Raw genomic sequence first — 59,875 nt, 5'->3', positions numbered from 1 at the left:
TAATACTTACTATTTTAAGTTTCAGGGTCGTAAAGGAAGGGGTTATTACACTTCTAACTCTCTTCCAGCGAGTTCCACGCAAGTAAATTAGGAAGTCGTTAATAGGTTCTCCCGGTTTCCTTGGTGGATCTAATTCAAAAAGACTCTAAAAACCCAGTAATAAAACACGATGCAAAAGTAACACCTTGAAGAAAACGACAATTTTCAGTTATTTCACTACTGAATACACTGTTGGTTCTTTACATATAACCATATATAACCAGTATCACAAATACTGGAATATTTAAATCCAAGAGCTGTAACAAATAATATGTATGCAAACTGTTACTCAAATAAATTTCTTCATCAGTTCTTAATATAATTGTTCACAATTTGGTGAGCGATTTTACAGTAAAACACGATATAAATTAAATTTTGTAATAAATTTGTCGTTGTTTTAAACTTGGTTTGTCAAAACTTCTTATGTTATAGTAATATTTAATGAAACAAAGTCAGGTTTCGATTGAAACAGAAACGTTGTGTAAAGGATTTCAAACACGATATAACAATAATCAGATTTAGATTTTAATGAACATTTCACGAAAGGAACATGGGTAGAAACAATCCTTACTGGTCGATCTGCAAAATCCATGAAATCCTTAATCTGAATTTCTTTTAACAGGTCGAGATCCATCACCACTAAAACTGGTCTCATTCCAAAGAAGTAGCTGGAATACGGAAATCAACATGAAAACTGTAGCTTGTTCTTTATAAGATAACACCTTTGTTTCAGAGGTAGTTGCTTGAAGTAAAACTAGGGAAACTGTGTTGTCTTACACCGCATCCTATTCGCATATATCTATGTTAGAATTAAGACATGAAAGTTGATGAGAATATATCATTATTTCTTTTCCAAATAACTGTCCTGTATCAATTTGTTAATACCAGATATGTACAACTGTAATAAGCTTATCAGAAAGGAAAACAATATAACCGATAATTAGTTTACGTTTTCTTTTTACCAACAGATGAAACTAAAGTGTCATCTCTTTGAATTTCAATATTCAGTGTTAGCTGATTTGCTACTAAGTATTAAAGAATGACTTTAAGTATCATTATTGATACAAAATATAATTAAAGTCATATTTCAAGTTGAAATATTTTGATAGCAATGGCGTATAGTTGGATTATCTATAGTGTGGGACTATTTCTTACAATACTAGTTGGGTAAACTCAGGTAATCGTCGCAATTTTATATTCATAGATTCAGTTGTTTTACGAATCAATCAAATATCTGCTACTTTCCACTGGCTTCTAAGTAGCTAATTTCCAGATTGTAGTTTCTGTACCTAATAATGCTATGTTAACAAAGTGAAACGTTCCGCATATAATACGCTGCTTTTAAGTATTATTAAGAATCTTAACTAGTTTAACAAAAAATTTAATTAATTTATTCCAGTGTCAAACAACTGATTATTTAAAAAAAAAAAAAAAACAAAGTTAATGTGGTTAAATAGCGTTATATAAAAAACGTCACGACAGTTGCTAGGGTTAGTACAGAGATTCCCTAAACTTTGAATGACCAAAATTAGTAGCTGAATAGTTTATCTTGGTGCTTATTTAACAATAATTTATGTACTCATTATTTTGAATAAAACGGTTATTTAATGGCACCACTCTTATTGGTTTTTTTTTGTTCAAGGAATTTAACTCAAAGTTTTTCAAAGTATTCCTAAGATATCTCGTATATATTGAAAAACTTTGTTTTACTTCGAGGCTAGATGACGTAAACAAGTATATAAGATAGAAATACAAACTTATTTCGTATCAGTATATAATAATTATGTATCACTTACATAAAAACCTTTCCATGTTGATCTATCCAACTTTGAAGACAAGAAAGGGGTCCCTGTATTTATAGAGATAAAATATCAATGGTTACTTTTCATATTATTGCGGTTAATTTATTTTCAATTTACCTGATTTAGGCGTTTAAACCACACAAACACATAAGAAAACATTTATGTTACACTTGTTACTACAACAAATTATGCATTTTTTGCACAGAATCCTCTTGCATAGATTATTTCACTAAACATTTAAACAAAAATCATTAACACACATATCCAGAGACGAAGAGAACTACAAGACTGTAATATTTTCAAAGTGAAAGATAAAAATACCAGTGTAAACAACTGAATTACATTTTGAGTAAAGAATATAAAATCATACCTTCCAGTATAATTCCCACATGTTACCAAACAACAAATTAGGTTTTGGTCCTGGAATTCCTAGCTTGACAAAACTGTTGAAATGTTTTCTCCTTCTTCTAATGTTTAGAAAATAAAAAGTTAGAGTTAACAACATTCTTCAACCAAATTACACATCTAGAAGTAAACAGCATCCTTCAACCAAAGTATACATTCATAAGGTAACAACATACTTCAACCAAAGTATGCATTCATAAGTTAACAACATCCTTCAACCACTTTTTATGTTACTAAGAAAGTTTAAACTTTGAACCCTCATAATGACAGTTTGTTACGCCGATCTCTGAACTCCCTCTGGACCAGGGAAAACAGAATGATGGTTATCTTAATAACTAATAGTCAAAATTTATGGGGTGAAACATTTTTCTCAATAAGGTAACAAAACGTTAATATGATATGGAAACTTTCAAACATTTTTGTTTTCCGAAGGATATATATGTACGTCTGTTATAATAATATCTCGAGAGATGAATACCTTTATTAACTCAACAGTCTGGTAGTGAGAGACCATCGCTATATTATAGAATGTTTGTTTGTAAATAAAACCATCCTTATTTGATATTATAATCTGTATCTAGTCCTTTTAGTTCAGTTTGTATAGAGTGTGATAACGTATTCTTTTCCAAAAATAATTTAATTCAGTACATTGGTTTTGTAATATAAGTATGTCCTCAACCCAAATATTTATGTACAATAGTTCTGCACTCAGTACACGTGCAAGGGTGTGGAAATGACAATTTACACTGCTAATTTAGGGACGACTAGCGCAGATAGCCCTCTAGTGGCTTTGTGCGAAATTCAAAAACAAACAAACAAACAAAGAGAACATGATTCCAATAGGGAACGAAGGTTATAAAAACTACAGATGTGAAGCAACAGAACATGATTCCAATATGGAACGAAGGTTATAAAAACTAAAGATGTGAAGCAACAGAACACGATTCCAATAGGGAACGAAGGTTATAAAAACTACTGATGTGAAGCAACGGAACACGTTTCCAATAGGGAACGAAGGTTATAAAAATAGAGATTCAAAACTCTTTACCAACAAGAAAAATCTTATCAACCACCGTATAAGCACTAATGTTCAGCTTGTAATCACGATAATCCAGTCACAGTAAACTCACACTTCAACATGATATTGTTCATATGGAAACATGGTCTAATCTGAAGCATCTATATAGACATGCTGCCAAACTGTTAATTTATTCATCAGATTAAAGTGTGTTCTAAATGTAACTTGCAACAAAACTTAATGTTACTGAAAAGCTCAACAAAACTTTATGTTCAAGAAATGATTTAAACATTTGAAATGTTGCATTAAACTTATTGAAACAATAGGTGTATCAAGCTTTCATTAGGTGTGGGCTTCACATTCTTTAAAATACCTTACTTTTATGAGAACATTTCTTCTTAAGGGTTCCTTCATAATATTTAAGGTGACTAATATTTTCATGTAATGCAAAGTATACCATCTGACGAATATTATCTTTTATAAAACTAAAAATATTTTCTCAAGAACATTATTGGAAATATAACTAAATATTTCTTGATGTTGTAAAGGTTAATTACTTTAGGTTTATCTGACGTATCAAAGGACAATAATATCGTGTCCTCCAAATTTCTCTCTGACATACCACTGGTCAATCTTTCTGGCCTACGAACTTTTTCTATGATGTAGAAAAGTTAATTGCCAATGTTTCAGCTCAAATAACATAACATCTGGATTATAATATTTGTTTGCTAAGAGATGTAGTCTGTTGTATTTATATAAGAGTAACACATCACACGTAAAAATACACGTATAATCCCATACATAGCATTGCATTCAATTATTAGCACATGTGGTTATATATTTAATGAGCTATCTAAGAGCTTCTGCACGATAACAATGGAAACCTAAGTTACCATTTGCCTCGCTTGTATCTCGATAGTCAATCTTTCGGTTACCATATCAACGCATGCAAAGTGATAATTGTGATTCACTCTCTCCTTCGACATTATATAACATATAAGTGTATGCAAGATTCAGCCAACGTAATAATTATGATGTTATCTTTACACAATGAATTTTAATAAAGATTTATAATTGCATAATTCATATTATTTGTGGAAGAAAGGACAACAGTTCACTGTACATGGGAATGCCATGTAGGTGTAAATTATACTGAATATCCTTATTTTCATATAAACAAGTCATATCAGATGAAATTCTTACATAATTATCTCGTAAATTAAGAATCACAAAGTCCTTTCCGTATACAAGTATATTAGAAACCTCCGTAATAACTTACAGTTACAATAACCAAATCTAGGCATCACAACTTATACCATTAGAAATAACACTTTAACTTCGTGAGTGAAATAAACAGAGACAAATATAGTTTCTATTTTATTATCAGTATCCAGCTCGAATGGATTATCATGGTTGAAATAACACTTTAATTTAGTGATGTAAATCCATGATCACAATTTTCAGTTCATTTAAAATGTATTTCTTCTTTAGTCAGTGCCCAAAATGATCCAGAAATCTTTAATAAATTGGATGTTATCCTATAATTATAAAACCTAGGAGACTACAGATCTATCATTTATAAATCCTACCAACCTCTGACAGCTGTTTTGATGTTAGTAACTAACCATCTCTCAACGTGCTGTGGTTTGATTGCCCTAGTGAGTGAAATTCTATCAGTACTGGGACTTACTTGACCCACTTTTCTCTCAGCCGACATGCCTTATGTTAAACTGTCAAAAAAGAAGATATACAACATTTCACAGACCTTAAACATCTTAAATTTAAACAATAAATGACTTAACAACACATGGAAACTTATTTACCATCTCTCAACATGCTCTAATTTGTATGATTGGTGAATTTTGTTTGTTTGTTTGTTTGTTTTGAAATTTCGTGCAAAGCTACTCGATGGCTATCTGCGCTAGCCGTCTTTAATTTAGCAGTGTAAGACTAGTGGGAATGCAGCTAGTCATCACCACCCACCGCCAACTCTTGGACTGCTCTGTTACCAACGAATAGTGGGGTTGGCCGTCACATTATAACGTCCTTACGGCTCAAAAGGCGAGCATGTTTGGAGCGATCGGGATTCGAACCCGCGATCCTCGGATTACCAATCGAACGCTTTAATACAATTGGCCATGCCGGGCCATGATTGGTTAATTATTGACATCAGAAGTGTTAAATAGGTTTCTATTTGTTGTTAGTTCATTTATTGTTTAATTTTAAGAATGTTTATGGTCTGTGAATTAAGCACAAAGATATACAGTGGGCAATCTGAGCTCTTTCCTCACCACGGGTATCGAAACTCGGTTTCTAGCTGTATGAGTCCACAGACATACTGCTGTTCCACTAGGGGGCTTGAATGATTGGTCAGTAAAAATGAGTATATTGAAATAATATATTTTACTAGCTGATGCACTGTGATAGTTACCTGCCCCTAATATTTGAGAATATGTCTTGATGTTCTTGAACAGAACGGAAACCAAAGAAAAACGAATTAAGTATAAAATCTTGTAATTTTTAGTTTAATTGTCTGTTTAACACACATTGCTTTAAAATAATCAAAACAATAAATGTTATGGTAACAATAAAGCACTTTTTTTTTGACACATCAAATGTAAGTTAAATCACACCTTGTGTAGAAATATGTAAACCAAAAGAAAATAAATATTACAAATATATTTATTTACCAATCATATACCTATAAAACAAAATCCTGAGAGGCCTCACTTTAATAGCAAACAAATCACTGTAATAGAGGAAACATTCCACTTGTTGGTAACAGATAGGAGATTGGAAGTGTAGATCAGAGTGTCTAACAGATTTCACAAATGTTATAAAAATTACTTCTCCTGTCAATTTTTACATTTAAGACTATTCATAATGATCAAATGTCTGTTCGTCACAAAACCTAAACGTTCATGCATATTCATAATTAATAAATTCAGTGTTCATAATTCTGATATGTAACACATCCACCATCATCCTGATATCCTCCTGTAAAATCTGCTTAAATGTTAAAGATCAATCATCGTTTCCATTTTAACTATGAATTTTGGTGTTCATATTTATAAGAATGTGGTCACATAATTTTATCTGTTATTCAAACTCCACAATATACTAATGTAGGTATTTTTAGTGTTTAAACTGCACACAAAAGTACACCAGACAGATAAAGCAACAAATAATGTTATATATAATTCCCTTGTTCATCTCAAAATATCAACAAAAATATTCACAAGTTTCTTAGTCCACAGTCAGTATTACGTATCAAGACATAAATGTTTAAGTTTAATTTATATAAAAAATGATTTAGTTGTTTAGTATTTTGTATTATAGATTTGTCCAACAATAATGTTTTTCACCTTGTTTACTTTTTTGTAAAGCTTCTATAGTTCTCTTCCTTTTTTTCTTTCCCCTGATAAAATTCACTGTCACAGAGCATGCTGTCATCCAGTTATGGCTTAAACCTTGCTGTTTGGCTTTTAGTTAAAAAATCAAATTTCTTCTTTTATAATGGAGACTCCTTTTCATCAACATCCCATGAGCTTATTGCAGGTTACATACAAAGCCATAATAAAATCTGAGAACTATTGTTTAAACTCACTTAAACGTAATGGTTCCCCCATATCTGAAGGTAACCCAATCCAAAAACTATCCTTTAAAAACAAAACTGTCTTAGCTGAAGATTACTTCAGCTCTTCTGTGAGTTTATATTTGTATTCGTTAGTCTTATCACTACATCAACACTACCCATCTTCTTAACAATCTTGAGCAACTCAATCAAAGTGCCTTTAAACACAAACAGTTTCACGAATCGTATACTGTCATGGTAGGACAACTTTTCCATTTCAATTACGATTTCGTAAACTGTTTCCGAAAATTCAATGTTCTTCCTAAGATAACGAGTAAAAGATTGAACACAATGCTCCATATATGGCCAAACTAGTGGACCTATACAATGAAATTTTAACCTCTTTTGACATGTATTCAATATTTCTATAGATACAACCTAAAATCCTATTTGCACTACCATTAGAACTGCCTAATACTGTGTAAAATGATCTCATTCTGTTGTAATTTTAAAACAGCTGCAACATCTTTGGGTTTGTAAATTGTATGTGTTTCATATAAAATCTTTTATTTTCTGGAAGACCTTTTTGCTCATCTGTGTGTTAGCATCATCACTCAATTCAGCATGCACTCTCCATTGTGAGTTGACCACAAGTTCTAAATGGCTACCCGTAAGAGATATTTCTCTTGTGAAAGAAGTGACAATAACACAAAGAATATGACGAGCACAGTTAACTAGACTATTCAGAAAGGAATACATTGAATTTTGTCTTTGTCTCAAGACAAGTAATCCTGGTAAAAAACATATTGTCTGTAGTCTTGGCAAAAACCACGGTCTCTTTAGTCTCTGACAGTTGGAATAATGCTATTTGTGCCACTGACAAATTCCCTTTTCATAAGGACAACTGACCTGAAGATAAGTAAATGTTACGTAAAGGAAAATTTATGGGTAGGTAAGTCAGTAGCACTGGCAATAACATATTGTTTAGATGACTTGTAAGACCGACTGATCATATATATATATATTTATATCACGACATTGTTAAGGTTATTCCTGTCGATATTATGCTTATAAAATAACTTATATGATAAATTAACTTATCTGACACATGGGGATTCGATGTGGCTTTGCTATAAGAAAACACACATCTTCTCATTCATTTCGTAATTATTTTAAAGAGTTCCAAAATTTCTAGTGGCATCTCAGATACTGTAATGCCCTTGCAGTTGTTGTAAACTTTTGTTTGTTTTAGTAATTGTAGTACAATCTCTACAGATTGAAAGTCGAGGTCTCTAACCTTCTGGCCATATAAGCCAAACTAGTATTTTATAACATTATCACTGTAAATAACAACTTGTAACTGTAAAGTGATATTTTTTTTGAGACACTTAGAGAAAACAAGAACTCAGATTTCATAACTGTCTTCATTATTTGAGTGGTCTACAACAACTACGATATAATTGGAATGTGTATTGCGCTAATCTTGTGTATTAAAATTATGTTATGTTAATATGATGTTATTGTTGTAAAACCTATTATTTCATCTTCATTGTGCATCAATACCTGATGATAATGAAAGCGTGTCGAAACGTTGTACAATAGTTACTTATAATAAGTTTTCTTTTCTGATCCATATTCGAGCCGTCTGCTAATTTTAACTAGAAAACGTAATGACATAAATTCCATAATTCGTGGAAGACAAATAAAAGTTTTCTTTGCTATAAACTTTAAAGAATACGTAAGGGTCATTTTTGCTTTCAGTTGTTGTAAATCTACATTCACAGTTTGTACGTTTCCTTCGGTATATTTATATCATTTAGTTTTGATAATTAATTATTAATTTTCCAGTGTTTATGGTCTAAAATATGTTATTTGATCATAATGGTTTTCATGAAGGAATATGTCTGTAATAATAATTTGTTCACTTTCACTCTTCTGTAATTCAACATAAAATTACCTCAACAACATAGATACATTTTAAGTCTTTAAACTTATAGAATTACCTCTACAACACAGATACATTTTAAGTCCTTAAACTGATAGAATTACCTCAACAACATAGATACATCTTAAGTCCTTAAACTTATTGTTGACTGATCTATAATTTTCCTGAGACGAGAGAGGATTGTTGTTTATTATTAAGTAGAAAGCTACACAAATACTTGTCTGTGGTACATTGAAAACTAAATTTTTGAAACTATCTATCTCAAATTACAGTACTATGCAAAAGTGTTAGGACAGACAAGAGAATATTTTTCATTCTTTTCACTCCATGGGTGTAATGTCATTTGAGAAAATAAATTTTAATACTATGACAATGTATCACTGATCTCTGATGAGTGAACCAGAGTGAGAATACATACCGTTCTTTAGAACTCCAATATACGTGTACTAAGGATTCTGCTTCAATGAAGATAGTGATCAAATTTAGAATCTGATATAGCCGTCTTAACTATATAGAAAGAAGCTAGCAATGAGCTAGTATATTCTAGAATAAATCAATTTTAAACGCACTACAGATAAACTTTGATATAAACAGTTTTTAACAATATGCATATTAAGTTTTGTTGTTATTTTACAGCTCAAAATATATAAGATATTAATTTCTCTTTCAGGCACTTATAAGTAGACACTTTCCACAAATTAATTTTATACATAAGTAGACTATTTATCTATATTTTACGTACAATATAGAATTATTTCTAAGTATAGCAGAGAGTTCATATAAATGCTTTACGTGATACTAGTTTGACTCTCCAACAAACTACTGCAGAATTGAAATGCTTCCTTAACACTGTCAAGCACACTCTAGACTGTGAGACAGAAACAGGTAAATTTGACAATGAGATAGGAATAGGCAGAACATCTAAACTCAATGATACTGATGTTAAGTATCTTTATGCAGCCTTCAGGACAGAAGGAAGACTACCACTGATCTCAAGCATGAGATTTAGAGCCATGTACCAAATGACAAACAAGTGTCAAATTCTACAGCATCAGGAAGACTCAACAAGAATGGAATATACGATCATGTAGCAGATTAAACATTTACTTAAATCCATGAAAATTGTCAACAGACTAAAATTTGCTTAAAAGTATTAAAACTGGACTGTTGATGTTGTGAAAGGGAATTATGGATGAATGAATCCAAATTTGAAATATTCTGTTTAAATCCCAGTTTGCACCTCCTGTAGAAGAAAGGTGAAAGATACTTACCACAATACATAGAAGCTTGAAGGAGGTAGTATGGTGGTTTGGGACGGTTTTTCTCCTGAGGAGACAGGATATATTTACAAAACAGATAGAGTAATGGACCACGATAAATACCGTAAAATACTAGTACGTTATGGTACACCCTGTGGTTTGCGGTTTAATGATAAAGAATTCTTATACTTTTCCGTACTAGAATGTCAAACAGCTTAAAATTTGGTTAAGCTGTAAATTAAATTTAGAAGTTAAATAAATGTCGACATGTATTTACATTATGATACTTGCGAACAAGATTGATACACACAGTTTTCTTTCTTAACATTAATATATTTTAATATACAAACAATAATACAATTTACAATAACAGTTATTAGAAATAATGATCTACGTACAACCGTTTTGCAAACTTAATAACATTATCGAGCTTTATATCTGGTCTGAAGCTTCATTGATGTCTCACTGAGGATTCACGATGAGCGAGTTAATTTCGAGTCGACAGGGAGTTAACTAGCTCTACCTACTTCGCTAATCACACGTTTAATTTTTCACCGCTGAAATAATAATGTTCAATATGAATCTGCAGAAGTTAAACGGCTTGAAATGGTTGAAATCTATAAATGTTCCCTGTCAAATATCTGGAGTTCCTGATTAATAAGGGGTAACCACAATTATAGCTTCTAGAGTTTATAATATATCATCTGTAGCAAACTAACAACATATATGTCTCTTGGCACGTCGTGTAGATTACATTTATAGGCGTGAGGTGTGTTTCTCGAAATTGCGATTTACGCAGCAGTGTAAATAATACACCATTACTTACGTAAATAGATAAGATGTTGCTTTTTGCACTCGAGAATCTTCTACAACTTTAGTAAATGAAGAAGAATTTCACAACACAGGTTTAACAGTATATGTTATACACATTTCTCAATATGTGTATTATCTTTGAAAACATCGATATTGAAATAGATATATGAGAGTAAATCCGTCACACAACCCAAAACACTCATCCAAATTACTTAGCTAACAAAAAAAGCTACTACAGTCATTCAAACCCAATTTTAACCCAATTGTGCAGATCTGGGTTTTAATACATCAAAACTTAACAAATCAAAAGTTTCTTCCAATGATATTTTATCGGGGTGTATTAGAGACCTTTGTATTAAAATATACATTATTTAACAACTTTTCAGATCAGAGAAACCTACATTGTTTAACAACTTCTCGGATTAAAAGAATCTGTAAATTTATCATCTTTTCAGGTTAGAGTGTTTTACATTGTTTATCGTTTCTTTAGATTAGAGAAACCTACATTGAAGAAATATTACCGATGGATAACTGTTGTTGTCTTTTGAATTAAGCACAAAGCTACACAATGGGCTATCAGTGCTCTGCTTACCACGTGTATCGAAACCTGGTTATTAGCGTTGTAAGTCCGCAGACATACCGCTGAGCAAGTGGAGGGGGCCAGATAGATTCCATTATTATTCAGTAAAATCAAGCTTGAGATGTTATTTTTATCAGACATAATTTATCTAGCACGTAACGTAAAAGGTGTTGATGTCTCTTTCAAGCACTTATAAGCAGATATTTTAGGTTTCAGATAGTATGTAGGATCTGGAGTTGTTTATTCTTAAGACGACTCAAAAATGAATGTTCAGCAACTGTTTACAACTGGGATTTTCTCAAATTGCAACGGTGTGTTAGACGAGTCTTCATATTCAAAAAGTTGGTCATTAAGAAATGTGTCTTTGTTCCATTTTTCAGACCCCTAGCCACATAAAGAAAAACTGTATAAATGAAATTTTGACCTTTCTTGAGTGCTTCATGTGGAACCCTAGGGCACTTTTCCTGTAGCAACTACTCTAGTATCGAAGAAACTTAAGATCAAACGTCTATGTAATAATGTAGACTAGAGTATTTAAAACCCAAAACCAATGTAATATATGTTTTTTATGATATTTCTTACTGCCCGATACCACAGTGGATAATAATGTAAAGGAAACAAACCTTACGAGTAAAAAGTAAAATTAAGCAAAAGAAATTTTGAAATAATTTTATTAAAATGGACTTATTTGATCCAGTGAAGTGAAAATATGTGTATGGAAATAAGAAAGGAAAATGCTGTTTTAAGTTCAGAGTATCAAATTGAGTTACAATAAAGGAAGGCTTGCACCATATTATGATATTATGTAGACTAAGAGATTGGACTATGTGTAACCAGTGAAAACAGATGCATAGCAAAAATTAGAGTAAATATAGATTAGAAAGAAGATATAGTCAACAGAAAATATCAATTAAAAAGAAGGGAATTCGTCAACAGAAAATAGATACTAAAGATAAGTGGATTAGTGAATAGAAAATACGGATAAGTGAGAAGTGAGTCAGTTAACAGATAATTAGAGACATAGATTAGATAGAACGGATTTAGTCAACAGAAAATATAGATGAGAGGGGAAGTGAGTTACTCAATAGCAAATACAGATCAGAGGAGAAGATAGTTTTTCAACACAAAATATAAATTAAAGGGAAAGAAGTTAGTCAACAGAAAATGCATATCAAAGGGAAGGTAGTTATTAAATAGAAAATACAGGTTAGAGAGAAGGACGCAAGACAACACAAAATACAGATGAGAGTGGAGTTACTCAAAAGAAAATACAGATTAGAGAAAAGTGAGTTAGTCAATAGAAAGTATAGATTAAAGAGAAGGAATTTAGTCAACAGAATATATAGATTAGAGAGGAATGTATTAGCCAACAAAAAATATAGATCAGAGGGAAGACTGTTAGCCAAAAGAAAATATATATCAGACGTAAGTGAGTCAGTCAACAGGAAATGTACATTACAGGGAAGTGTTGTTGTTGTTTTGAATTAAGCACAACACTATACAATGGACTATCTGTGCTCTGCCCACCAAGGGTATCGAAACCCGGTTTATGGCGTTGTAAGTCCGCGAACATTCCGCTGAGCTACTGGGAGAGAAAGAGCCGTAGTTATTCAACAAAAACTACAGATTAAAGGAAAGTGACTTAGAAAATACAGATCAGAGACAAAGTGAGTTAGCCAAAGAAAATAATTTGAAATGCATGGTTATAAGTTACTAAAAAGGAACTGAGAAGTCGAGAGAGGGAAAATAGTGTCTCTATATGTAAAGTATGAGTTATATCCTGTTGAAGTTGAAAATATTATCACAAGTAATAGCAGAAAGACTGAAACCATTTGGGTATCTATAAGTGGATATTAAAGGCAAAATCTCTGAGCAGGAATTTGTTACAGATACCAGATGAACCTGATGGAACTATTGAGAAACTTTACAGTGAGATTTAGATTTCAGCTGTTAATGAAGACGTAATTATGGGTGATTTCAATTTCAAACATGTCCACTGGGAAATGCTAGAGTCAAACCACGAGGAAGAAAGTTTTCTACGAACTGTTCAAGGTGGATTTCTCCGTAAAATTGTTCAAAAGACGAACTAGGAGTAATCATATTTTAGATTTATTGGTAACTTTTAATACATGGTTCGAGAACGTAAAAATTGGGGTAACACCCAGGTACATTCCTGTATTGGATTTGCTGTTTCTCTGCATACGGAAATCAGGATTAAAGATATTTTGGTCCCAAATTTAAAAAAAATAAATAAATGTTGGAGTGATGCAACAAGAATTATCTGTTGTAATATGGTCAGCTGACTTAATTGAAGACAGCGAACAAATGTTAATTTTTTAAAGAAACATTTTTTTAATATTCAATAGAAATATATACCATACAAACACTTTTTAAATATTCAATAGAAATATATTCCATATAAACATTTTAATATTCGACAGTAATATATTCCATAAAAGCATTTTTTATATTCAACAAAAATTCATTCCATACAAACATTTTTTTAAAAAAATTCAACAGCGATATATTCCATACAAACATTTTTTAAATATTCAAGAGAAATATATTCCATACAAAAAAAATTTAATATTCAATTGAATTATATTTCATACAAACATTTTTTATTATTCAACAGATATATATTTCATACAAAAAATGGTAGCTGCAAATACAAAAACATACAAAACATAGAAATAAAAAAAATTACATATATAAGTAGTTTAAGGTAACTAACTGGTTGTTGTTGTTTTCAATTACGCACAAAGATACACAATTGGCTATCTGTGCTCTTCCTACAACTGGTATCGAAAACCGGTTTTTAGCCTTGTAAGTCCGCAGACATACTAATGAGCCTCTGGAGGAAAAGTTAATTTGTATTATAGAAGATTTCGAATAATAAAAGATCAAATAAATTGGCGAAACAGGAACTTACAACACCTAAAGTGATGTATGAAATTATTTGGCTAATAACATAAGATACAATATTAAGAATGTTTTTAAAAAAAGTGTATCAGGAATAAATACAGTGGATAGAACCTTTGAGGGGCGATAAAAGAGGCTTTTATCTGATGGCTATAAAATGGCTGGGTAATTTAATTCCAGCTTTTATTAATGAAGACTTAAGCAGTATTCCTCATATTGAAGAACTGATGAATGAAAACGAAGTTGAATAAGACAGTTGCATAAATTTTGAACTTTCTAGAAAAATATTTGAGAGTTTAAAGAATGTTTAGACTTCTCGTCGAGGTAATATTTCTCCGCGGGTTTGAAAGGAGATCAAGGATTATATATGTGAACCAGTTGCCAAAGTTTTCCTCAGTCCTTGAATACTGGACGTGTGCCAACTTATTGAAAATTAACTAATGCAGGTACTCTCTTCAAAAAGGTGTTCCATGAATTATAGGCTTATTAGTCTTCCGACAGTTTACAGTTTCATCAGACAGCCAAAATATTTTCAATAAGGAAAAATATTTCCTTACAAATCTCTGATATGTTTTCAAAATGTCACTGCATATGTAGACGAGAGTAAAGGTGTGGATTTGGTGCATCTGAATTTTCTTAAGCATTTGATAAAGTGTCACATAGAACTTATCTCTGTAAATGTGACGGATAAGTTAACTAATTGGATAAAAGAGTGGCTTAACTGAAGAAAGCAGAGGGTTGTTGTAAGTGGAGTTTAGTCAGACTAGATCAGTGTTGCAAGTGGTGTATCTCAGCGTTCAGTTTTCTAACCATTGTTCTTTTGATTTACAGTAATTACAAAGATGAGGGAACAATTAATAAATTATTTAAATGTGATGATGATATCAAGGTTTTACGTGTTGCTGGCTGTGAAGAGAATGTTGCTGTGTTAGAAAACAAGTTAGGTCATTTAATGAGTTCCACAAATAAATGGCGGATGGTTTTCATTATAATAAATGGAAGACCCTGTATGTGGGGTATCATGATTGAATAATTATATTTGTTGGAGAATAACCTCAACTGTATTATTAAAGAAAGGATTGTGGGGTAATGACTGTTATTTCTTGAAGCCATCCAAGAAGTGTGATTTTGCTGCTGGTAGGGCAAATAGGATTTTAAATTATATTTACAGAAATATTGAATACAAGTGTAAAAATGTGTATGATTTAGTTGTATAGGTCGTTGGTTAGATCATACATGAAGAATTGTGTTCAGTCCAGGGCTTCTTATTATATGAAAGACTCAGAATTATTGGAAAAAATTCAGAGAAAGGTAATTGAAATGGTACTTGGAGTGGAGTGGTTAACATAGGAAGAAAGATTAAGATACTTAAATTGTTTTCTTTTGGAAAAATAAAGATAAATAGGGCCTGATTGAAGTGTTAGATAGATTTAGACAAGGTATAGGTCGTCTTCAACTAAGACAACTTTATTTTCAAATATTGTTGTTTTGTCGTTTTGAATTAAGCACAAAGCTACTCAATGGGCTACCTGTGTCTTTTCACCACGGGTATCGAAACCCGGTTTTTAGCGATATAAGTCCGCAGACATACCGCTGAATCACTGGGGATGCCTATTTTTCAAATAGACTTGTTCGTCTATGTTTGACTTCACTGTATTTAAAATAACAATATTTATCATTCACTTGATGTATTTCTCAAAATAAAACTTTGAGATAAACCTCTGTCTGACGTCAAGACTGTTGCTTGTTAGGAAGTACAAAGGTCATTCATGTGGTCACTTATACAAACAGTGCAAGCACTGATGTTCAGACAGATGTCGTCATCATCTCTGGTGGCATTATTGTATGGCTCCACTTCGATGAACTATGGTGGCACGTATATCAACACTCTCTCTGTCTTCAATCTTTAATAGCAGAACGCGCTCTGACGATAGTTCCTGGAACTATGACGTCATTTTCATCTGATGGCTTCATTGTTTGTGGGGTCTATAATTCCATTTTCTCCACCTCTCTTCCCAACATCTAACCTGGACGTGCATGTAACACCCTCTGGCGCCGTGCCGAGAAATAAGTGCCATAACTACTTACACATTTTTATATGCAAAAACGGCTCGTTTGGGTTGAGAAAATATTTTACATAGAAGAGCGAACAACAAGGTCGAGACGTAAAATATTTTCTCAACCCAAACGAGCCGTTTTTGCATATAAATTTCTCAACAAGTGGGTTTCTCGACATCACTGATTACTCACACATTTCTTCCCAAACAGCTGACACCACAATGTGTTTAGTGTTTTAATAAAATATAACCCCAAAATGCATTTTCGCTTCACAACTGTTATTCTCTGAATTAGTGAAGTAATATAATAAAGCTATAATTGCTATAATTTTAAAGCTATAATTTTTCTAAGTCATTTAGTTTCATAAATATCAGTTTAGAGAACTTTTATTGATTAAGGTAAAACTTAATACATATCATTTCTTATTTCAATATTGAATATTGGAAGGTACGAAGTATTTCAAAGATATTAAAGAGATACGCACTTTGACAAAAATATACGTGAAAGTGTACAACAAACTCAATATTCAATCCTATTTAAAACATTTTTACACTGCTTATTGAACATCCAGTTGTGGACTAGCTTAAGAAAGGTTATGTTGGTGTTGTAATACATCATTTCGGAGAATTTCGTGGGACAAATTTTACAAAAACTCCATTTGCAGGATTCATAACAGTCACACCGAGTTTTCTGTCAGTTTCTGATAGAAAAAAACAACAACAAAAACATTAATATAAAAAATTGTAATTTAACTTTAAATCTGTTTCTCTCTGTACATTTTGTACGTGAATAGTTAAAAAACAAAAGATATTCTACGGCAGAATTCAGATAATTTGAAATCAAAGGTTTATAAGTGGATTATGCAAAATCAGTTGTAAATTATAAGAGGTTTAATGTAATGAAGTCAAAGTTAAGACATATTCATTTGGTTAAACGTTTATACTCGATGAATATCATCAAAAAAGTAATTATCTATGTCAAAATTCAAATAAAAACATTTTACTTTAAGACATGACCAGTTCTCAAATAAATATTATCCAAGAAGGTTATATCACCTTGACTTTTATCTCTATGGAGACGTTGCTTAAAATTAATTATCACTAAAGAGTATATTTACAAGTTTTAAAAGGAAACTTATATTTATTTGAACGTAAATTCCAATACGCTAAAAAACGAAGAATGTGTGTTCGTATTTCTGATAGGAAAGCCATAAAGGGCTATCTGCTCAGTTCACCAAGGGAAACCGAACCGCTGATTTTAGCGTTGTAAAACCGAAGACTGTACTAGCGGGGCAAAAAATACATAAACATCAAAGAGTAGAAAAATTTGACAAGCATGCTACATACATGTGAATGTTTGTTTTTTGAATTTCACACAAAGCTACTCGAGAGCTATTTATGCTCGCCGTCCCTAGTTTAGTAGTGTAAGACTAGAGGGAAAGTAGCTAGTCAAAACTACCCACCGACAGCTATTGGGCTACTCTTTTACCAACGAACAATAGGATTCACTGTAAATGTAACATTACATTATAACGCCCCCACGGCTGTAAGGGCGAACATGTTTAGTGTGACGGGGATTCGAACTCGCGACCCTCATTTTACGAGTCGAGTGCCTTAACCACCTGGCCATGCCGGGGCCCCATTATCTGAAAACATCATTATTATTGTCTCAGAAGTCTAAATTTAAAATGAAAGCTGAGTTATAATGTTACAATGCACAAAATGTAATAAGTTGTTTTTAATGCCTGCTTCTATAATTGACACTTGTTAAAACAGTCAATATAGCATAACAAGAAGAAAATGTAAATTACCCTCATAAAGTTTATGTAAAATTAAAAAAAAACATGCACTTTTTCAACAGTATCTTATTATATATACATATATATACGAAGGTGTGTGTTTGGTTGGACGTGATAAATATATATTCTGTTATTGTTACCTTTTCTGTTTTCTCACAAGGCATCAAATAGTACTTCTGAACTATTCTAGATATGGCCATCTTGGCTTCCAGCTGAGCGAATCTCATCCCAATGCAGTTTCTAGGTCCATGTCCAAATGGTTGCCAAGCAAGTGGATGGTGGTCGTGATTATCAACAGAAAACCTGAAATATATTTAAAGTTAAAATTTGGGGGTAAAGTGTTGGTAAAGTTGTTAAAACAATAACACTTTTGTCGTATAAAGAATATATATATATATAAAGTTACGTTCGTTCATTTTTAATTATTTTTCTTGTATTTTGAGCAAAATATTCGAAAGCTTACTGAATACTGAAATATTGTCTAACAGAAGTTTATAAGTTTCCTGTAATAATTTCGTAATTTCTGCACATTTTCAATTTTTTATAACTTGAAATAATAAATATCATAACTTTGCATATTAATAAGCAGGAATTTTAAGTAAAATATTTCTACTTACTAGAAAACCATTAGAACTGGGAACCAGCATTTCGCAATTATTTAAGTAGAGTTAGTTAGCCATTTTTTAAAACGATTTCAATATTTTAATTTTCCTTCGTATCGCTATAGATACAAGTTATGGAAGAATGAACGAAATGTTTGTCAGCTGCACAAACAAGTTTATGGCAGTTTCTCGACCTTTCTCCAGTTTACTGTTGTCATGGTTATATTTTCGGTCGAAAGACATATTTTAACCCTTTCGAACGAATGCTACTTATAGAACAAAACCAGACAACATTTAAAAATGAAAATATTAAATACTGAAGTGAAGAAAACTGATTCAATGGAATGTTTAGAACAGCAAATGCCTCCAAAAATAAAAACAACCTCAACCGTAAAATGGTCACGAAAAAGGACCTTCCGACCAAAAGGGTTTTTCTATAAATATAAGCACATAATCTTTCAGTTTAATAAATTAAAGTATAATTGTTATAAACAAATAAAAGAAGTCGATCGAAGGTCGCAAACTTAATATAAAACTAAAATATTGTTCATCACGCGAATATCGAAGAAACAAGAACAGTGGTAATTATCTTCGGTAATAAACTTGTCAAGTGCCCTCATGTAAATGATGAGGTTGAATAATTAGCACTTACTATTCAAGTAATTTTACCCTATTAACGAGTGTGCACGTGTGTGTTTTTTTTATAGCAAAGCCACATTGGGCCATCTGCTGAATCCATCGAACCCCCCGATTTTAGCGTAGTAAATCTGTAGACTTACTGTTCTACCAGTGGTGGACTCCTATTAACGAGATTTTCATAGTTATAATCTTACACACCTAAAAGTGTGATTGCATTCAACGCCATTTCTACACTCGAATTTTGAACCTTTCAATAAAAACGCCATTAGGCTGGCAATTAGATATCTCGCATTATTGGAATGTTATTTTGTCTTTATTTTGCACTATTATACTGCGTTACCTATAACTTCAAGAAAAGAATATAGTGCGTTAATAGCTGTAAGGTAAAAAAAACCCAAGCAAATACAATGTATAAATATATTGTATTTACCTTTCTGGATCAAACGTTTCATGGTGTGGTTATTGAGCTGGGTTGTGATGAAGGTGGTAAACAGGAACCTGTACAGTTGTTCCTTTCATAATTTGAATGGATCCATATGTTATATGTCTATGTGTCAAACGATTAACAAATTTATTAATATAAAATAAACGAATTATTATAGCACAACCGTAATTCACAGACAAAAAACCAAAATCCCACTGAGATTCTAGCATGGTAACAGATACATTATTTGTTGTTTTACGTTATTATTTGCTCTATAATTCAGTCAAATTGACCATATTTTGATGAAACATATTTAGAATATTATTCCTTATTCTCCTGCCAACAATAATTCAAGTCCGTTGATAACAAACGACGTACGGACACATTCTTATTTTTTGATAGCTGAATATGTTCAAATTGAGAAACTTGTATGAGTTCTACTGAGTGACCTTCTAGTTCTTTTTGTATTGGTATAAACCCTACATTTGACCACCTTTGACTTATAGTCACATTGTCTACATTTATGCCACTATTTATCAAAGACTATAAAATATTGATACATTTCACTACACAACTACTTGGTCAAACTAACGAAGTTTATGACCCTTTGTGAACTTCTAGGTGTTTACAGTTTGTTTTATATAATTTAATGTGTTATGTATAATTTTACAATTAATCCAATAAAGGAAAATGAAAGCAGAAAACACCATGGCCGTAAAATGCAAGCCCTAATCCACCTGGCCATGTCGGGCCGATTGGCTGACTCATTATCATTGCTCCATGATTCAGACGGGTATAAACGATGAGAAGATTCGAACTAGAGATTACGAGTCAATGTTTTAATCACTATATCTTAGCAGCGTAATAAATTCGTAAAAGGCTATATTAAACCTATTTCTAAAGTTTTGTTAATATAAGCGTTAATATAAGGGCTAGCTAGTTGATGTCAAAGTATATTTTAACACATGCCGCTGGATCAGCTGCTCTTGATTTCATAACTTGACGACAAACCTCCACAAGATCGAGAAATGGATTAGAACCTTTGTTCCAAAATTTAAACTGACGATATCTGAAATTTCTCGTGAACCAACCAAAAGCCGGAAACGATATTAAAACACAACAACAAAATTGTATTAAAGATACACGACAAAAACCACGTTGTTTGTGGTAAACTACGTAAAATAACATTTTATCTCATTAGTTTTATTTTTCAGATGCGTTTATAAAAATTAGATATAATTAGGACGTAAAATTGTATGATAATTATTAATGAACACTTGGAACGATAAATAGGTGGCATATTTTTCGCTTATTTCGATCTTTATAGGTCACAGTATCTGCTTTATTCATGTATAGTACTTTTTGTTGTGAATCAAAAGCAGCAGAAATAAAACCAGCAATTCAGACTGAATAAAAGATGGTGCTAGATGGGTGAAAAGGGAAGATGTCACTTTAGATGACGAAATCATATTTCCAAACGTTGTCATCTGTGTGCACGTCAATGGGAAGGTGAGACTCGGTCACCATTACAGGTGGTCATGCCGTCAAAAGTTTTAATTAGAACGCGTGTTGTTGGGGGCACTTTGATAGAACTACAAAACAGACAGCCATTAATCTTATAATATATGTTTCATCATGCCGATAATTAATTAATTAAATCGTCCTCAAAAGAATGCTTCAAAGTAATTCATTAAATCAATTATATTTTCTTGCTCCGTAAAAACACACTTAACTCTCATTCATTTATTATTAATTCAGAAGTCAATTTTAATTAATTTGTCGTAGAAAAAGGATTCTTAACTCTAATTCATCAGGTATTTAAATTCCATGTCCTATAAGAACAATAACTTGCTCAAGTGCTTAAAGATTTTCAGTGGTATTAGCATATGTCAATAGCAATATTTAATGTAACAATATCACAATTATCTGCATTTTACCACAAACCCTGAAAGATGCAATATCATGCAAAATTTAAAATTTAACTTTATTATACATTTTACATCGTCAAGGAAACGTTTATGCAATAACACTTTTATTGATTTACAACAAAGTATTTGTTTGTCCACAAACAAATGTCGTTTTTTAACCGCAAAGTTTAGAATTGTATAAACCACTGTTGTAAAACATGATTTAATCAAAGTAAGCACCATTTGCTTTAACACACTTTCGTCAATGTGTAACGATGCTGTTTATGCCCCTGCTGTATAAATCAGAGTTTCTATGGTCAATGAATTATCTGAAAGTTTCTACTAAAGCTGCCTTGTTTTGAAAGTGTTTATTGTTCTAAAAGTTGTCAAAGTGCTAGAAAATTACGTTATATTAAATAATATTTATTCTTTTAATTATCAATCAAATGTTTTGCGTAGGCATGATATAGACATCAAGCCAAACACATCATATATTACACAATGTAACAAATTTTTTATTTCTTATTGTTCCCGGACAGAAAGTTAAATATAATAAATGAATGACTTACTAATAACTACACCTACAATACCAGACGTTACATCATAAAACAGATAATATACAAATCTCTAGCTGTTGTTTTTGTTATAAGTTAGGTCTCTCATGGACAGTGGTAGGGACACTCGACTCGGATTCAAATCCCCATCACACCAAATATGCTCGTGCGTTCAGCAGGGGGGGTGTTACAATGTTACTGTCAATTCTACTATTCGGATGTGAAACGAAGTTTTTAAAGTTTTTGCTGACATGAATTATACAGTTCAGTGTTTATCATATGTGTATATATACACACAAAACATCTCTTACTATAAACACTATATAATATTAATAAGAATCTCTAAATAATATTTAGTTTTACAGATCATTAAATGTATTAAATCAGTCCATTAACAATTATCAATACACGATATATTTGGCAATGAGTTCTCCATATGTATACCACACTTTAATTGGTTCTATTAAAATTTAAGAGTCACCAAATATAGTTTTTGCGTAACATTTATATAATTATTTTATTATTTAGCATAGATCATGATATAATGTAGTTGAAAACTATCAGCATGTTTCATTCATAAATAATAAAACTAAACTTAAACGTATGAACTTTATAATATATTTATAAAAATGTTAAATAAAATAAAAGTTAATTATAGTACACTGTCGTTATTTGTGTACTTAACAATACATTTAAAATATATGATGCACTTTACAAAACTATAAATATGTAGGGATGCATTCAGTTCAGTACAATTTTTTGTAATTTGTTAAACTGTACGTTTGTCAAATTTGCTTATCAATGATGAAACATTTTTCCAATCTGCCTACAAACTTATACAAAACGCTAACTGTGTATTCTTAATACTTGTTAGTGTAAAATTATTGCAAACTATGCGCAATATACAACAAATTGTCAGACTGTAACAGTCGGCTTAGAACAAATTTTCTAAATGAAAGATCGATTCTGCTCAAATAAGTGAGATTTTATTATTATTTTTAATTGTATAATGTTTAGAAAAATTATTGCAACATAATATATAAAATTTATATCATTGACAAAAGCCAGTTTTGATCTACCAAACAGCATGGATAAGTTTATTTTATGACACTTTTTAAATCAAAAACAGGACAAAAGTTTTCTTTACGTAAGCACTTGTTACACTTGTAAGCACATGTTATAAGAATTACACACAGCGTTATTTGTTTCGTTGTTTATATTTAAACACAAAGCAAGAGAATGGGTATCTGTGCTCTGCTTACTACGAGTATTAAAACCTGTCTACAAATTTATTGTTGTGTACACAAAATATACTAATTACCTAAAATATCTCAGGGAACACCAGCCATTCTGTTAATTATACAAACACATACTCTTTCATGTTCATGTTATTTTCCTACTAATTCAGTTTTCCTACATTTAAAAATAATAACGGAATGACTTACTGGTAATTCATATATTTTCTAATAAAGTACCTGAAACACTAAAAATTAACTTACAAATGCGATTCGATCATGTGTTAAAAATGATCATATGGTCACTCATGTTATGAGCAAATGATAATGACATCAATCATTATCTAAATGACGTAATCAACGATTAGGAAGAATATACTGTCACAATATAGGAGAATCTCGAATATTATTCTTTCAACAATTAGTTCGCTAATACTCAAAATAGGAAAACTTACAATTTTTTATCGATTATTCATTTTAAATCATAACATATAAATAAATCACATAAAAATTTCAGCCATAATTCTATGTTATTGAAACCCATTAAATAAGAATAGAATGCTTGAAGAATAACATTTCAGTCACACTTTGACAGTTCTCTCTTCATCTGTGGTTGTCACGAGATCATTGACACAACAATTGAATGTAAGATTACCCCTTGTGTCTAATAACTGCTGTACATACTTGTTCTATCACATTATTAATCAATCAAAAAAATCTCCATAATACCAAAAACTTTAGTTGTAAATTACCATTGTGAAAAACTTTACTTGTCAATTACCATTGTAAAAATTTTTACTTGTCAATTAACATTGTGAAAAAACTTTAGTTGTCAATTACCATTGTAATTATTCTTCGACAATTTGAAAACAGTTTTATCTCGTAACATGGATTATCTTTCATTGACATCTTATCAAATGTATAAAAATCACCAAAGTTTTGTAATCTCCTTACTTGAAACAATTTTATCACATTGTAAAAAATGTGAAAATTATTTGTGAAAAGTTGGTAAAAGTGTTATTGTATAATAAACGTTTTAATGACGATGTACAATGTTGTATGAAGTAATTTTTTTAATATTCTATGATATTTTTACCTTTTTAGAGCGGTTCTAAATGAACAGACATCTATAGTGCATAGGGTAAAATATATATATTAACGACAATGTTGCACTGAATATAGTTTTGACTTCTTAGTATATCACTGAAAAATTTTAATCTGACTGAGAAAGATATAGTTCATTTAGGATATGAAAATTAATTAACTCATGAATTAGCTAAGCGTTCTTTTCTATGATGAATTACTTACAATTAATTTAATTAATGAAGAACTTAATAAATTAATTAATAAATGAATTAGTGTTAAGCATACTTTTTAGGACGAATTATTTTTTAACCATTTAATGAATTAGTATTAAGCATCCTTTCAAAATGCTTTAATTAACTAATTATCAACATGATGAGACATGTATTATATGGGTAATGGTCGCTTCTAAGACCGTCACAAACATCCTTCTATCTAATGAAAACATTTGGATTCGTCATCTTTGACGACATCTTCCTTCCCTCGGTAGAGAGTACGTTTGAAGTGTTAGACCTAACACTGTTATTCAAATGTTGGAAATTTAAACAATTTCATACACACTTTCTCCACTGTAACAAATTTATTAAAACTATTATACACACCAAAATACCAAAACTATTATTTTGAATGTGGAAAATCAACGACTGTATTGAAGTACCGAAAATTACTTTGGCATGATGGATTAACTCGTGTTCCATGGGATTTTTCTGAACATATGCATCAATTCCTAAAGCACATTTAACCATAATATCCATAATCATGGCCTGGAATAGCTTATATACGTCTAGGTAATTTTCTTAACTAGAATATTCCTCAATATTTCTTAATAAGTCATTTATAGTTTCATCCATAGTTTGTGCCATCTAGTGAACAAAAATAGAAAGTTATATTTATAAATAAAATAATTTAAAATACTGCGCAATATGGTTATATGTTGTAAATAAATACACGTGAATGTACGTCTTATTTTTACCTGTGGGGTGAAGAATAAAGCATTAGATAACAAATTATGTATTTTCGTTAAATATCGAAGTGGGTGTTGGAATATTCTATTAGCAACATCAGTAAAATTTAAGTGAAAAATATATAATATAATTTAGTGTAAGACGGATTTATGAATCGTTAAAAATATTAAAATAAATATTTAGAAAAATATATTTCATTCTATATATGCGTCAATATTTCTCTTTTTTAACAAATATATTGTTTCTAATCTTTGTGTTGTCGAAAGGATAAACAGAAAAATTCGCGTTTTTCATATGATTGTAAGGTCATCAACTGATTAAAAGTTTCTTTTGTAGAATAACGGTTGTAACCATTGTTACTCAAAAGAGTTGTTCTTTGTTGAAATTATAAACAAAGTTGTTTATGTGGCTTGTTAAACTGCTTGATATATTTTAAAATATGATCTGGATAACGAAATTAGAACAATATGACTTCCTTTGAAACAGCATTAACTTTTTCCAATTCCATTGTTGATTTTTAGTCATATCGATGGACACACAACGGAATATCTGTGCTGTATACGCCAAGGGTATGAAAACATGTAGTTTAGTATTATAATCCTTGAAAATTACAGTTGAGCAATAGAAAGGATATTGTGGAGCAATGAATAGCGTCAAGAAACATGAATGGGGTTAATATTATGTTATACAACCCTTTTATTTTACAAAGGGTGAAACTCGATTGCACATTGTGTGAATGGGCATTCTAATTCTGAACTCTGAAGGATAGTTAAAACGTGTTTATTAAACTGTGACAGGTGGTGTTTATCAAGGCATTTATCTGGAGGTAAATATGCACTTGAGCTAAGGACACACGAACTTCTGAAAAAAGAACTGCATTTTATAGTTGTTCTAAAGAAGACATCTGTGAATATTCACGAGTTGAATAAAGTAATTAATACTTACTGTTTTAAGTTTCAGGGTAGTAAAGGAAGGGGTATTGCACTTCTAACTCTCTTCCAGCGAGTTCCACGCAGGAAAATTAGGAAGTCGTTGATAGGTTCTCCGGGTTCTATTGGTAGATCTAATTCAAAAAGACCCAAAAAACCCAGTGATAAAACACGATGCAAAAGTAATACCTTGAAGAAAACCACAATATTCAGTTATTTCACTACTGAGTACACTGTTCATTGTTTATATATACAACATATAACCAGTATCACTAATACTAAAATATTTAAGAACACGAGCTGGAACAAATAATATGTATACAAACTGTTACTCAAATAATTTTTTTCATCAGTTCTTAATATAACTGATCACAATTTGGTAAGATATTTCACAGAAAACACGATATAAATTATATTTTGTAATAAATTTGCCGTTGTTTTAAACTTGGTTTGTCAAAACTTCTTATTGTATGGTAATATTTAATGAAACAATGACAGGTTTCGATTGAAACAGAAACTTTGTGTAAAAGTTTTCAAAAACGATATAACATTAATTAGATTTACATTTTAATAAACATTTAACGAAAGGTACATGGGTAGAAAACAATCCTTACTGGTCGATCTGCAAAATCCATGAAATCCTTAATCTGAATTTCTTTTAACAGGTCGAGATCCATCACCACTAAAACTGGTCTCATTCCAAAGAAGTAGCTGGAATATGGAAATCAACATAAAAAACTGTAGCTTGTTCTTTATAAGATAACACCTTTGTTTCAGGCCTAGTTGATTGAAGTAAAACTTGAAATACTGTGTACCGCATCCTATTCACATATATATATGTTAGAATTAACATATGAAAGTTGATGAGAATATATCATTACTTCTTTTCCTGTAACAATTTGTTAATATCAGATATGTACAACTGTAACTTGGTTTAATAATAAGCTGATCAGAAAGGATAACAATAAAATCGATAATTATATGATAAGTGTCATCTCTTTGAATATCAATATGCAGTGTTAGCTGGTTGCTGCTAAGTATTAAGGAATGACTTTAAGTGTCATTACTGATACAAAATATAATAAAAATCATGTTTCAAGTTGAAATATTTTGATAGCAATGGCTAACAAGGTTAACAAGGTGAAACGTTCCGCATATAGTATGTTTTTTTTCAGGTATTTTTAAGAATTTTAACATGTTTAACAAGAAATTTAATTAATTTATTCCAGTGTCAAATAACTGATTATTTAAAAAGAAACAGAGTTACTGTAGTTAAAACAGCGTAATATAAAAAAATGTCACGTCAGTGGCTAGGGTTAGTACAGAGATTCACTAAACTTTCAATGACCGAAATTAGTAGCTGAATAATTTAGCTGGGTGCTTATTTAACAATAATTTATGTACTCATTAATTTGAATAAAACGGTTAGTTTATGGCACCACTCTAATTCCTTTATTAGTGTTCTCGGAATTTAACTCAGAGATAACTTAACGAAATCACATGATAACATACTGACCTGAATAGTTTAAGTAAATATATGAGTAATGAATGATTTAAATAATTATTAATTAATAAAGACTAGCGACCTGATCTGTTTAACTGAATGTTAATGAGCATAACTTGCTAAAGTTTAATTAATATTACTTAATAAAACTCAAAAGAACTTTTCAATTTACCAAGCGTTGAGAAGGCAGAAAAAATAATGTAGTGAAAATATTCTAAGTTATAATAGTAATTAATGAAACACTCACTGACAATAGTTTTATACAACGTTAAAAAGTGTGAATACATTGAATTCCAGGTTAAGAAACTCATTTTTACCTTACTAGTTTATGAAGATAGGTAGTGAAAATATTGTGTGTTAAGCAATTTAGTGGTAATTTCGTCAATGCTAATTATTAAAACTCAGTGAACATTTTAGTTTTACAAAGTATTGATAAGATATTTCGTATATATTCAGAAACTTTGTTTTACTTCGAAGTTATTTGACGTAAACAAGTATATACGATATAAATACAAACTTATTTGTATAAATATATAATAATTTTGTATCACTTACATAAAAACCTTTCCATACTGATCAATCCAATTTTGAACACAAGAAAGAGGTCCCTGTATTTATAGATATAAGATATCAATGGTTACTTTTCATACTATTGCGGTTAATTTATTGTCAATTTGCTAATTTAGGCGTTTAAACCACACAAACACATAAGAAAACATTTATGTTACACTTGTTACTACAACAAATTATGAATTTTTTGCTCAGAATCCTCTTGTATAGTTTATTTCTCTAAACATTTAAACAAATATCATTATACACATGTCCAGAGACGAAGAGAACTACAAGACTGTAATATTTTCGAAGTGAAAGATAAAAGTACCAGTTTAAACAACTGAATTATATTTTGAGTAAAGAATATAAAATCATACCTTCCAGTATAGTTCCCACATGTTACTAAACAACAAATTATGTTTTGGTCCTGGAATTCCTAGCTTTATAAAACTGTTGAAATGTTTTCTCCTTCTTCTGATGGTTGGAAAATAAAAAGTTAGAGTTAACAACATTCTTCAACCAAAGTACACATTCATAAGTTAACAACATCCTTCAACCAAAATATACATTCATAAGTTAACAACATACTTCAACCAAAGTATGCATTAATAATTTAAAAACATCCTTCAACCATTTTTTGATGTCATTAAGAAAGGTTAAACTTTGAACCCTTATAATGACAGTTTGTTAAGCCGATGTCTGAACTACTTCTAGACCAGTGAAAACAAAATGATGGTTATATTAACAACTAATATTCAAAACTTTGGGGGGAAACAACTTTCACACTAAGGTTACGAAATGTTAATATGATATAAAGACTTTCAAAAATATTTTTCTGAAAAATATACATGTACGTCTGTTATAATAATATCTCGAGAGATGAATACCTTTATTAACTCAACAGTCTAGTAGTGAGAGACCGTCGCTATATTAAAGAATGTTTATTTCAAAATAAAACCATCCTTATTTTATATTATACTCTGTACCTAGTCCTTTTAGTTCAGTTTGTATAGAGTGTGATAGCGTATTCTTTTACAAAAATAATTTAATTCAATGTATTAGTTTTGTAACATAAGTATGTCCTCAATCCAAATATTTATGAATAATAGTTCTGAACTCAGTACACGTGCAAGGACGTGGAAATGACAAATACAGATATTCATGTGAAATTGCCAAATGTATTGTAACTGTTGTCGTTAGTGAAAACAAAGTCTTATGTGATCAACTGTGTCGTATTCCTTTAGTATCGAAAATAATGTTGTAGCTGTACACGGATATGGAGGACAGCATAACACTTACTTTTCACCTGTTTTCTGTATAGCAACTCGGACATAAATATTATTATATGTGTTGTATGAGTATTCACGTTAGTTTGCTTCTTTATATTACACATTCAAGCTAATTTCATGAATGGTTATTTTGACTTTCTGTAATACATATTAAAACTAATTTTATGTAATCCATCAGAAACTTTTACTATTTCGTAATAAATGTTGAGATTAACATAGAACAACATTAGAAACCCCGATTTCCCTTTATTTTATAATATATTATAAGCTGCTAAACAAAATGTTAATGGTGTAGTTTGTTTTTAGAAATATCTCATTAAAAAACAGCAACTTGTTGATATGGCTGTAGTTTTAGAAAGACTCCACACACAAATCAGTACTGTTCGGAAGTAAAGTTTTAGAGCTAGCTTTGTATGAAGTGTACCTACTTAGTGCCTGTATGGCCAGGTGGTTTAAGGCGTTTGACTCGTAATCTGAGGGTCGCACATTTGAATCCCCGTCAGCTGTATAGAAAGAAAAAAGTAAAATACATATAAAATGTTCGTTATTATCTGAATAATGAACCGTTAAATAACGCAGACAAAATAAATATACATAAGAAAATGAATATTTGTCTTTTAATATAAATTATTACTGTGTAGAAGGCAGCATCTACAATTTAGTTTTATTGTTCCCTGTCACTGAACAATAATCTTTTAGAAAATACCAGTATAAAGGAAAGTCCAATGAGTATTATATATACCACATTAGATACAGGACTCTTAAAACGATCATAGCACTGATACATCAAGTATGATTGGTAAGAGAACAATGACTTTCATATTTAACTATAACTCGTTGATTCAAGGAATAACACGATGTTGGGGCCCGGCATGACCAGACGAGCGACTCGTAATCTGAGGGTGCGAGTTTGCATCCTCGTCGCGCCAAACATGCTCGCTCTTTCCGCCATAAGGGCGTTATAATGTGACATTCATTCCCACAATTCGTTGGTAAAAGAGTAGCCCAAGAGTTGGCGGAGGGTGGTGATGACTAGCTGCCTTCCCTCTAGTCTTACACTGTTAAATTAGAGACGGCTAGCACAAATAATCCTTGAGTAGCTTTGTACGGAATTCAAAAAATAAACAAACAAACACGATGCAGAGTTAACAATATGTCAGTCAGTACTTAATTAAGTTCAGGGAAAATTCATAACATCTCCAGCTGGAAACAATGTCATATAAATGTCTGAATGTTAATATTGTGTACCTAAAGACTGAATTAGACTGAAGATCTTCCAGAATTGTAAGGTTGAAAATGGAAATGTCCTGTTTACAAATTCAATATAAAAGTTGATTTTATCAGACGAATAAACTGTAACTTTGATCAGTACTATTTCTATGGATAATAATTAGCTTTTTTAAACATCTCATCTCCTTCTTATCGGTTTTTTACAAAAATATGTACGACTAGTATGCCACTAACAACAACCCCATGTAGCATAGTTAAGAATGTTATGGTAAAGCACTTTTCTTTGACACATCAAATGTAAGTTAAATCACATCTGGTGTAAAAATATGAAAACCAAAGTAAATAAATATTACAAATATATTTATTTACCAATCATATACTTGTCAAACAAAATACTCCTAGGACTCAAGTTAACAGCAAAAAAATCACTGTATTAGAGGAAACATTCCACTTGTTGGTAACATATAAGAAAATGTAAGTGTCGATCAGAGTGTCTAACAGATTTCACAAATGTTATAAAAATTACTTCTCCTGTCAATTTTTTACATTGAAAACTATTCATAATGATCAAATGTCTGTTCGTCACAAAACCTAAAAGTTCATGCATATTCATAAGCAATAAATTCAGTGTTCATAATTCTGATATGTAACAAAACCACCATTATCCTGATATCTTCCTGTAAAATCTTCTTAAATGTTAAAGATCAATCAGCGTTTTCCTTATAACTATGAATTTGCTGTTCGTATTTATGAGAATGTAGTCACATAATTTTATCTGTTATTCAAACTCCACAATATAATAATGTTGGCATTTTTAGTGTTTAAACTGCACAGAAATGGACACCAGACAGATAAAGCAACAAATAAGGTTATAATTCCCTTGTTCATCTCAAAATATCAAATAAAATATTCACAAGTTTCTTAGTCCACAGTCAGTATTACATATTAAGACATAAATGTTTAAGTTCAATTTATATAAAAATGATTTAATTGTTTAGTATTTTGTATTATAGATTTGTCCAACAATAATGTTATACACCTTGTTTATTTTTTGTAAAGCTTCTATAGGTCTCTTCCTTTTTTTTCTTTATTCTGATAAAATTCTCTGTCACTTAACATGCTGTCATCTAGTTATGGTCAATACCTTGCTATTTAGCTTTTAGTTAAAAAATCAGATTTCTTCTTTTAAAAGGGAGACTCCTTTTCATCAACATCCCATGAGCTTATTGCAGGTTACATTCAAAGCCATAATAAAATCTGAAAACTATTGTTTAAACTCACTTACATTTACTACTTCCACCATATCTGAAGGTAACCCAATCCAAAAACTAACCTTTATCTTATAGAAACAAACCTGTCTCAGCTGAAGATTACTCCAGCTCTTTTGTAAGTTTATATTTGTATCCGCTAGTCTTATAGCTACAATCAACACTCCCCATCTTCTTAACAATCTTCAGTAACTCAATCAAAGTACCTTGAACCACAAACAGTTCCTCGAATCGTAGACTGTCATTGTTGGACAACTTTTCCACTTCAATTATAATGTCAATAGCCATTTTGTGAACTACTTCCCAAAATTCAATGTTCTTCTTAAGATAATTGTTAAACATCTTAAGATAAAATGTAACACTAATGAGGCCATACTAATGACAAACAAGACAAGAAAAATGAAATATCTGTAATTATAGAAGATGAAAATATCAACATTTATTGTGATAAATGATAATAAGATGTGACAAAAAAGCATGTTTCCTGTTTTTGATTTCCGCTCGTACCTACTCAATGGCTATCTGCGCTAGCTGTCCCTGATTTAGCAGTGTAAGACTAGAGGGAAGGTAGTTTGAGATGAGATGTTCAAAAAAGATAATGATTATCCGTAGAAATAGTACTGATCCAAGTAACACTTTCATTCGTCTGATAAAATCAACTTTTATATTGAATTTGTAAACAGGACATTTCCATTTTCAACGTTACGATTCTGGAAGATTTTCAGACTAATTCAGTCTTTAGGAACGCAAGATTAACTTTCAGACATTTTTTAATGATATTGTTTCCAGCTGGAGATGTCATGAATTTTCCCTGAACTTAATTAAGTACTGACTGACATATTCTTGACTCAGCATCGTGTTTGTTTTTTATCATTTCGCACAAAGCTACTCGAGGATTATTTGTGCTAGCTGTCTCTAATTTACCAGTGTAAGACTAGAGGGAAGGCAGCTAGTCATCACCACCCACCGCCAATTCTTGGGCTACTTTTTTACCAATGAATAGTGGGATTGACGGTCACATTATAACGCCCTTACGGCGAAAAGGGCGAGCATGTTTGGCGCGACCCGGATTCGAGCCCGCGACCCTCGGATTACGAGTCGAACGCTTTAACACGTTTGGTAATGCCTGGTCTATTAATCAAGTATGACATTTTGAACGGATGGTTTATCGTTAAGCAGACTATGTTTGCAAAGATTATTAACTCAATTGTAAGCCAAATTTTTGCAAATATACTTTTCTGCTTAAATACAAACTATCCATTAAGAACAAAAATCAGAATAAAAATAGTTATAAGAATAGACTTAAGTGTTGCTATTGTAATGCTAGAATTATAAGAAAAAATGAATGACTTTAGAACACTGGTAAAAATAAAAGATTTTGATATTACAGGAATAACTAAACATAAATTATTTTGATGACAGGAATTTCTTTGAAATGCATCGTTATAAGTTACTTAATAGGAACTGAGCAGTCGAGAGAGCGAATTTCTATCAGTGGATATTAAGGGCAAAATCACTTAGCAGAAATTTCTTACAGAACCTGATGAAATTATTGAGAAACTTTTCAGTGAGATCTAGATTTCACCTGTGAATGAAGACGTAATTATGGGTGATTTTAATTTCAAACATGTCCACTGGGAAATGCTAGAGTCAAACCATGAGGAAGAAAGTTTTCTAAGAACTGTTCAAGGTGGATTTCTCCGTAAAATTGTTCAAAAGACGAACTAGAAATAATCATATTTTAGATTTATTGGTAACTTTTAATACATGGTTTGAGAACGTAAAAATTGGGGTAACACCAAGGTACATTCCTGTATTGGATTTCCTGTTTCTCTGCATACGGAAATCAGGATTAAAGATATTTTTGTCCCAAATTTAAAAAAAATAAATAAATGTTGGAGTGATGCAACAAGAATTATCAGTTGTAATTCTTAAGTCAGCTGACTTAACTGAAGACAGCGAACAAATGTGAATTTTTAAAGAAACATTTTTTAAATATTTAACAGAAATATATTCCATACAAACATTTTTTTAAATATTTAACAGAAATATATTCCATACAAACATTTTTTAATATTCAACAGAAATATATTTTAAAAAACGGTAGCTGCAAATAAAAAAAACATACAAATGGTGTAAGAAATAAAATTAAAAAAATGTTACATGCATGAGTAATTTAAGGTAACTGGTTGTTGTTGTTTTCAATTACGCACAAAGATGTACAATGAGCTATCTGAGCTCTGCCCACCACGGGTATCGAAATCCGCTTTTTAGCGTTGTAAGTCCGCAGACACACTACTGAGCCACTGCAGGGCAAGTTAACTGGTATTATAGACGATTTCGAATAACAGAAAATCATATAAGTTGGCGAAACAGGAAATTAGAACACCTAAAATGATGTATGAAATTATTTGCCTGATAACATAAGACATAATATGAATTTTTTTTTTTAAATTATATCAAGAATAAATACAGGGGATAGAACCTTTGAGGGGCGATAAAAGAAGGCTTTTATCTGATGGTTATGAAATGGCTCGGTTATTTAATTCCAGCTTTTATTAATGAAGACTTAAGCAGGATTCCTCATATTGAAAAACTGATGAATGAAAACGAAGTTGAATAAGACAGTTGCAAAAATGTTGAGCTTACTACAAGAAACTTTGAGAGTTTAAAGAATGTCTGGACTTCTCGGCGAGGTAATATTTCTCCGCGGGTTTGAAAGGTGATCAAGGATTATACATGTGAACCACTTGCCAAATTTTTGGTCAGTCATTGAATAGTGGACAAGTACCAACAGATTGAAAATTAGCTAATGTCGGTTCTGTCTTCACAAAGGTGTTCCATGAATTATAGTATTATTAGTCTTGCGACAGTTGTGGGAAAAGTTTTCAAAAGTCTAATAAAAAAAGTATTTTCAAATTCATTGAATAAAGTTTACAGTTTCATCAGACAGCCAAAATATTTTCAATAAGGAAAAATATTTCCTTACAAATCTCTGATATGTTTTCAAAATGTTACTGCATATGTAGACGCATATTTTTCAAATAGACTGGTTCGCCTATGGAATGGGTTGTCTTTGAATCTTGTGAAAATGGTAAATTTGGGTGAGTTCAAAAGAAAACTTGATAGATATATAAATAGCAATAGCTGAATTTAATATTTTCAGTTTTAGTTTAGGATGGGATAACTAATATGACCCAAGTCCATTTTCTCCCTAAAGATTATTTTATCTCTCACTATTTTGTCTTTATGCCGTTCGTAAATGTCTTCTATTGTTCTTGATAAAATAATGTAAATGATACATGTTATTTTATAATTTTATAGTTTTTAGAACTTGAGTAGTCTTACTACAGGCGAATGATGCAATTAGGTAGATTGCATTACTAAGGTTCAAAGGGAATCGTTTAATGAAGATACAGTAAGTTGACTGTGTTAATTGGGCTTTACTACAGCCATATGGCCATATCAGATATGACATCCATTTTTTTGTTTCACTTTACAAATAAAAAAATATAAGTACAATTCACAAAGTTTGACAGTCACGTAGGTTTGCATGCAGATCTTTTGTTTTCATTTATATATTTGATTATATTACAGGCCTGGCATGGCCAAGCGCGTAAGGCGTGCGACTCGTAATCCGAGGGTCGCGTTGGTCTTTTCGTTGGTAAAAGAGTAGCCCAAGAGTTGGCGGTGGGTGGTGATGACTAGCTGCCTTCCCTCTAGTCTTACACTGCTAAATTAGGGACGGCTAGCACAGATAGCCCTCGAGTAGCTTTGTGCGAAATTCCAAAAAACAAAAACAAAACAATTATATTACACGTGCTTTACAAGTGTTATAATATTCTTCAGGAACGCAGAGAAATTTTTATCTTATGTTTCGAATTGTTATTTGTATATTACATATGTCTTAAAAAAGCTAATAGAGTTTCTATAGACTGATTACAGCTTCTACTTTCCTTACTCAAGCACACTTTTTTTACAATCGTTATCATAAAAAGGATGCCTATTTAACTATCCTGTGTTTTCTTTCGTTTCTCATAATTCCATCCATATAAGTATGATTTTTTATTGTTCTTGAAGAAATTAATATCACTTATATAATTTTAACAGTATTTATATATGTGGAAGATGTTATCGTCACCCAGGATACTGTTACTTTGGGGCACACAGTATTCTGAAGGATCATAATATATTTGTCGTTTAACTTCACATTATTTTTTTAATAAATCATATATTATATTTAGTAATTTACTTTACACAATTTTATATTCTTGGAAAATTCTAATTTAACTTCTGTGTATGTTTTCATTTTGTAACAAATAAATATGACAGAAGAATGATGTACTGTTTGACTTCACTGTTATTTAAAATAACAATATTTATCATTCACTTATAAAACTTTGACATAAACCTCTGTCTGACGTTAACATTGTTGCTTGTTAGGAAGTACAAAGGTCACTCATGTGATCACTCATAGAAACAGAGCAGGCACTGACGTTCAGACGGGTATCGTCATCATCTCTGGTGGCATTTTTGTATGGCTCCACTTCGATGAACTATGGTGACACGTGTATCAACACTCTCTCTGTCTTCAATCTTTAACAGCAATACGCCATCTGACGATACTTCCTGGAATTATGACGTATTTTTTTTCTGATGACTTTATTCTTTGTGGGGTTTATAATTCCATTTTCTCCACCTCTTTTCCTAACATCTAAGATGGACGTTCATGTAACACCCTCTGGCGTCGTGCCGGGCAATAAGTGCATTAACTACTCACACATTTCTTCCCAAACAGCTAACACCACAATGTGTTTGGTGTTTTAATAAAATATAACCCCAAAATGCATTTTCGTTTCATAACTGTTATTCTCTGAATTATTGAAGTAATATAATAAAGCTATAATTGCAGTATAATACTACTGAAAGTTTTAAGTCTTATTTTTCTAAGTCATTTAGTTTCAAAAATATCAGTTTGGAGAACTTTTATTGATTAAGGTAAAACACATCATTTCTTATTTGAATATTGAATATTGGAAGGTACGAAGTATTTCAAATAGATAAACGAGATACGCACTTTGACAAAAATATACGTGAAAGTGTACCACAAACTCAATATTCAATCCTATTTAAAACATTTTTACACTGCTTATTGAACATCCAGTTGTGGACCAGCTTAAAGAAGGTTATGTTGGTGTTTTAATACGTCATTTCGGGGAATTTCTTGAAACAAATTTTAGAAAAACTCCATTTGCAGGATTCATAATATTCATACCGAGTTTGATGGTCAGTTTCTGACAGAAAAAACAACAACAAAAACATTATTATAAAGAATTGTAATTTAACTTTAAATTAGTTTCTCTCTATATATTTTGTGCTTGAAAAGTTAAAAAACAAAAGTTATTCTACTGCAGAATTCAGATAATTTGCAATCAAAGGTTTATGAGTGGATTACGCAAAAACAGTTGTAAATTATGAGAGGTTTAATTTAATGAAGTCAAAGTTAACATATATTTATTTGATTAAACGTATATACTCGATTAATACCATCAAAATAGTAAAATTATATATGTCAACATTCAAATAAAACCATTTTAACTTAGGACTTGACCTGTTCCCAAATAAATATTTTCCAAGAAGGATATATCACCTTGACATTTATCTCTATGAACACGTTGCTTAAAATTAATTATCATTAAAGTGTACAATTACAAGTTTTAAAAGGAAATTTATATTTATTTGAACGTAAATTCCAATACGCTAGAAAACGAAGAAACACCAAAGATTAGAAAAATTCACAAGCATACTACGTACATGTGATTGTTTGTTTGTTTTTTGAATTTCGCGCAAAGCGACTTGAGGGCTATCTGTGCTCGCCGTCCCTAATTTAGTGGTGTAAGACTAGAGGGAAGGCAGCTAGTCATCACCACCCACCGCCATCTCTTGGGCTACTCTTTTACCAACAAATAATGGGATTAACCGTCACATTATAATGTCTCCACTAGCATGTTAGTGTGAGAGGGATTCGAACTCACGAACCTCATATTACGAGTAGAGTGCCTTATTCACCTGGCCATGCCGACCCATTTTCTGAAAACATCATTATTATTGTCTGAAAAGTCTAAAGTTGAAGTGAAATTTGAGTTACACTGTTACAGATACACAGAATGTAATATGTTGTTTTTAATGTCTGATTCTATATTTGACACTTGTTAAAAGAGTCAATATAGCATAGCAAAAAGAAAATGTAGATTACCCACATACAGTTTATATAAAATTTAAAAAAAACCTTCACTTTTTCAAAAGTATATTATTCTATATACATATACATACGTAGGTGTGTTTTTGGTTGGACGTGATAAATATATATTTTATTATGGTTACCTTTTCTGTTTTCTCACAAGGCATCAAGTAGTACTTCTGAACTGTTCTAAATATACCATCTTGGTTTCTAGCTGAGCGAATCTCATCCCAATACAGTTTTTAGGTCCATGTCCAAATGGTTGCCAAGCAAGTGGATGGTGGTCGTGATTATCAACAGAAAATCTGAAATATATCTGAAGTTAAAATTTGGGGGTAAAGTGTTGGTAAAGTTGTTAAAACAATAACACTTTTGTCGTATAAAATATATATATATATATATATATATAAAGTTACGTTCGCAAAATTTGAGAAACTTAAGAATTTTTCTTCTATTTTGAGCAAAATATTCGATAGCTTACTAAATACAGAATCGATTGTCTTACACAAGTTTATAAATGATATTAAACATAACTGATATGCGATGTCCCAAAATAAGTTTCCTGTAATAATTGCGTAATTACTATATAATTTCATTTTTCTCTCACTTGAAATAATAAATAGCATAACTTAACATATTAAAAAAGCAGGAATTTTGAATAAAATATTTTTACTTACTAGAAAAACATTAAATCAAGTAACGACCATTTCGCAACTGTTTAAGTAAAGTTAGAACACCATTTTTTAAAATGCTTTCAATATTTTAATTCTCCTTCGTATCGCTATAGATACAAGTTACGAAAGAATGAACCAAGTTTTTGTCAGCTGTTCAAACTAGTTTATGGCAGTTTCTCGACCTTTCGCCAGTTTACTGTTGTCATGGTTATATTTTTCGTTGAAAGACATATTTTAACCCTATCGAATGAGTGCTACTGATAAAACAAAAGCAGACAACATATAAAAATGAAAATGTTAAACACTGAAGTGAAGAAAACTGTTACAACGGAATGTTTAGAACAGCAAATGGCTCCGAAGACAAAGACAACCTCTCCGTAAAATGGTCACAAAAGAGGACCTTCCAACCCAAAGGCTTTTTCTATAAACATAAGCATATATTTTGCTATTTTAATAAAGTAATAAACAGAAACAAAGAAAAGAAGTCGATTGAAAGTCGCAAGCTTTATATAAAACTAAAATATTTTTCATCAAGCGAAATATCGAAGAAACAAGAACAGTGGTAATTATCCTCTATAAACTTGTCAAGTGCCCTCATGTAAATGATGAGGTTGAATAATTAGCACTTGCTATTCAAGTAATTTTACCTTATTAACGAGTGTGCGCGTGTGCGTTTTTTCTTATAGCAAAGCCACATTGGACCATTTGCTGAGTCCATCGAACCCCTGATTTTAGCGTAGTAAATTCGTAAACTTACTGCTGTACCAGTGGTGGACTCCTATTAACTAGATTGTCATAGTTATAATCTTACACACTTAATAGTGTGATTGAATTAAACGCCATTTCACCACTCGTATCTTGAACCTTTCAATAAAAACGCCATTAGGCTGGCAATTAGATATCTGGCATTATTGGAAAGTCATTTTGTCTTTATTTTGCACTATTATACTGCGTTACCTATAACTTCAAGAAAAGAATATAGTGCATTAGTAGCTGCAAGGTCAGGCAAGGTGAAAAGAAACAAAGCAAACACAATATATATATATATGTTGTAATTACCTTTCTGGATCGAACGTTTCATGGTCTGGCCACAGAGCTGGGTTATGATGAAGGTGGTAAACAGGAACCTGTATAGCTGTTTCTTTCGGAATTTTAATGGATCCATATGTTATATCTCTATATGTCTCACGATTAACAAATCTATTAATATAAAATAAACGAAGTATTATAGCACAACCGTAATTTACAGACAAAACACCGAAATTCCACTGAGATTCTAGCATGGTAACCGATACATTATTTGTTGTTTTACGTTATTATTTGCTCTATCATTCAGTCAAATTGACCACATTTTGATGAAACATGTTTAGAATATTATTCCTTATTCTCCTGCCAAAAGTGATCCAAGTGCGTTGATAAGAAACGACGTACGGACATACTTTCGTATTTTTTGAGAGCTGAACATGATCAATGCAGAGTAACGTGTATGAACTTTACTGAGTGACCTTCTAGTTCCTTTTATGTTGGTATAAACCCTACATTTGACCACCCCCTGACTTATACTCACATTGTCTACATTTATGTCCCTATTTTTCCCAAACTGTAAATTGTTAATACATTTCACTACACAACTACTTCGTCAAACTAACGAAGTTTATGACCCTTAGTGATCTTCTAGTTCTATATAATTTAATGTGTTCTATATAATTTAATGTAGTAAATTGCTTAGAAATTCCTACTATTTTCCTTTGTTTTCCATATCGTTGGTATAAGACATTTTTGATTTTATAGTATTTCCCTCGTATTTGTTGGCTACCAGAAATATTTTGATTTTTATGTTTACGTAAAAAATATTCAAAACTTACAGGTAAACTGGTGGATAAACCCGGAGACATTCCCTGAAAACCTGATCCAGATAACGGAGTTTATGGACAGACAAGTAGTCCAAGTGTCCTCCCTAATATATTACATTTCTGTGAACGTTATTTTATTAAACAAAGTACACATCAATTCGATCTTATCGTACGAAATGAATAATCTAAGTTTGATGTATCCTTCATAGAAAAATGATTATTAGATTTATAAAGTTAATACTTTACTCGAGATTTCTAGATTATGTGAGTAAATTCATAAGTTTTGTGAAAGTATTTTCTGAACTCTGTTTAAGGTAAGCACTGTTCTCAACAGCTGAAACTTTCAAAATGATATATCACTAACAAGCCAAAGTGGTGAACTGTATTGTAATTTACGTACTTTTTCAACGAGCTCGTCTACCTCTTGTCTTAATTTTTCTTGGACTTTAGGGTGCTGCACCAGTAGGTGTACGGTGTAACCAAGAGCAGAACTCGTTGTTTCATAGCTGAAAGAAAAATATATGTTTGTTGTCCTTATGCACAATGGATAACCTGTGCTCGGCCCAGCATCAGCATCTAAACTCGATTAAATAAACTTACTGCAGAGACACAGGGTTGACTTCAATATGAAATGAGTTATACATAAACAAGAAAGAGAAGAAAAAATTGAAGTTCAAAAGGAATATGAACTTTGTTATGCCCTAAAGTTAAAATTATAATAGTAATATATTAAGGGTAATATTATTACTTCTGAGTATTTCTAACTGTTGAAGTAACTTAGTTAATGATAATATATATATTACAAGTTAATATACTAGATTATTTGTGATGACGGAACTGTTAAACTAATCGCAATTAATATGCCATTACAACCAGCAATATATTGTAATTAATGATAAAATGACCAATAAAAGAACTACAGTTACCCTGCTACTAAAGCCAACATAGAGTTGTACAACACTTCATTGTCAGATAGTCCACTCTTGGAAACTATAATGATACAAGAAATGTATAATAGGTATTCAAATGAATATAATACTTTTATGAAATTATGTTATTAATGAATATAATTTTACTTATATCTGCAAATCAAAGTACATATAACACGTATCAGGAGTATGTTCTTGTCCTAACCTGAGTAAACATTAATTTTACTGGTCACAACATTACCTGAAGTATTACAGTTAGAAGTTTTTACGGTTTCATGGACATAATTGTTGTTTGTGATAATGTTTCAAGTTCCTATTTATTAGTTGCTAAAACCTGGATCACAGTTACATGGAAAGGAAGATGATCATGGTGTTATAACGGGTTATAATAAATAACATTAAACTGGTCGTTAACATGTGTACTTTCGTCAGGATTTGATTTGTGTGTTTCTTCTCCAGCGGTTAGTTGACTCCCTGTAACCTTCGTAACGTTGACACTGATGTTCTGAGAGTCCATCATTAACTGGAGGAGATCATTCCGTCGTTTCTATATAAGAACAATAAAAAACAATCCATTGTTACCGATAGCAACACTCTAGTAGTTTAGGCATTACACATATAAGAAACTATAGTATTTTCTTTTATATCATAATCTATTTTCTTAGCCTAAAGTTTTTCTTTGTCATTAACTTATGATTCGCAGATACTTAAAACGTTTTCGGACAAAGATCAGTATTCTAACGTTTAAGTTATTTATATTGAAACGAATTAAAATAAGCATATCAGAAAATCTCATGAAAACAACACTCGAAATAAAGTTGTGGTGGAACGGGATGTATCAGAACCATGTGTGAAGCTGAAGTGTTTTCAAATTATGTTTTAATTCGTTGTTTACGTGTTTGGTATATATATTCAAAATAAGAACAATATATAAATAATTTTCCATGTATAAACATTATCTTTGTTTTATTAAAAAATAATTAGTACTGCTTTACATTAATTCCTCCATTTATAGTAGTTAACGTGGTATATTCGTTTGTATGATTGTTAATAAAGTATACGCAAAGCTACTCGAGTGATTCGCTAAAATGATAGATTACAAGAAAGGCAACAAGAAAACACCGTTCACTGCCAATGAAAACACAGTTTACCTGACTGTTTTGTTTGTTTTTGGATTTCGCGAAAACTAATCGAGTGCTACCTGCGCTAGCCGTCCCTAATTTAACAATGTACGACTAGAGGGAAGGCAGCTTTTCATCACCACCCGCCACCCGAGAAGATATTGTGGAGCAATGAATAGCCTTAAGGAAAATGAATGAGGTTATTTTAATGTTAAGCAACCCTTTTATTTTATAAAAGGGTGAAATTTGATTGCATGTTGTGTGAATGAACTTTCTAATTGTGAACTGTGAAGGATAGTTAACACGTGTTTAATAAGCTGTTACAAGTGGTGTTTGTCAAGTCTTTGTCTGGATGTAAATATGCATTTGAGCTAAGGACACACGAACTTCTTAAAAAAATAACTGTATTTTATAGTTGTTCTAAAGAAAACATCATGCGGATATTCACGAGTTGAATAAAGTTTTTAATACTTACTGTTTTAAGTTTCAGGGTAGTGAAGGAAGGGGTAATTACACTTCTAACTCTCTTCCAGCGAGTTCCACGCAGGAAAATTAGGAAGTCGTTAATTGGTTCTTCGGGTTTTTTTGGTGGATCTAATTCAAAAAGACTCTAAAAACCCAGTGATAAAACACGATGCAAAAGTAACACCTTGAAGAAAACCACAATTTTCAGTTATTTCACTACTGAATACACTGTTGATTCTTTACATATCACCACATACAACCAGTATCACAAATACTAGAATATTTAACAACACGAGCTGTAAGAAATAATATGTATACAAACTGTTACTCAAATAAATTTCCTCATCATTTCTTAATATAATTTATCACAATTTGGTAAAAGATTTTACAGGGAAAAACAATAAAAATTATATTTTGTAATAAATTTGGCGTTGTTTTAAACTTGGTTTGTCAAAACTTCTTATGTTATAGTAATATTTTATGAAACCATGCCAGGTTTCGATTGAAAGAGAAACTTTGAGTAAAGGAGTTCAAACACGATATAACAATAATTAAATTTACATTTTAATAAACATTTAACGAAAGGAACATGGATAGAAACAATCCTTACTGGTCGATCTGCAAAATCCATGAAATTCTTAATCTGAATTTCTTTTAACAAGTCGAGATCCATCACCACTAAAACTAGTCTCATTCCAAAGAAGTAGCTGGAATACGGAAATCAACATGAAAACTGTAGCTTGTTCTTTATAAGATAACACCTTTGTTTCAGGCGTAGTTGCTTGAAGTCAAACTAGGGAAACTGTGTTGTCTTACACCGCATCCTATTCACACATATATATGTTAGAATTAAGACATGAAAGTTGATGAGAATATATCATTATTTCTTTTCCAAATAACTGTCCTGTATCAATTTGTTAATATCAGATATGTACAACTGTAATAAGCGTATCAGAAAGAAAAACAATATAACCGATAATTAGTTTACGTTTTCTTTTTACCAACAGATGAAGCTGAAGTGTCATCTCTTTGAATTTCAATATTTAGTGTTAGCTTATTTGCTACTAAGTATTAAAGAATGACCCTAAGTATCATTATTGATACAAAATATAATTAAAATCATGTTTCAAGTTGAAATATTTTGATAGCAATGGCGTATAGTTGGATTATCTATAGTGTGGGACTATTTCTTACAATACTAGTTGGGTAAACTCAGGTAATCGTCGCAATTTTATATTCATAGATTCAGTTGCTTTACGAATCAATCAAATATCTGCTACTTTCCATTGGCTTCTAAGTAGCTAATTTCCAGATTGTAGTTTCTATACCTAATAATGCTATGTAAACAAAGTGAAACGTTCCGCATATAATATGCTGCTTTTAAGTATTATTAAGAATATTAACTAGTTTAACAAAAAAAATTAATTTATTTATTCCAGTGTCAAACAACTGATTATTTTAAAAAAACAAAACAGAGTTAATGTGGTTAAAGAGCTTTATATAAAAATTGTCCCGACAGTTGCTTTGGCTAGTACAGAGATTCCTTAAACTTTCAATGACCGAAATTAGTAGCTGAATAGTTAGCTTTGTGCTTATTTAACAATAATTTATGTACTCATTAATTTGAATAAAACGGTTAGTTAATGGCACCACTCTTATTGGTTTATTTTTGTTCAAGGAATTTAACTCAGAATAACTTAACGAAAACACATGATAACATACTGACCTGAATAGTTTAACTAATTATATGAGTAATGAATGATTTAATTAATTATTAATTAATAAAGACTAGCGACCTGATCAGTTCAACTGAATGTTAATGAGCATAACTTGCTAAAGTTTAATAAATATTAATTTATAAAACAATAGTTTTATACAACGTTGAAAAGTGTGAATAGAGATTGAATTCTATGTTTCTAAACTCATTTTTACTTTGCTACTTTATGAAGATAGGTGGTGAAAACATTCTGTGTTAAGCAATTTAGGGGTAGTTTCGTCAATGCTAATTATTAAAACTCAGTCAACATTTTAGTTTTTCAAAGTATTGATAAGATATCTCGTATATATTCAAAAACTTTGTTTTACATCGAGGTTAGATGACGTAAACATGTATATACGATATAAATACAAAATTCTTTCGTATAAGTATATAATAATTATATATCACTTACATAAAAAACCTTTCAATGTTGATCTATCCAACTTTGAAGACAAGAAAGGGTTCCCTGTATTTATAGATATAAAATATCAATGGTTACTTTTCTTATTATTGCGGTTAATTTATTGTCAATTTGCCTGATTTAGGCGTTTAAACCACACAAACACATCAGAACACATTTATGTTACACTTGTTACTACAACAAATTATGATTTTTTTGCTCAGAATCCTCTTGCATAGATTATTTCACTAAACATTTAAACAAAAATCATTAACACACATATCCAGAGACGAAGAGAACTACAAGACTGTAATATTTTCAAAGAGAAAGATAAAATTACCAGTTTAAACAATTGAATTATATTTTGAGTAAATAATATAAATTCATACCTTCCAGTATATTTCACACATGTTACGAAACAATAAATTCGGTTTTGGTCCTGGAATTCCTAGCTTTGCAAAACTGTTGAAATGTTTTCTCCTTCTTCTAAAGTTTAGAAATTAAAAGTTAGAGTTAACAACATTCTTCAACCAAATTACACATCTAGAAGTTAACAGCATCATTGAACCAAAGTATACATTCATACGTTAACAACATACTTCATTCAAAGTATGCATTCACAAGTTAACAACATCCATCTTCCATTTTTAATGTTGATAAAAGAGTGCAAACTTTGAACCCTTATAATGACAGTTTTTTTACGCTGATGTCTGAATTCCCTCTGGACTAGGGAAAACAGAATGATGGTTATCTTAACAAATAATATTCAAAATTTAGGGGTGAAACAACTATCTCACTAAAGTTACGAAACGTTAATATGATATGGAAACTTTCAAACATTTTTGTTTTCCGAAGGATATATATGTACGTCTGTTATAATAATATCTCGAGAGATGAATACCTTTATTAACTCAACAGTTTAGTAGTGAGAGATCGTCGCTATAGTATAGAATGTTTGTTTGAAAATAAAACCATCCTTATTTGATATTATAATCTGTATCTAGTCCTTTTAGTTCAGTTTGTATAGAGTGTGATAACGTATTCTTTTACAAAAATAATTTAATTCAATACATTGGTTTTGTAATATAAGTATGTCCTCAATCCAAATATTTATGTACAATAGTTCTGCACTCAGTACACGTGCAAGGGTGTGGAAATGACAAATATATTTTAAATGTTGTCGTCAGTGAAAATTAAGTATCGTGTGATCAACTGTGTCGTATTGCTTTAGCACCGAAAATAATGTTGTTGCTGTACACGGATATGGAGGTTAGCATAACACTTAGTTTTCACCTGTTTTCTTTGTAGCAACTCGGACACAAATATTATTATATGTTTTATATGAGTATTACACGTTAGTTTGCTTCTTTATATCACACATTGAAAGTAATTTCAAACTATCCACGAAGGGTTAATTTGACTTTCTGTAATACATATTGAAACTAATTTTATGTAATCCATCAGAAAGTTTTACTATTTTCTAATAGATGTTGAAATTAACATAAAACAACATGAGAAAACTAAATTTCCCTTTATTTTATAATATGTTATAAGCTGCTAAATAAAATGTTAATGATAGAGTTTGTTTTTAGAAAAATCTCATTGCCCCCCACTATTACAGCAGTATGTTTTCGTATTTCAACGCTAAAATCAGGGATTCGTTTCCCCTCGGTGAGCTCAGCAAATAGCCCGAATTGGCTTTACTGACAGAAAACACACGTAAAAAAAACACACACAAAAATATCTCATCAACAAACAGCAACTTGTTGATATAGCTATACCTTTAGAAAGATTCCACACACATATCAGTACTGTCTGACAATAGAGTTGAAGAGCTAGCTTTGAATGAAGTATACATACTTTAATGCTGACATGGCCAGGTGGATTAGGGCGTTCGACTCGTAATCTGAGGGTCTCGCGTTTGAATCCACGTCACACCAAACATGCTCGCCATTTCAGCCGTGTAGGCGTTATAATGTGACGGTCAATCCCACTATTTGTTGGTAAAAGTGTAGCCCAAGAATTATCGGTGGGTAGTGATATCTACCTGCCTTCCCTCTAGTCTTACACTGCTAACTTAGGAACGGCTAGCGCAGAGAGCCCTTGTGTAGCTTTGGGCAAAACTGAAAACAAACCTACTTTTACGTATTTTATTAAAAAGGAAAATGTTCACAACAAGTGAAACCAGTAGCCTGCACAGAAAAGATGTTTCATGTTGAAAAAAATGTCTTTCATATCTCTATAATATAGAAAAATCTACTTACAGTATCCATATTGTGAACAGTATTATGAAAAGGACGATCGTTACTGGTCCGAACATTGTGTTCAGAATGTAAACAATAAACTAATGAATAAACTAACAAAATAATTATGGTCACTGAAAAACGAAACAAAACAATCACGTTTGCAATAAGACAAATTAAACACTTTAAACTTTATACAGGGAAGTATGACTTCTCTATATGACTTTCAGCACAACTATTCTGTACAATTCGTCACTATTTGTTACGGTGATAGCCGGGTCTTTTTATACCATTAAGTAAGGATTATGAGACCAGCCGTCCAGTAATTAGAACCAATCAGAATCAACGTTTAAATTCGCCAATGAAATTCATGTTAGAAAAGATAGCAACAAGAAGTACACGCAGGCCTCACAAGGTCAAAGTGTTCAAGACTTGACACAAAATTAATTGTTCTCTGATTACACTATGTAACACAAACTTTGTTCCTGGATAGTATGTGTTGTTTTTTAATTGCTTATATTGTAAAAGTACAGTAACTGGCCATTATTTCCTTCAAACGTTGCTTTTGTGGCTTGGATAATGAAATTTTGAAATTAACTTATTTTCTATGTAAAAACGGACAAATTTCCATATTTTCATTTAAACGGTGTGCAAACAAAACAACAGTTGAATCAATATTTGCATGTATTTGTACTGAAGTTATACAAAATGTTTAGAAGTTAGTAGTTTTTTCGAGATTTGTGACTTTTATGATTTCGTTATACGCTCCTTGGTTGTGGCGTTCAAATTCCAATAATCTTGTTTGAAACGCTCGCCTTGTTCCTCTGAGTGTGCTCCCTAGTTCTCCATGAATTTATCAAGATAAGCTTCAAGGATATGGACTTTCAGGGACATCCTGCTGCCCGTTTTGCAGTAGTTTTTACCAGAGCCTCAAACAGTTCCACGTAATTTTCGGCCTTGTGATTGCCCAAGAAGCCTCAAATCACTGCGACAAAGCTACCCCAAACATTTTTCCCTTGCTACTGAGCTTCTTGAGGAATGCACTCTAGTGTCTTCTTTCTCTGTGGTCCAACGAAGACACCAGCTTTTACCTTTGCCTCAGACAGTTTAGAGAAGAAGTCGTGAAGGTACTTGAAGGCTGCAGACTTGTTATCAAGAGCTATGAAAATTGTTTCATAAAACCCAGTTTTATGTACAATGGTGGGAATAACACCTTTTTGAAGTCCACTAGTGGCTCAAACTTCACATTATGCCTCCTTACAGAGAAATGTGTCCGTTGTGACCAGTGCTTCCTGTTGTAGTGCGCTGCGGGTTCTATGCTGTCCCAAAGGTAAAGATATCAGAGAAACTTGGTAAAGCCTCCTTGAAGACCCATCAGGAATGTCACAATATTGAAGTATCCGATAACCTCTCACTCATACTCATCATACTTCAAGGCTTCTAACAAGGTCTTGACGCTGTTGTATTCCTCTTTGAGGTGCACCGAATGAACCAGGGAAGAGACGGATACTTATTACCGTTATGGAGCAACACAACTTCGAGACTTCACACATCAAACAATAGTTGGGTAAGAAAAAAAAAAAGGTTCTTTCACCTTTTGAAAACTCTGGGAGTTACAGGGTATCTTGTGTTTGTGTTAAAATTGTGAAGATGTGTTTTATGCCACATCAGGCAATCTGTTCAGTCCACAAAGGGGAACTATTAACACTGATTTCTTGAAGACGCGTGTTTTTTCTATTATCATAAGTAGTTAAACCTTATGAGACATGATGATAGTTTGTGGTTACCAACGGCTTTATGGTTATTGAAAACCGATAACTCGAAAGTGCGTATGAATAAATCGATACGTTAAAAATAAATACCTTACTAAAAGGTCTGTGTATTTGTTGTGTTAACATATATCTGGAATAATTCTAAACATAAACTAGACAGTATCGTTAACAGAACCTGCAATATTTAAGGAAGGAAATAAACTCTTCCAATACTGAAGTAGTGATGTTTGCGTGTTTTCTTATAGCAAAGCCACATCGGTTATCTGCTTAGTGGAATCGAACCCTTGATTTTAGCGTTGTAAATCCATACGCAGGGGTGATCATAATTTAATTTGTAAGAAAGTAGAAGAATCAGCTAAAGTCAAATAATATAGTTGTTGTGGAGATAAAATATATAAAAAAGAATAAAGAAACTGTTGCAATCTTTTACATAAAAATAATTTTTCGTTACACATAAAACATACGTGATTACTCGTATATAAGTTCTTGTAATTGTTTTAGTAAGTTAAACATGGAATTCCAAGATATTTTTGTAAATAAACGTTTTCTCTTGAAGAAAAAATCAATGCTTTCACAAAGTGAAAATAAATATTGAAAGTACAGTGATTCGTACTTTTATCATCAGAAACTTAATAAATCTATCTAATTTTTATTCACAATATAAGGTAACGGTATATCATCTTACAAAATAATTAAGTTTATAGTTTGAAATTATTTGTTTACTAGAGATAAGAACAAATACACAATTAAAAGAACAGTATAATTTGTACGGAAGATTAATAATATATATAAATATATATATATTTGAGTGAATGTAATTACATTTTAATGAAGTTAAGTAAACAAAATCACAAGAAAAGACTGCTTTAAAACAGCAAATCGAAACCTCTAACTAATAATATTAGTTTGTTATAACGTATAAAACAAGTCGAAATAAGAATAAATGAAATAAAAAAGGCTCACAAATTGAAAAGATTCAAGGGTACAAGTAATAACCTGGGATTATAAAATATATCCTAGGTTTTGGAGGGGACTGTGGAAGTAAAACCTACATTGTGGTCGGTATACACCGTCTATCTCTCTAAACCTACATTCGCCAGTCTCACATAAGAAATGCAAGAGTAACAATAAATATATGAATAGAAATAAGGAGAGCGAGATATGGGTGCCCACAACATCCCACATCTATATCACCCTTCACTGCCTGCAGACAGTTGTGGGAAGGTGACTGTTTTACCAACAAAAGAAGAAAAAATTAATTAAAAGAAAATAAAGAAATATAATACAACCATTTGGGGGTAAGTAACGTTAACTTCAAGAGGTAAATTTTCAACTTTAATGTGTATTATATAAAATCAAACAACTACACGTGGAGAGTTTGAGATTAGTTTAAATGTGTGATATAAAATAAGAAAGCAACGTGTAATACTCATGATATACAAAGAATATTCGTTGCTAGACAGAAAAGTGTTCAATAACTCAGTGTCACGCTTACCTATATATTTGTGCAACGACAAAATTATTTTCGGTGCTAAAGCAATACGACACAGTTGATTACACGATACTTAATTTTCACTGACGACAACAGTTAAAATATATTTGTCATTTCCACGTCCTTGCACGTGTACTGACTGCAGAACTATTATACATAAATATTTGATTTGAGGACATACTTATATTACAAAACCAATGTATTGAATTAAATTACTTTTGTAAAACAATACGTTATCACACTCTATACAAACTGAAATAAAAGGACTAGATACAGAGTATAATATAAAATAAGAATGGTTTTAATTTCAAACAAACATTCTCTGATATAGTGACTGTCCTTCACCACTAGACTGTTGAGTTAATAAAGGTATTCATCTTTCGAGATATTATTATAACAGACGCACATATATATTCTTCAGAAAACAAAAATGTTTAAAAGTTTTCATATCATATTAACGTTTCTTAACTTTAATGTGAAAGTTGTTTCTCCTCCTAAATTGTGAGTACTAGTTGTTAAGATAACCATCATTATCTCATCCCGGGGCTAGAGGGAGTTCAGAGATCAGTGTAAAAACCTGTCATTATTAGGGTTCAAAGTTTGCACTTTCTTAGTAACATAAAAAATCTTCACAAGTACATTGGAACATGAGATACAAAACTGTCTTATTTACTAAAGATTAGAAGAAGGAGAAAGCATTTCAACAGTTTTGTCAAGCTGGGAATACCAGGACATAAACCTAATTTGTTATTTGGAAACACGTGAGAACTGAAGATGTGATTTGGTGTCCATTAATTAAAATAAATTCATACGTTTAAACTAATAATTTTAGTTTCTCACTCAGAAGACATTACAGTCTTGTAGTTACTCTCTGTGTCTGGAAAGTGTATAATTATTTTTATTTAAAAGTTTAATGTATTTATCTATTTAATGGAATTTAAACATAAAACTCTCTTAATTAAATTAATTAACAATATTGCTTCCATTAATTAAGAGTTTCGTAAGGCTAAGGAGTAAATAAAATATTATGAAATAAACATCCTCTCAAGGTAGCTGGGAGATAGTTTCGGTCATAGAAAGATTATAGAAACTCTACAATTACACTCGCCAGAACCTGACTAATATTAACGTATTTCTTCCTGAACCTCGTTTTAACTATGTGTTTAATAAACATATATCAGTTAGAAATTTACGCTCGCCAGAACCTAACTAATATTAACGTATTTCTTCCTTAACCTCGTTTTAACTATGTGTTTAATAAACATATATCAGTTAAAAATTTACACTCGCCAGAACCTGACTAATATTAACGTATTTCTTCCTTAACCTCGTTTTAACTATGTGTTTAATAAACATATATCAGTTAGACGGTGGGGACGTCTATATCTAGACGTATATTCAAATAAATATTTAGAAAATATATTTCGTTCTACATTTGCGTGAATACTTTCTTTTTTTTACAAATATATTGTTTTTAATCTTTGTTTTGTCGCCTTTCAGGTGTGTCGGCGTATAATGTGACGTTCAATCCCACTATTCGTTGGTAAAAAAGTAGCCCAAGAGTTGGGGGTGGATGGTGATGACTATCTGCCTTCTCTCTTGTCTTACACTGCTAATTTAGGGACGGCTAGAGCAGATAGCTCTCGAGTGGCTTTGTGCGAAATTGAAAAACAAACAAACAAACAAAGAGAACATGATTCCAATAGGGAACGAAGGTTATAAAAACTACAGATCTGAAGCAACAGAACACGATTCCAATAGGAAACGAAGGTTATAAAAACTACTGATGTGAAGCAACGGAACACGTTTCCAATAGGGAACGGAGGTTATAAAAATAGAGATACAAAACTCTTCACCAACAAGAAAAATCTAATCAACCACCGTATAAGCACTAATGTTCAGCTTGTAATCACGATAATCCAGTCACAGAAATATCACACTTCAATATGATGTTGCTTATATGGAAACATGGTCTAATCTGAAGCATCTATATAGACATGCTGCCAAACTGTTAATTTATTCATCAGATTAAAGTGTGCTCTAAATGTAACTTGTAACAAAACTTAATGTTACTGAAAAGCTCAACAAAACTTTATGTTCAAGAAATGTTTTAAACATTTGAAATGTTGCATTAAACGTATTGAAACAATAGGTGTATCAAGCTTTCATTAGATGTGGGCTTCACATTCTTCAAAAAACTTTACTTTTATGAGAAAATTTCTTCTTAAATGTTCCTTCATAATATTTAAGGTGACTGATATTTTCATGTAATATAAATTATACAATCTGACGAATATTATCTCTTATAAAACTAAAAATCTTTTCTCAAGAACATTATTGGAAATATAACTAAATATTTCTTGATGTTGTAAAGGTTAATTATTTTAGGTTTATCTGACGTATCAAAGGACAATAATATTGTGTCCTCCAAATTTCTCTCTGACATACCACTAGTCAATATTTTTGGCCTACAAACTTTTTCTGTGATGAAGGAAAGGTTAATTGCCAATGTGTCAGCTCAAATAACATAACATCTGGATTATAATATTTGTTTGCTAAGAGATGTAGTCTGTTGTATTTATATAAGAGTAACACATCACACGTAAAAATACATACGTAAAAATACATATATAATCCTCAACATAGCATTGCATTCAATTATTAGCACATATGGTTATATATTTAATGAACTATCTAAGAGCTTCTATACGATAACAAAGGAAACCTAAGCTACTATTTGCATCGCTTGTATCTCGATAGTCAATTTTTCGGTTACCATACCAACGCATGCAAGGTGATTATTGTGATTCACTCTCTCCTTCGACATTATATAACATATAACTGTATGCGAGATTCAGCCAACGTAATAATTATGATGTTATCTTTACACAATGAATTTTAATAAAGATTTATAATTGCATAATTCATATTATTTGTGGAAGAAAGGACAACAGTTCACTGTACATGGGAATGCCATGTAGGTGTAAATTATACTGAATATCCTTATCTTCATATAAACTAGTCATATCAGATGAAATTCTTACATAATTATCTCGTAAATTAAGAATAACAAAGTCTTTTCCGTATACAAGTATATTAGAAACCTTCGTAATAACTTACAGTTACAATAACCAAATCTAGGCATCACAACTTATACCATTAGAAATAACACTTTAACTTCCTGAGTGAAATAAACAGAGACAAATATAGTTTCTATTTTATTATCAGTATCCAGCTCGAATGGATTATCATGGTTGAAATAACACTTTAACTTAGTGATTTAAATCCATGATCACAATTTTCAGTTCATTTAAAATGTATTTCTTCTTTAGTCAGTGCCCAAAATGATCCAGAAATCTTTAATAAATTGGATGTTATCCTATAATTATAAAACCTAGGAGACTACAGATCTATCATTTATAAATCCTACCAACCTATGACAGCTGTTTTGATGTTAGTAACTAACCATCTCTCAACGTGCTGTGGTTTGATTGCCCTAGTGAGTGAAATTCTATCAGTACTGGGACTTACTTGACCCACTTTTCTCTCAGCCGACATGCCTTATGTTAAACTGTAAAAAGAGAAGATATACAACATTTCACAGACCTTAAATATCTTAAATTTAAACAATAAATGACTTAACAACACATGGAAACATATTTACCATCTCTCAACATGCTCTGAGTGGTGAATTTTTTTTTTTGTTTGTTTGTTTGTTTTGAATTTTCGTGCAAAGCTACTCGAGGGCTATCTGCACTAGCCGTCCCTAATTTAGCAGTGTAAGACTAGAGGGAATGCAGCTAGTCATCACCACCCACCGCCAACTCTTGGACTGCTCTGTTACCAACGAATAGTGGGGTTGGCCGTCACATTATAACGTCCTTACGGCTTAAAAGGCGAGCATGTTTGGGGTGATCGGGATTCGAACCCGCGATCCTCGGATTACGAATCGGACGCCTTAACTGTTAAATAAGTTTCTATGTGTTGTTAGTTCATATATTGTTTAATTTTAAGAATGTTTATGTTCTGTGAATTAAGCACAAACCTATACAGTGGGCAATCTGGGCTCTTTCCTCACTACGGGTATCGAAACCCGGTTTCTAGCTGTAGGAGTCCACAGACATACTGCTGTTCCACTAAAGGGCTTGAATGATTGGTCAGTAAAAATGAGTATATTCAAACAATATATTTTACTAGCTGATGCAATGTGATAGTTACCTGCCCCTAATATTTGGGTATATGTCTTTATGTTCTTCTACAGAACGGAAACCAAACAAAAACGAAGTAAGAATACAATCGTGCAATTTTTAGTTTAATTGTCTGTTTAACACACATTGCTTTAAAATAATCAAAATAATAAATGTTATGGAAAAATAAAGCACTTTTCTTTGACACATCAAATGTAAGTTAAATCACACCTAGGGTAAAAATATGAAATCCAAAGTAAATAAATATTACAAATATATTTATTTACCAATCATATACCTATAAAACAAAATCCTGATAGGACTCAAGTTAACAGCAAAATTTCACTGTATTAGAGGAAACATTCCACTTGTTGGTTACAGATAGGAGAATGTAAGTGTAGACCAGAGTGTCTAACAGATTTCACAAATGTTATAAAAATTACTTCTCCTGTCAATTTTTACATTTAAGACTAATCATAATGATCAAATGTCTGTTCGTCACAAAACCTAAAAGTTCATGCATATTCATAATCAATAAATTCAGTGTTCATAATTCTGATATGTAACAAAACCACCATTATCCTGATATTCTCCTGTAAAATTTCCTTTAATGTTAAAGATCAATCAGCGTTTTTCTTATAACTATGAATTTTGCTGTTCGTATTTATGAGAATGTGGTCACATAATTTTATCTGTTATTCAAACTCCACAATATAATAATGTAGGCATTTTTAGTGTTTAAACTGCACACAAATGGACACTAGACAGATAAAGCAAGAAATAAGGTTAATATTCTCTTGTTCATATTAAAATATCAACAAAAATATTCACAAGTTTCTTAGTCCACAGTCAGTATTACATATCAGGACATAAATGTTTAAGTTCAATTTATGTTAAAAATGATTTAATTGTTTAGTATTTTGTATTATAGATTTGTCCAACACTAATGTTATACACCTTGTTTACTTTTTTGTAAAGCTTCTATAGTTCTCTTCCTTTTTTTCTTTCTCCTGATAAAATTCACTGTCACTTAGCATGCTGTCATCTGGTTATGGCCAAGACCTTGCTGTTTAGCTTTTAGTTAAAAAAATCAAATTTCTTCTTTTAAAATGGAGACTCCTTTTCATCAACATCCCATGAGCTTATTCAGTGTTCTTCTTGAGATAAAAAGTAAAGATTGAATATAATTTTCCATATATGGCCAAACTAGTGGACCTATACAATGAAATTATATCCTCTTTGGACATGTATTCAATGCGTTTTCAAAATATTCAATATGCACTCCAGTCCTAACAATAGTAGCAATCAATCATGAAATGAAAGTAATTCACACTCCTAGTGAGTACGATATAAACATAAAATTATACAGTTTTAAACTGAAGTATTGTATTCTCACTTCCGACTCTGAGTTAATGTCTCGAACACTCCATAATGTAAATTCCTGTATAAACACAAATAAGAAAAAAAAACAAAAACATCTTATTCGGAGTACTACATTCCTCACTTAAGCCAAGAAAGCTACGTCTCTAGAGATATGGACGTATCACTAAATGATGTAGTAAATCAAAACAAAACATTATCATGAATTCGTGATAAGATTTGAGAGCTGATGGAAATAATTTTACACTAATGAGGCCAAACTGATGACAAACAACACAAGAAAATGAAATATCCGTAATTATAGAAGATGAAAATATCAAAATTTATTGTGATAAATCATAGTAAGCTGTGACAAAAAGTATGTTTTTTGTTTTGGATTTTGGCGCGTAACTAATCAATGGCTATCTGCGCTAGCTGTTTCTAATTTAGCAGTGTAAGACTAGAGGGAAGGTAGTTAGTCATCACCAACTACCGCAAACTCTTGGGCTACTATTTTACCAACGAATAATGGAATTGTCCGTCACATAAGAACGCCACCACGGCTGAAAAGGCGAGCATTTCTGGTGCGACGGGGATTCAAACCCTTGACCCTCAGATTACGAGTCGAATGCCTTAAACCACCTGTTCAATGTGGGCCTAACAAAGAGTATCAGCACCTATGTGTTATGTTTAGAATGAGACGATAAATGAAGTGTCGGAACTGTGACAAGAATGGATTATAATCCCTGTTGTATTTTGTGAATGACGAAAGAATGAATTGATTGAAATAACCATGAATTCAGTTTTCCACAACTAATGTAAAATATATTATTATTCACATGTATTACATTAGTATTTTCATGTTGTTTATGTATGTAGTTTATCAAAATTGTGTTGATAAAATGTTTTAAGGACTTAAGTATGTGAGTCCTTTTAAATGGGTAAAGGCTACATTCTGAAATCCTTGTCTTCAGGTCTAAAGCCGGAGTATAAACGTTTCTGTTAGGATGTTGTAGAAAATAGCCTGGTTGCGTCATTACTGAATAAGAATGTGCATCAGGTGACTGAATGTAGACCAATAACAATTGAAGGATATTACATGTGGGTTTACGGGATATTTGATTTTTTTTTGTTTAAATGGAGTGCAGAAATTTTACCAAATTTTTTTTTTACTCACAGAGTGATGCTATATTTATACACAAATTTTATGAATGGATAGCCAGAAGTTATTAATATTTTTTGTGAATAATTCAGATAGAATATCTATTTAAATTACTAAAAAACGAATGTAAAGCCTAATGTATTATTCATTTTACCATTTGTCTCTAATTATGCTGCTTTCGATGAATTGCATTCATTATCAGTTAGACAGGAAAAATGTAACTATGTAATAACTGTGTGCTAAAAGAAATTCAAATATGATCTGCAATGTTCGTTTGTTTTATGTTTCGTTTTCCACGATTACTGTCAAGAGGAGGATTCCTTGAAGCCACTATAACTCGGTGAAAGTGGTGAACTGAACGATATGTTGGGTTTAACCCTTGTTTTAGAATATGAAATCAGATGTTTTTCCATAGTCCTGCATGTCTCATTCTCCTGATCTCTATATAAACTCCTTATTTTGTTCTTCCTCTCCTCAGCAGCCACACACAAGTAGTTGGAGAACTTGTTGCCCTGCAATCCGTCACTCGCGTTCTGACCTCATGCATGTGAATGGGATGGGGATGATGACGTCGTATTTCCACAATGTGTCGACAAGGACATATTACCAAGATGCGTCGAACACAGAAAGAGTAATGACGAAGTTTGTGATGGTCTAAAAACAACATAATTGCTTTATGTATAAAACATGTTACTAAATCATTAGTTGTGTAGTCAACCATGCTCTTTATATTTCCTGCTCTTTTATATATAAATCACTTATATTGAAAACGACGCTTATTTAAAGAAAAGAGTTAGATTATGCTACCTAGAGACACAGGTGGAAGACCCAACTGTCAGAACAAGAGATATGATGAAGGTGATTGTCAGTGTTCCAGGGAAGAGTAAGTAAAAGATCTAATTGGTAAGTGCAAGGAGCTATTAAAAATTTAAAGATAAAGACATAAATTAATTCTGTTTGTTTGTTTGTTTTTCGCGCAAAGCTATTCGAGGGCTATTTCCGCTAGCCGTCCCTACTTTAGCAGTGTAAAACTAGAGGGAAAGCAGCTAGTTATCACCACACACCGCCAACTCTTGGGCTACTTTTTTTACCAACGAATAGTGGGATTGACCGTCACGTTATAACGCTCCAACGGCTGAAAGGGCGAGCATGTTTGGCGCGACGGGAATGCGAACCCGCGACCCTCAGATTACGCGTCGAACGCCTTAACACTCTTGTCCATGCCTGGTCTATTAATTATATCAAGTATGACATTTTGAACGGATGGTTTGTAGTTAAGCAGAAAAGTATGTTTGCAAAGATTATTAACTCAGTTGTAAGCCAAATGTTTGCAAATATACGTTTCTGCTTAAGTACAAACTATCCATTAAGTAAAAAAATCAGAATAAAAATAGTCATAACAATAGACTTAAGTGTTGCTATTGTAATGCTAGAATTATAAGAAAAAATGGATGACTTTAGAACACTGGTAAAAATAGAAAATTTTGATATTACAGGAATAACTAAATATAAATTATTTTGATGACAGGAATTTCTTTGAAATGCATGGTTATAAGTTACTTAATAGGAACTGAACAGTCGAGAGAGGGAAAATAGTGTCTCTATATGTAAAGTGTGAGTTATATCCTCTTGAAGTTGAAAATATTATCACAAGTAAGAGCAGGAAGATTGAAACCACTTGGGTTTCTATTAGTGGATATTAAAGGCAAACTCTCTTAGCAGAAATTTGTTACAGAACCTGAGAAATTATTGAGAAACTTTACAATGAGATTTAGATTTCAGCTGTTAAAGTTTAAAATTTCATCAGACAGCCAAAATATTTTC

General features: G+C 31.5%; 2 protein-coding genes across 3 annotated transcripts; both read right to left on the bottom strand.

Moving 5' to 3' along the window:
* Nucleotides 1-460: 460 nt before the first annotated feature.
* LOC143232262 (cytochrome P450 3A27-like) lies at nt 461-48,323 on the bottom strand. The gene is made up of 4 exons (XM_076467445.1): nt 48,101-48,323; nt 2,212-2,308; nt 1,836-1,888; nt 461-707 (listed from the first exon to the last, which is right to left on the bottom strand). The coding sequence occupies exons 1-4, from the start codon at nt 48,154-48,156 to the stop codon at nt 461-463; spliced, it is 453 nt and encodes a 150-aa protein (XP_076323560.1). The 5' UTR covers nt 48,157-48,323.
* On the bottom strand, nt 28,984-44,281 carry LOC143244640 (cytochrome P450 3A11-like). Of its 2 annotated transcripts, XR_013025266.1 has the most exons (9): nt 43,688-44,281; nt 42,515-42,638; nt 42,089-42,152; nt 41,563-41,668; nt 41,175-41,266; nt 40,369-40,509; nt 38,779-38,940; nt 30,325-30,399; nt 28,984-29,081 (listed from the first exon to the last, which is right to left on the bottom strand). XR_013025266.1 is itself a non-coding variant. In XM_076489688.1 (8 exons), the coding sequence occupies exons 2-7, from the start codon at nt 42,609-42,611 to the stop codon at nt 38,802-38,804; spliced, it is 639 nt and encodes a 212-aa protein (XP_076345803.1). In that variant the 5' UTR covers nt 42,612-42,638; nt 43,688-44,281; the 3' UTR covers nt 34,504-37,688; nt 38,779-38,801. The 2 variants fall into 2 exon arrangements, 1 of the variants encoding a protein (XP_076345803.1); XM_076489688.1 differs by lacking the exons at nt 28,984-29,081; nt 30,325-30,399 and adding an exon at nt 34,504-37,688.
* Nucleotides 48,324-59,875: the final 11,552 nt, after the last annotated feature.

Source organism: Tachypleus tridentatus, chromosome 1 (assembly GCF_004210375.1).
Source record: "Tachypleus tridentatus isolate NWPU-2018 chromosome 1, ASM421037v1, whole genome shotgun sequence".
NCBI classification, from domain to species: Eukaryota; Metazoa; Arthropoda; class Merostomata; order Xiphosura; family Limulidae; genus Tachypleus; species Tachypleus tridentatus.
Note: the sequence above shows the minus strand (reverse complement) of the source record. Positions and strands in the feature narration are given on the sequence as shown.

Bases quoted from the DNA above. Each gene is read 5' to 3' on its own strand.
- LOC143232262 (XM_076467445.1), bottom strand. From the start codon at position 48,156: ATGTTCGGACCAGTAACGATCGTCCTTTTCATAATACTGTTCACAATA. The intron at 1,889-2,211 runs GTATGATTTTAT...CTATAAATACAG, and splicing joins TGTGGGAATTATACTGGAAG to GGACCCCTTTCTTGTCTTCA. The intron at 708-1,835 runs GTAAGTGATACA...TCCGTATTCCAG, and splicing joins CAACATGGAAAGGTTTTTAT to CTACTTCTTTGGAATGAGAC.
- LOC143244640 (XM_076489688.1), bottom strand. From the start codon at position 42,611: ATGATGGACTCTCAGAACATCAGTGTCAACGTTACGAAGGTTACAGGG. The intron at 41,669-42,088 runs GTAACTGTAGTT...TTTTTCTTTCAG, and splicing joins ATGTTGGCTTTAGTAGCAGG to CTATGAAACAACGAGTTCTG. The intron at 40,510-41,174 runs GTAAGTTTTGAA...TTATATTAATAG, and splicing joins GTTTATCCACCAGTTTACCT to ATTTGTTAATCGTGAGACAT.